Raw genomic sequence first — 59,014 nt, 5'->3', positions numbered from 1 at the left:
TGTAGTGGCCAGGTCATCTGTAAAGGACAGTGTGCCCTATGAATCTTGCTATTGACATGCTGGAATACGCACACATGCCATCAGCTTACTCTTGGGGAAGATTATCCCACTTCCACTCAGCCATGTTACCCAGGGAGGCATGTGTAGTGTTTTGGACTAGATTATATATTGATTAATATGAAACGCTTTGCTTACTGAAATATATTGTTTTTCATTCACTGGATAAAATCTGAGAGATGTCCAGAAAATCTTGTGTCATCATCCCTGGAGCCAGGGTAGTGATGAGAAACACATTGGCCATCCTGGCTGTGCTGACTAGGTCTGGCCCCTTTGGGCTTCCAAGCAGGCAAGCCTGCATATGGTGCCACTCTCAGAACTGTCTGACTGCACCAGTGACTGCAGGCACCCAGCACCAGCACACCAGTGGACGTCCTGGCCAATGGCTGCAGGAAGGAGGTGGCAGGAGACAGTAATGGTGTGGATCCAGGACGGCTCTCTGGTGTAAACACCTTTCGGCTGCTGCTGCTGCTATTACGGGAAGAAATGACATGATGGTATTTTTTCAGTCAGTTCTCTTGCTCTCACGGGACGCTGGAATTAGGAGAGCTCTCAGAAATTCAAGGAACTACATGTAACATTTTCCACACCTGCTTTAAGTCCTGCTGTCTGAAAATCCAGACTATCTGTGTTCGAGCACATCTAATTAAACCAGGTCTTTCCCACATTTGCTGTTTATTCTAGCATTGTAACCTGATCATCCGTTACAGTGTTATATGCATACACAGCTTGGAAAAAATACTACAATAATAATAGCTATATTTATTAACAATAATACTAACAGCACTACAGAGGACAGTGGAGTGGATACAGGCTAATCACATGGGTACTGTCCAGACAGTGAGAAATGCAAGGGGAGACGTGTGAGGGAGTGTCCGAGTCATTCACCATCACTAGGATAAACACTAGGATTTAACACTAGGCTTAACACTAGGATTTAACAATTTATCATCTGATGAAAAGCATTTTTTATCAGGTTTTGTCATCTGCTTCGATGTGAGGTTGTGTCCATATTCACTGACATCTTAATCTTCACTTAATCTAAAGAATATATTGTGCCTTGGACATGTTTAAGACATTTTAGTTTGTGGAGCTGGAGAAGTGTGCCCAGAGATTAGAGCTCTGTTTGCATCCTCAGCATTAAGGCAGGTGTATTCAGTGATGGCGTTTGCCAATGGTGTGTCTCATATCCACTGTTGCTGCTGATAATAAAATCAAGATGTCCAAGGACGGGTCCTCTGGCAGAGGATCTGGGGGGTTGCATCCTTACTATTTGTAGACAACATTGTCCTCCTGGCCTCCTTGTATGGAGGCCTTCAGCATGCATGTGAGAGGTCTTCAGTTGAGTGTGATGTGAATCAGCACTTCCACGTTTGAGGTCTTCTTCCACGTCTGAGGTCCTCTCCTTCCATGTCTGAGGTCATCTACTTCCAAGTCTGAGGTCATCTACTTCCAAGTCTGAGGTCATCTACTTCCACATCTGAGGTCATCTACTTCCACATCTGAGGTCATCTACTTCCACATCTGAGGTCATCTACTTCCACATCTGAGGTCATCTACTTCCACGTCTGAGGTCATCTACTTCCACATCTGAGGTCATCTACTTCCACGTCTGAGGTCATGTCCTTCCATATCTGGCATCAGGTCATATGAAGCGGCAAGACCTGACAAAACTGAGATGTCTCCTTTCTGCCTACAGTGGTGATAGTGAACATTAGACCAGAGGGAAGATTCCAATAATGTCCACAAAATAGACAAAAGTATTGGAACACAGATCTTAGTCATTGATCTCTGGTGTTTCATTCAGAGAGGGGCAGTCATGGTCTGGAGGTTAGGGAAACGGTCTTGTGAGCAGTGTATTGTCAATACTTCAAAAAGAAGTCACACACTAATACTTTGTGGCACCTTTGATTATGGTGATCATTCATTATGGTTGTTTTGACAACATCATGCAACATGACATCATTTATTTCCATCCAAAATTGTATTATAATTTTATTTATGTATTTATTTTGGCAGATATCTTGTATTGATGATGGGATGGTCAACCACTTTAGAACTCTCCAGCACATCCCAGTGGGTTAGGGTTAGGCCACCTCTGTAGTGGCCAGGTCATCTGTAAAGGACAGTGTGCCCTGTGAATCTTGCTATTGACATGCTGGAATACGCACACATGCCATGAGGGAAGAAAACATCAGCTTACTCTTGGACTAGATTATATATTGATTAATATGAAACACTTTGCTTACTGAAATATATTGTTTTTCATTCATGGGATAAAATCTGAGGTCATCTACTTCCACATCTGAGGTCATGTCCTTCCACATCTGAGGTCATCTCCTTCCATGTCTGAGGTCATGTCCTTCCACATCTGAGGTCATCTCCTTCCATGTCTGAGGTCATGTCCTTCCATGTCTGAGGTCATGTCCTTCCACATCTGAGGTCATCTCCTTCCATGTCTGAGGTCATGTCCTTCCATGTCTGAGGTCATGTCCTTCCACATCTGAGGTCATCTCCTTCCATGTCTGAGGTCATGTCCTTCCATGTCTGGCATCAGGTCCTCTCCCCAAGTGAAGACAAGTATCTCTTATTCATGAATGATGGCAGAGGGAAGTGTGGGTATGAGCAGCGGTTGAATGTTTGCAGTCTCTGTGCTGGACTGACCAAATGAAGATAGAGACGACAGACAAAGCGAAGCTCTCAGTGTACCAGTTCATCTACATCCCTACTCACACCTACTGCTATGAACTCTGGGTAATGACTGACAGAACAAGACCTTGGATACAAGCCTCTGGAAGGAGGAGCCATCTGAGGTGTGTGGACATGCACCTTATACACAGGACAAAATCCAACTAACAAATAAGAACTTACAACTCAATTATCTAAATATATTTATTTTCCTTTCACAAATAGAACCATTATTTGGAAAAAAATGTAATTTTATAAAACTAGATGCACATTTAGGAAAAGACACAGTAGGAAAAGACACAGGACACTCAGACATGACAAGAACATCATACAAATGATATAACGGTTTGAATAAATAAACATTGGCACATACAATGAAAAAGGGAATCCTCCTGGGTTACATAAGGATACTATTTATTTTATTATAGTATATTATTTATTATTATGTTAGGATAATATTATAATATATTAAAATTTATTATTATAGGCCACTAGGAGGCAGAGAGAGGATTTTGGGACCTCTGAATATGGTTGTAAAGAAAGAGAAATCACAACATCCCCTACCACGCTGGGCCAGGCCTTCTTTAACCTCTCCTTTATCTAAATGTGCAAAACACGCAGAAGGGAAGTCATCAAATGTATCGCAAAGTAAAGAAGAAATGACTTGTCACAAGGGTGGTGTAGCTGAATCAAATCAAAATCAAATCAAATATATTTGTATAGCGCTTTTCACAACATATGTTGTCACAAAGAGCTTTACAGGATTTACAAGGTTAACAATACTATGGGTCCAAATCGTGTGCAAGAATGTCACATCCATGGTCAAGGTACTACTTTAAGCATACTAATACAAGTAAAATTCAAATTCTAATCTACTGAACATTTTCAAATGCCTTGGATATTGGAGGATTTAACAGGACTGGAACTATGCCAACCTGTGTGCACAAAAGTATCCTTGTTTTACTAGAGTTGTTCATATGATAAGACTAATATGAAGTTATGTGTAATTATTTTCTTTCTTGTAATTATTTTCTCTTATTTTCTGAAGGGTGGTGTAGCTGAAGGGTGGGGTAGCTGAAGGGTGGTGTAGTGGACAGTTGCTTCATGTGGGGGTGGAAGGATCACTACATTCAGAAAACACAAAGACTGTCCAGCACATTGACGTGGGTGTGGCTGGCTACACTTAGCTTGGCTTAGCTTAGCTTTAGCTTAGCAATTTCTTTAGCTTTAGCTTTAGCTCTTAGCTCTTCTCTACATCTGCAGCAATGTTTTAGACCCTCCCAGCTCCCAAGAAAAATGATGAGTGACTGTGGGATAAATACAATCTTCAGGTGCCAGGTGGGAATATTTCTGGTGTCCCGCCCATTTAAAGTGAATGATTTACAACAAAACAAAAGAATCATCAAATAAATAAAATCAAACATCCACTAGATATATAACAATTCTGATATTTTCATTCATGCTCATGGAGTCACATTCAGCAGATTGAGCTATGTAGATCAGCCCATCTTTGTTGTGAGTTTTACACATTCATCATTCAGACAACAACTTGATTAAAAGTGGATTAAAAAGAGATAAAATGTTTCCTGAATATGATATGATCGGAGTCTGACAGAGGACACGATGGATCAGTCAGGTAGATGAGCAGACCTCTCCGTCTGCGTGAACCATGTTGGATGTATATCCTCATACATGAGTGAGACCAAGCGATCACACGTTTGTGGCTCTTAGTGGCTCTTCTTCCTGTGGCTGCGTTGTGCTACACCTTCTCTTCCTCCTCATCTTCCTCCTCCTCATGTTGTTCTTTTCTCCTCCTCAGATATGAAATAGGGGTTTTCAACCAAGTATGTGTAGCGTGAGGGGTTATCACCCTTAAACGTGTTCAGGTTCTCCAAGGGGGTGATGTCATAGGAGCCCGTCTGAAGGAAAAGCAGCATTAGCCACAAACCCCTCATCGTGAACAATAGTCATCCTCACTTTCCCTTCTCCTTTAAGACGCCCCAAAGGACAGACACATATATTACCTGTGCCCATACACACATCCATCGAGCGGGAAGATTTTAATTGATTTTTCATTTAATCAACCCATGAACAGGTGAGTTATTAATAAATGAAACTCATGCAAAGTGGATGATATAAAGCCCCTTTTATGACAGAGATAAAGGTGGTGGACTAGACATGGTAGTCTGTGAGTTACGTAGTACTCTGCACTATAAGAGCAGAAGGTGCACCGTATTAGTAGAGTGGAAATCACCAACACACGTACACCTGTGTTGAACACACCACTAGTGAGCGACCGGCAGGAGAAGAGGCAGGAGAGGCAGATGGACCAGTCTTACCTTTCCTCTTATCTTCTAAAACATCAGAACGGAGAGAAGGAGGAGCATGCATGGTAAAGTGTGGGGTCATCACATACAACACACACACACACATGGATTTACTCAAAAGGAAAAGGTTTTATGTGGTTCTACATGGAGATTTGCTGGCTGCCCTGACCGACGTGGAAATGAAATTTGTATTAAAATAATTTCAAGAGATTAAGATAATGGCTGTCAATCACATGAGCAATGTGCAAGTCATTTGAGTTTTCTTGTGATGAGTCAGTTGAGATTGCTTGTGCGGAGTCATTTGAGTTAGCTTGTGATGAATCATTTGTGTTAGCTTGAGTGCTTTGTTTTTGTTCATTCGTGAGCACAAGTGCCTCAGATCAGTGCTGCAATTATGGAAAGGCAAAATTATAAAATGGTTCTCTGTGGCATGGGTCTCTTCATTATGCGCATCAGCGGTGTGATCCTCCTCCCATGCAGTAGGTGTCAGTGTTGCTCTCATTACTAAAAGGTAGGTTGGGTACAAGCAAGTGGTTGCATCATGTATAATCTTGTCACAGTGGGTTATTCATGATACAACAAGATTTTTTTTGCCAGTGAAACAGCTTTCAAAGGTAAGTAATTTGACCTTCTAGGTCATTTATTCTGACTACTGATTCATAAACAAAATCTGAATCACCCGCTGTGAGCCGAGGTACAGTTGGCGGAGTCTACAAGCAAGCACTGAGGCGGAGGTAGCGCTTGTGCCCGGACACTCACCAGTCCGTTGGTGTGGGGTCTCCAGCCACGTACGGGCCTGCTGTCCAGGTCCACCAACTCCACCCTGCCAGCAGGCTGAGAGGAAGCGGTGCCGACCGCAGCGCGGGGGAAGGGCGTCAGGCTCTGAGAGGGCCAGGGCTGGGGTTCGTCCGGAGGGTAAGGGGAGTTGCTGTAGCTCGTGTGCTTATGGTTGGTCCTGTGGAAACACACATCCAAAATAAGGACACACCTTTTTTTTGTATGAGATGAAAAACTGAATAAATTAATTAATTCTATAGTCTTAAGGTCAGGAATACATGTAATATGGAGCTTTTCTGTGTCACCAGAACCTGAACCTGAAACCATTATTTCTTGAAAAAAATTCTTTCAGGTATCCAACAATTCAAGTTAAAATTCAGGTTCGGGTAAAAATTCAGGTTCAGGTGGAAATTCAGGTTTGGAAAGCATCCGGGGTACTTTGGAAAAGTAAACAAACTGAGGATTTAGCAGGTGTCATTTAAAAGTGTGATAAATGGCGGCATAAAGCCAATAACTTCCAATGGCTTGTAGTCAGTCACAGTGGCAGAAGCCGCTCAGTTGTTGATGGCTGATGCTGTGGCTTTTAATTCAATGTTGATCGTCACCAGATCTTTCTCAATGTTCATGTTTGTTTATTTCCCTCACTACTGGTTACAGGCTAAGCAAAATAGCTAGGCTAATAATTGAAACCAATTCAAAGCTACTTTTATTGTGTCCCAAGCTCATAATTTACGGCTAGCTAACATAACAATTAACAAACGAAAGTTATAAACTACCTTCATTTGCACAAGTGCAATCATGGCCTGGTGGTTAGGGAACTGGTCTTGTGACCGAAGGGTCGTGGGTTTGATTCCCAGACCTGAGGCCATGACTGAGGTGCCCCTGAGCAAGGCCCTTAACCCTCCATTGCTCACTTGTATAAAAATGAGATAAAATAATGTAAGTCGCTCTGGATAAGGGCGTCTGCCGTAAATGCACAAATCCTACAAATGCAATGCCACTCGCTCGCAGTGGTTTAAATTATGCTGATGGCATGGATGAGCATTCACTGATAAACATAATCTATAATAATGATTTAAGCCGATACGCAGTCACCCAAAAGAGTCATTAGATGCCTGTCAGCAGAGGCAGGTGGTGTTTCTGGACATCAAATGGCAGTCAAGTAGCACTGGCCACACTAAGTGCCATGATTATGAGGCAGCTGCCATTTCTGGGTGGCACAAAGGACACTTCTTGCTGCTTACATGCCAAACAGGGACCGTATCCTTACAGGAAATTTGGCAGAAAGACGCGCCTCACAATGACCTCTGAGATTTTTTGTGATTGGCCAGATGCAGTTCAATTAGCTCTGAGTTTATTTCCTCTTCCAAAGTACCCCTGATGGTTTCCCGACCAGAATTTCAAGATGAACCTGAATTTCAACCCCAACCTGAATTTTAGCTTGGATTTTTGGATACCTGACACAGGCTTTATTTTAAGAAATTATGGTTTCAGGTTCAGGTTCTGGTGACACTGAAAAACTGCATCATATAACCTGACCTTAAAATATGACCTGACCTTAATATACGACCAGACCTTAATATATGACCTGACCTTAATATTTGACCTGACCTTAATATATCACCTGACCTTAATATATGTTACATCCAGCTCCGCCCTCTTCCCCAGTCCCGTGTCGTCTGCCCTAGCCCCGCCTTGTTTTCTAGTTTCCTTGGTTTCCCTTCTGTCTGCCACGCCCCTGTTCTCAGTGTTTCCACCTGCGTCTCTTTTCTCTCCCGTTTCAGTGTATTTAACCCCCTCTGTTTTATTTATAATGACCCTCTCGCTGCTGGTCATTGTGTCCTATGGTCTTCTGAATAGTCCGGTGCTCAGGTTCCTCCATGTTTGCTAGCCTGTTCTTCCCCTGCTTTCCCCGTGTGCCGGTCTGGTTCTGTTTTGTCTCCCTCACACTCTACTCCTCGTTCCTTCTTGCCAGTGCCTCTTCCATCTACCTTAAATGCTTTTCGGTGGTTGCCTTGGTTTATTTAGTTGTTTTCTGTAGAGTGTATTTCTTCCTCTATTCCTCCTGGCCCCTGGTTAGCTGGTTAATGTTTCTCAGTTTTACACTTTCAGCGTATGCATTGTCCTCCCCCTCAATCTTATTCCTCGATAGTATGTTCATGTTTAGCTATAGCATGAGTTTTGTGTTTCTAGATTCTTGTGTTTAATGCCTGTGTGTAATTAGTCTTTATGTTCGTTCAGTGTTTCGGTCCTGTTTGGATTGTATTTGTGCTTAGTGGTTCTGTTTATCGTGTGTGCTCGTCATAGCAAGTTTAATGTCTGTTTCTGTTAGTTTATCGTCTTTCCTCTGTGTAGTTATTTGCATGTTCTCTTTAGTTTACATACTCCTTTACTTGTTTACTTCCCTGTGTTTAGTCCGTTGTCTTCTTTATTTAATAAATTATTCAAAACCCTGCATCTGCGTCACACCCAGCCCCTTGAAACGTTACAATATATCACCTAACCTTTAATATAGGACCTGACCTTAATAATATACGACCTGACCTTGTCATGCTCTGTGTTGCTCACCTGTGTCTCACACACTGCTACACTCACCTGTGTCTCACACACTGCTACACTCACCTGTGTCTCACACACTGCTACACTCACCTGTGTCTCACACAGTAGATGAGGATGGCCAGTAGCACAATGAGCAGAACTGCACCTAAAACACACGCTACAACCACCAGTGCCAGCAAAGAGGCTGTCTCACACACACACACACACACACACACACACACACACACACACACACACACACACACACACACACACACACACACACACACACACACACTTTGATAAGATTCCAGTGTAGACAGATAATAAATAATAATATTCATTCATCACTGCTCTTATTTGAGAAGCAGGTAGTCCGAGACAGGACAAAATGACTTACAGTCATTGCAGTTGAAGCCAGAATAACCAAATGAACACCTGGAAAACAATCAATAAAATTACTAAAGTCGTTTGATCAGGGTGGTGATGCCTCTTTACAGCTGTAGAGGGCGCTACTATCACTCAAACATGCTAAACAGTGACTGTTTCACTCTGTTCTAAGATTCTCCTCACTCTTCCTGTGGATGCTGAAGATAGGATACTTACGGCACACAGCTGCTGCTGTTGCCATTGGCTCTTGAGCCGCTGGGGCATGCTACGAAAGGAACAGACAGTGTTAGAGTGGGCGCTGTACATCTGTAGGCTTATGTCCTGTCAATGTGCTTTTGAGGCCAGATAACCTTTAATTATTAATTACTTACATGTGACCTAACATAGTAGTTTATTATAGTGAAGAGTAATTAAGTTAAAACTATGATGATAATTCTCCATTACCTATTGCTTAGTTAATAAGTACTTAAACATTAATTAAGGAACCGTATTGTAAAGTGTTACCGATAACCTTAATAAAGAAGGACTACAGAATATGTTTCATAAGTAAGCAGAGAACCTGACCTACATCTCTCTCTCTCTCTCTCACACACACACACTCACGCTCTCACACTCTTACTCCCTCTCTCTTACACACATACACATGTAAGTTACTCACATTTACTCCCTCACACACTCGCACGCACACACACACACACACACACACACACACGCACCTAAACAGCTCCTTGGAGAGAACTCCGTTGACACGTAGCCTGCCACGCAGCTGCAGGTGGCCAGGCCAGTCCCACTGTCACTACACACGCTCGTGCTGGCATCACAGGGAGCTGGACTCTGGACACACAGACTGGTCGCTATGGAGACAGGTGATTTACATATCAGCATGACATACCTGTACATTTACAGACCTCATCAGAACCTCACAGGCTGCCATACGTCATATGAAGGAACCAAATGGCAAGTTCAATTAAATAGTTACATTTACATTTATGGCATTCGGCAGACGCCCTTATCCAGAGCGACTTACATTTTTTTAAATCTCATTTTTATACAAGTGAGCAATTGAGGGTTAAGAGCCTTGCTCAGGGGCACCTCAGTCATGGCCTCAGGTCTGGGAATCGAATCCACAACCCTCCGGTCACAAGACCAGTTCCCTAACCACTAGGCCATGACTGCCCTGTTAAGTTAAATAGTTAAGTTGTAAATGTGCACACACACACACAGACACACACACACACACACACACACACACACACACACACACACACACACACACACACACACACACACACATATTCTGGTTAGGGTTAGCATAGCTAGCCTCACCATTAAAAGTGGCTGTGCCCAGAATGTTGCTGCTGCTGCTGGTGGCGATGGCTTTGTTGATGGCGTTGATGGTAGACTGGCGCGTGACTGTGGAGGTGGGCTCGAAGATGCTGTCCAGTGTAGCCACCACACTGCCAGGCCTGAAGACACACAGAGCACAGGTGTCTGCTTAACAAAGGGCTTCCAGGGATGACAGCGCCACCTTAAGGCAGGGCATGCTCACTGAGGCCACTTACATTAGTTCCAGGACTATGGTCTTTATGTAGCCCGACAGATTTTTGAAAGCTTGATTGAGCTGAGAGAAGAGACGGTAAAATGACGTAAATGACTCTTGTGTAAATCTACCCCACTATAAGTCACGTTGGCACCGTGGTTATGGTGGTTATGGATTACGGTGGTCTCACCTCTACAAGCAGCTCAGCGGAGAACGTCTGGAACTCCTGCGAGCTGTGATCCCTCATGGCCTCTTTAAATGGGCGGTTCACATGCAGAATACCAGGGAACACTTTAGCTAATGAGGAGAGAGGTGGATAAAGAGAGGGAGAGGGGGGGAGAGAGGGAGGGGGGGGGGAGGGAGAAAGAGAGGGAGGGGGAAGAGAGGTGGATAAAGATAGGGAGGGGGAGAGAGGGAGGAGGGAGAGAGAGGGAGGAGGGAGAGAGAGGGAGGGGGAAAGAGGGAGGGGGAGAGAGAGAGGGGGGAGAGAGAGGAAGAAAGAGAGGGAGGGGGGAGAGAGAGGGAGGGGGAAGAGAGGTGGATAAAGAGAGGGAGGGGGAGAGAGGGGGGGAGAGAGAGATGGAGGACAATAAAGTACCTCAGCAAAATCATATAATTCTTTGTAGCTGATCCTTGACCTCTGACCCTTACCTTCTACACAGCGGCCTGCTGAGAGATAGGTTCCGCCTAGGCACTGACAGGAGGAGTTTACACACACACTGAGAGGAGGACAGGGTACAGTGGGACAGGTGACTGGAGGAGAGAGGGGGAGGGAGAGAGAGAGACAGGTAGAGAGAGGGACAGGGAGAGAGGGGGGGACAGACAGAAAGTCAATTATGTGGACTTGGATATGGACTGAAGTGGAATCACACATTGCTGACCATATACAAAAACAAGAAGCCAAAGTTCAATAAAAAAAATCACTTATGTGCTTCTTGGTATAAACAGCAGAGAGACACTTCCACACCTGGTGCTGTTGTGTTAATGGTGTTGGTAGCAGAGGTGACTGGAAGTCCAGTGGTGATGTTACTCTCTGGAGAAGTGGAACCTGGCTGTGTGGCATTGGTTTCTGGAGCTGTAGTCTTGTTTGAGAGTGTCACTGTAGTATTGACCACGGTGTTAGTTGTACTGGTACCGACTGATGTTCCGGTTGTAGTCTGTGTAATATTGCTTTGCGTTGTTGCTACTGTTGTTACAGTTACAGTTGTAGATTTGGCAGAAGTATTATGTGTGGACATAGTTGATGGTGTTGCTGTAGAATTAACAGCTGTGGTTGTAGTTAAAGGAGTCCTTGTGTTGTTTCCTGGACCTGCTGTTTCTGATGTAAGTGCTGTGGTTGAAGTTAAAGGTGTTAAAGGAGTAAGAGAGTTGCCTATTGTTGTGGTTGCTGTAATATTTGTCGTAGCATTAGTTAATGGTGTTTTTGTAGTACTTCCTGGTGCTGTTGTTTTTACAGTAGTAATGGCTGTTGTTGTGGTGACAGGGGTTACAGGTAGACTTGTATTGCCTGGTGATGTAGGAGTACTGTTTGCCACACTGCTTGGGCTGAAATCTGTAAGTCAGAAATTCACAAAATCAGAACTGCAATCCAACTCACATTTTTAGTGTCATGGACATTTGCCTTGGAGTGCAAAACAAACCCGTCCCCAACCACACACACACAGGCACACACACACACACACACACACACACACACACAGAAACACACACAGGATGTTATTCTTATGTTTAATGGGAAATGTGGCTGAATGTGGAGGAAATAACATGCCTTATGCTGAAAAAATAAATTGCCGAAGTAAATAATTAAATGCTATGCTAAATATCCTGTGTTGGAACAAAAATATGACTGCATATATGAAATATGTGTATAAGGAATACACATTAGTTAGTAATGATTACAACCTTTCACCAAGTCTATTAATTTAGTATGGTGTGAGGAAACACATTTTATAAATAAATCTGTGTTTTCTGGATGCTGGACAAAGGACCAACTAGATCTACTACTACTACACACCGAGAGAAATCACACTAGATCTATGTTCAAAAGTTGCAAAATACAAGTCCAAGTCTCGAGTCTTCAAGCTGTAGTCCAAGTCAAGTTCAAGCCCAGGATAAGCTTAGACACAGGAGATGGAAAATAACTATTTTCTATATTACCGTAGGTAGCTAGGTAGCATCTATTGTCGTTTTCCCCCATTATTGGTTACTTACACATATTGCGTATTTTCTGTGTCTCTTATTGCCATAGAGAAATTTCAGACAAGGTAAGCTCCTGTCTTAAGGCCGTTTCACACTGAACGCGATTTTTCGTGGTTTATTCGGAAAACAGTAAAATAATTCGAAAACATGTAATCTTCCACACCAAATGAGATTTTTCTGACAGCAAAAATGCAACATAATTTTATTTGCCCTCTGTTCGATATTTTTGGAACTTTCACCAGCGACAAAATCTCACTGAGCAAAATCACCGTCGGGTCTGGTGTTGGCGTTGCAACAACCAAGATGTCAGCTGCCTTGTTGTTTTTGTTTCTTCGCACCCAGTACTTTTATCGTAAGCTAAAACACACTGCTAATCACTGCTCTGGGTCAGCAGGCTCCCTGTAGTGTGTCCTTTGTTTGGTTAACTGTTAAGATGGCTAAGTGTCTAACGTTAACTAAAATATCCGGGTGTGGTTTATATATTAACTGTAATGACTAAGTGTCTAACGTAAACTAAACAAACCTATCCGGGTTGGTTTATATTGGGGTGGGCATAGATTATTATTTTTTATCTAGATTAATCTCACTGAAATCTTGAAATTCATCTAGATTAAAATGGCTCATATGCATGCTACCCAATTAATGACTAAAAGTCAGTCTTTGAGATAGGGTTTCTTAATACAGAGGGTGCTGTCACGGTCACAGCTCCGGACCCTTCCCTGTGGGCGTGTCATTATGTCGTCTGCGTGCAGTTATGTCCATGTTTGTAGTTCCGTGGGTGTGGGATGTTTGTGAGCGTGTTCGTAGTCTCACCTGTGCCTTGTCTCGTGATCACTGGGGAATGAGTTAATCACCTATTTAATGTGTGTTCGCGCAATGTCTCGTGCTCGTCTTTGTCTAAAGCTTGTGTCGTGTGAGTGTGCCTGTGCGAGTGCTTGCGCGATCCGCGCCGCACTCTGTTGATTGTTCACTAAATAAACGTTATATGTTGACGTTACCCGCTCGTTGTGCCTGCCTCATCCCACCATAACATAAAGACGAGCCGACAAGATGCCGGGATACGCTCCAAGGAAGAAGAAGGGCAAGCGTCGCCATTCGTCCTTCCCTGCTCCTGCCCGAGGAGCGTTCATGGTGGAGGGAACCTCCCCCCCGGCAGAATTGGAGGATGAGGGGCCAGTGTTTGTGAGTACAGGTGCGTGGGCGCAGACCCCCCCGGAATACGAGTTCGGGAGTGACGAGTCAGAGGAGGGGGATAGTTTCCCGTCTTCAGGAGGCTCGGAGGACGAGAGCGAAGCCAGCTTCGTTCCACCCGAACACTCCGAATCTCCCCAGACTGACGAAGTCAGCCCTCTGCCTGCGGTGAGCTCCGTCCCCACGGAGGGTTACAGTGAGGATGAGGGTGAAGACGTCAGCCCCACTCCATCAGTCTACTCGGCGCCAACCGAGTATTACGGTGAAGAGGAGCCAGACGTCAGCCCCACTCCTTCCGTTTACTCGGGGCCAACCGAGTATTACGGTGAAGAGGAGCCAGACGTCAGTCCACCTTCGTCCGTATGCGCGCCTCCCGCCGAGACAGACAGTGAGGGCGAGGAGGCAGCCGGCTCTTCCGCCTCTATATGTACAGAGGGGACGGTGAGGTCCGAGAAGAGTGGCCGGCCGGAGGAAGAGACTCGGTCTACCTCAGAGGCAAGCAGGATGGTGTGCTCGCCCTACGCCACCTCAAAAGAGGCGATGTCGCACAGCCCGGGCACCTCTGAGGAGGAAGAGGAGATGGAAATGTCGGGGGTGAGGAGATGCTGCCCCGGAGAGCGCAAGAGACCCGAAGCCCGAGGGTGTGTTATGGGGTGCACTCAGAGACATCTCGTACCCCGGCCGGTAAACGGCGTCGGGCAAACCCGCCGCCAGCGCCCAAGAAGAAGCCAGACGCGCCCAAAGCAAAGCCAGCGGGCGCGCCCTCGCCTGGAGCTCCAAGCAGCGCTGCGCGCGCGGGAGGTTCGGTCCCGAGAACCGGGGGGACTCAGACGAGCCGTCTGAGACACCCCAAGGATGCCAGGCTACGCCATGCCTCTTCTTCCGACCCGCGCAACACCACCACGCCGACTCCCGAGCAGCTGAAGTCAGACCCAGTGTGCGCGTACATGCTGTGCGCGGCACGGGAGACCGTGGATCCCGAAAGGGCAGAGATGTTCCGCCAGTCTGCGGTGCGGATGTGGAGGGAGCGACACCCCCCTTCCACCAGGGAACTCTCGCCGATACGGGTGGGCTCAGTGGAGCTCTACGCCACCGAGAAGACCCCAGAGGGCGAGTTCGCAGATGAGGGCTCGGAAGGCGAGGAGGAGGAGGAGGAAGGCGAAGAGGAAGACCAGGCTCCCTCGGTTTGTTCCGCCCCCACCGTATACTACGGTGAGGGTGAAGAGGGAGAAGACGCCTACCCTCCGTCCGTATGCTCCGCCTCCACCATAGACTATGGTGGGAGAGAAGAGGATGTAGAGGACTACCCTCCGTCGGTGTGCTCCGTGCCCACCATAGATTACGGTGGGAGAGAGGAGGATGAAGAGGAGTACCCTCTGTCGGTGTGCTCCGTGCCCACCAAAGATTACGGTGGGAGAGAGGAGGACGAAGAGGAGTACCCTCCGTCGGTGTGCTCCGCACTCTCTGCTGACTACGGCGGAGAGGAGGAAGATGACGAGGGGTCCTACACTGAGGACGAGGAGGAGAGCCCTCCCCCCTCGGAGCTGTCCGCCGGGACGGTAAAGGGGAGGTGAACTCCTGAGGCGGGCCCATCCTCCGATCGCTCCGAGGGAGAAGAGATGGACTACTCGCGGGGTGGCAGCCCGGAGCAGCCCATGAGCTGGAGCCAGGGCAGTGAGGCGATGGAGACAGAGGGAGAAGACCCCACTGCCGGCTCCAAGGGGCGGTCGAGAGGAGAAGGAGGGATGCCCTACGGCCCACCGAGGGGAGAGACCGTTCGCGCTGCACCAGGCGCGTCCCAACCGCGCTGCGCATGGTGCGTCCGCCAGCCGCGCTGCGCCCGGTGGAGGGTTTGCAGCAAGGGCAGGAGGAGCACCGCCCACCGCAGCGCCTGCAGCTCCAGCAGCTCCCGGTCTCTCTCCCCTGATCGCCCTCCTTCTGGCGCGCAGCCTGGCGCCTGTGTCGTGTGTGTCTGTCCTAGTGTTCGTGAGTCTGCCAGTATGTGTACCGAACCCCTTTTTCCCGTTTGTTCCTCTATGTGTAAGTGTTCCTGTTTGTGTGTTTGTGTCCGTCTCGTTAAACGTGTCTAACGTGTTTTCCCCCGTCTTCCCAGGGAGGGTGTTCTAGGCCGTTCGTGGCGGACTCTCCACCGAGGGCGGTCATCTCCCAGACGCAGGACTGGGCGCTTCGGATCTGCCCATCGACGTGGGTTCGGGGCACTCGGTCCTGTTGGCTCCCCGGGACGGGTAGTGCCCTTGGTGGGGGCGTCTGTCACGCTACGGTCCCCGAACCCTTCCTTTGGGGCGTGTGTTAACGTTGTCTGCGTCTATTCGTCTGCGTCAGTGTATCTCCGTGGGTGCGGGTGCATCTTGTCATTATCCGTCTCACCTGTGGCTCGTCTCGTCATCACGTGGGGTTGATGTGGTCTGTCTATTTAATGTGCGTTCGCGCAGTATCTTGTGCTCGTCGTTGTCTATGTCTACACGTTGCTGTGTGTTTGTTTTGCTGTTCAACGTGCGCTATTGCGCAATATCAGTGGAATAAAGCGTGATGTCTGTCGCAAACACGGATTCTATGTCTCGTCCGTCTGTCGCCGCCCAGCGTCACACAAAATATCTAACGTTAACGTGAAAACATTTTAAATATCACTTATAACTGTGTAATTTTGCGTGCTCAAAACCTTATAAAACGCATCACTCATTTTCGTTTTCGTGACTGTTATTGTTTCAGTGTAATAATCTTAAAATGGTGGCAAAATTGGGGGACGAACATCTGTTATAGAGATACTAGCTTCAAAGTAAACAAAAATATTACACGTAAACTAAACAAACTCGTCCCAAATCACCGGAACAAAAGTAAGAATGGCAAAATAAACAAAATAAACTTTTTCTCACACACTTAGCCTGGATAACAGAATGACCCTTATTGTTCATGAGTCATTTTGGACGAGTCCTAGTTGAGTCAAGAGTAATTTAGGAAGGAGTTTCAAGTCAAGTCTGAAGTCTTTTTGTAGGCGACTTAAGTGTGACTTCGACTCGAGTTGCTCACTCAAGTGCCCATCTCTGGATCTACTACACATACATAGAAACCACAACAAATCTACAACACACACACACATCACACGAGATCTACACTTAGCAAACAGAAATAATCAGTTAGTCCTCCTCACTCTGTATTCTGGCAGAGATTTGAGAGAATATCTTGAGAGTTTATAGAGAATATAGCATATATAGAGAATATAGAGTATATTGAATATATAGAGTATAGAGTGAATATATATATATATATATATATATATGCCCTACATACCCTCATGTTTGGCAATGAACTGTACCTGCAGCTGATGGAGAGGGTGTAGGTGTGGAGGACAGTGCTGTGCTGGTCTCAAACGATGGAGAAGCAGGAGTGTAAAAGATGGTGCTCACGCCGCTCCGGGTAGTAGTGCTGCCTGTAGAGTTTGTTTCCATGGAAATGTTAGTTGATGTTGACAGATCAGGGCCAATGGTAGTGTGCCATGTGGACTCTGTGCTAATGGGTAAGGAGGCGGGGCTTTCATGTCCAGGTGTGGTGGACGTGGCTGGGGTGCCCATGCTTGTTGCTGTGTGGGTGAAGTGTGTGGACTCGCCTGTCCAAGTGGCAGAGGACAGATCCACTGTGCTGTGAGAGATTATGGTCTGGATGTCTGTAGTCATCACAGGGGTTGATGAATTTGTGGATTCAGTAGACATTGTAGCTGATTCGGAGACACTCTCTGTGGTATTATGGGTAGTGTAATCCGTTGTGTTTTGAAAAACTGTAGTCTGGATTTCTGTGGTCATCACAGGGGTTGATAAATCTGTGGATTCAGTGGACATTATAGTTGATTCGGAGACAATCTCTGTGGTATTATGGGTAGTGTAATCTGTTGTGTTGTCAAAGACTGTAGTCTGGATTTCTGTGGTCATCACAGGGGTTGATAAATCTGTGGATTCAGTGGACATTATAGTTGATTCTGAGACAATCTCTGTGGAATTATGGGTAGTGTAATCTGTTGTGTTGTCAAAGACTGTAGTCTGGATTTCTGTGGTCATCACAGGGGTTGATAAATCTGTGGATTCAGTGGACATTATAGTTGATTCGGAGACATTCTCTGTGGTATTATGGGTAGTGTAATCCGTTGTGTTGTCAAAAACTGTAGTCTGGATTTCTGTGGTCATCACTGGGGTTGATGAATCTGTGGATTCAGTGGACATTGTAGTTGATTCGGAGACACTCTCTGTGGTATTATGGGTAGTGTAATCCGTTGTGTTGTCAAAGACTGTAGTCTGGATTTCTGTGGTCATCACAGGGGTTGATAAATCTGTGGATTCAGTGGACATTATAGTTGATTCGGAGACAATCTCTGTGGTATTATGGGTAGTGTAATCTGTTGTGTTGTCAAAGACTGTAGTCTGGATTTCTGTGGTCATCACAGGGGTTGATAAATCTGTGGATTCAGTGGACATTATAGTTGATTCGGAGACAATCTCTGTGGTATTATGGGTAGTGTAATCTGTTGTGTTGTCAAAGACTGTAGTCTGGATTTCTGTGGTCATCACAGGGGTTGATAAATCTGTGGATTCAGTGGACATTATAGTTGATTCTGAGACAATCTCTGTGGAATTATGGGTAGTGTAATCTGTTGTGTTGTCAAAGACTGTAGTCTGGATTTCTGTGGTCATTACAGGGGTTGATAAATCTGTGGATTCAGTGGACATTATAGTTGACTCGGAGACACTTTCTGTGGAATTATGGGTAGTGTAATCCGTTGTGTTGTCAAAGACTGTAGTCTGGATTTCTGTTGTCATCACAGGGGTTGATAAATCTGTGGATTCAGTGGACATTATAGTTGATTCGGAGACAATCTCTGTGGTATTATGGGTAGTGTAATCCGTTGTGTTGTCAAAGACTGTAGTCTGGATTTCTGTTGTCATCACAGGGGTTGATGAATCTGTGGATTCAGTGGACATTATAGTTGATTCTGAGATAATCTCTGTGGTATTATGGGTAGTGTAATCCGTTGTGTTGTCAAAGACTGTAGTCTGGATTTCTGTGGTCATCACAGGGGTTGATAAATCTGTGGATTCAGTGGACATTATAGTTGATTCAGAGACATTCTCTGTGGTATTATGGGTAGTGTAATCTGTTGTGTTGTCAAAGACTGTAGTCTGGATTTCTGTTGTCATCACAGGGGTTGATGAATCTGTGGATTCAGTGGACATTATAGTTGATTCGGAGACACTTTCTGTGGTATAATGGGTAGTGTAATCCGTTGTGTTGTCAAAGACTGTAGTCTGGATTTCTGTTGTCATCACAGGGGTTGATGAATCTGTGGATTCAGTGGACATTATAGTTGATTCTGAGATAATCTCTGTGGTATTATGGGTAGTGTAATCCGTTGTGTTGTCAAAGACTGTAGTCTGGATTTCTGTGGTCATCACAGGGGTTGATAAATCTGTGGATTCAGTGGACATTATAGTTGATTCAGAGACATTCTCTGTGGTATTATGGGTAGTGTAATCTGTTGTGTTGTCAAAGACTGTAGTCTGGATTTCTGTTGTCATCACAGGGGTTGATGAATCTGTGGATTCAGTGGACATTATAGTTGATTCGGAGACAATATCTGTCGTATTATGGGTAGTGTAATCCGTTGTGTTGTCAAAGACTGTAGTCTGGATTTCTGTGGTCATCACAGGGGTTGATAAATCTGTGGATTCAGTGGACATTATAGTTGATTCGGAGACATTCTCTGTGGTATTATGGGTAGTGTAATCTGTTGTGTTGTCAAAGAATGTAGTCTGGATTTCTGTGGTCATCACTGGGGTTGATGAATCTGTGGATTCAGTGGACATTATAGTTGATTCGGAGACAATCTCTGTGGTATTATGTGTAGTGTAATCCGTTGTGTTGTCAAAGACTGTAGTCTGGATTTCTGTGGTCATTACAGGGGTTGATAAATCTGTGGATTCAGTAGACATTATAGTTGATTCGGAGACATTCTCTGTGGTATTATGGGTAGTGTAATCTGTTGTGTTGTCAAAGACTGTAGTCTGGATTTCTGTGGTCATGACTGGGGTTGATGAATCTGTGGATTCAGTGGACATTATAGATGATTCGGAGACAATCTCTGTGGTATTATGTGTAGTGTAATCCGTTGTGTTGTCAAAGACTGTAGTCTGGATTTCTGTGGTCATCACAGGGGTTGATAAATCTGTGGATTCAGTGGACATTATAGTTGATTCGGAGACATTCTCTGTGGTATTATGGGTAGTGTAATCCGTTGTGTTGTCAAAGACTGTAGTCTGGATTTCTGTAGTCATCACTGGGGTTGATAAATCTGTGGATTCAGTGGACATTATAGTTGATTCAGAGACAATCTCTGTGGTATTTTGGGTAGTGTAATCCGTTGTGTTGTCAAAGACTGTAGTCTGGATTTCTGTTGTCATCACAGGGTTTGATGAATCTGTGGATTCAGTGGACATTACAGTTGATTCGGAGACAATCTCTGTTGTATTATGGGTAGTGTAATCCGTTGTGTTGTCAAAGACTGTAGTCTGGATTTCTGTGGTCATCACAGGGGTTGATAAATCTGTGGATTCAGTGGACATTATAGTTGATTCTGAGACATTCTCTGTGGTATTATGGGTAGTATAATCTGTTGTGTTGTCAAAGAATGTAGTCTGGATTTTTGTGGTCATCACTGGGGTTGATGAATCTGTGGATTCAGTGGACATTATAGTTGATTCGGAGACAATCTCTGTGGTATTATGTGTAGTGTAATCCGTTGTGTTGTCAAAGACTGTAGTCTGGATTTCTGTGGTCATTACAGGGGTTGATAAATCTGTGGATTTAGTGGACATTATAGTTGATTCTGAGACTATCTCTGTGGTATTATGGGTAGTGTAATTCGTTGTGTTGTCAAAGACTGTAGTCTGGATTTCTGTTGTCATCACAGGGGTTGATAAATCTGTGGATTGAGTGGACATTATCGTTGATTCGGAGACAATTACTGTGGTATTGTGGGTAGTGTAATCCGTTGTGTTGTCAAAGACTGTAGTCTGGATTTCTGTGGTCATCACAGGGGTTGAAGAATCTGTGGATTCAGTGGACATTATAGTTGATTCGGAGACAATCTCTGTGGTATTATGGGTAGTGTAATCCGTTGTGTTGTCAAAGACTGTAGTCTGGATTTCTGTTGTCATTACAGGGGTTGATAAATCTGTGGATTGTGTGGACATTATAGTTGATTCGGAGACACTCTCTGTGGTATTATGGGTAGTATAATCCGTTGTGTTTTGAAAAACTGTAGTCTGAGTGTCTGTGCTCATCACAGGGGTTGATGTATCTGTAGATCTAGTGGTCATGTCTGTGGTCTGGCTCTCTTTAGGATTATAGTTAGTTGAACCTGTCACAGCAAAGTCTGTTGTTGTCATGGAAACAGTCCTGAACGTGGTCATACTGGAAAATGTGGGTATGTCTGTGGCCACGGCAGCTGTAAACACACATATAAACAAATAAATAAATAAAACTTGATTATCTTAAATGAGAATACTCAGCAAGGCACATTGTCAACACTTCACAGTCTGAGTCAATCATGGTGAATGAACTTAAGGGCCACTCTGATATCTTGTTTTCATGTCACCATGATTTCCAGCAATAACACCACTGATCCATAGACACATCAAGGGGAAATGTCACCTGTATTCTCCAGTCCCTGGTTTATGTATATTACAATACTTCCAGTGTGTCTAACAGACCACTGCACCTCTCTACCAGCACTTCAGTGTTTTAACAATCAGCAGAAAAGTCTTGTCAGATCAGAGATAAACACATCATTAAATTAACAGTGTAGGCAGTGACATTTTAAAAGACTTCTCCCAACTACACTCCCTCCCCCTCTGTCTCTCTCTCTCTCTCTCTCTCTCTCTCTCTCTCTCTCTCTCTCTCTCTCTCTCTCTCTGTCCCTGTCTCTCTCACTCACTCTCTCCCTCCACACCAGGCACATATTAAAACCTGTGTGTCACAGTAAACTGTATTATTTTCCATGAATACAGGAAGATGTAGTGTGTTGAGGTTTATTGCTTAGTTATCAAAGCCCAATGAGCAACGACTCTGACAGGATGCTGGGAACACACCCACCTGCCCACAGACCTTCACTGCTATTAAAACACACACCCACAGAAAAATAAACACTGATATTCAGAAAGTTAATGATCATCTATATATCAACCATTTTCTCACACTGACACACAGGTACACACAAACACACATCCTGAACACACACAAACACAATGCTTTTTTTAAAAATGAGCAGTGATTTTAGACTAGATTATCAATGTATTAAAATGGGTTAATTAAGTGTTGCCTCAAATGTGCAGGGATAGATGAGTTGTTCCTATATACACACACACAGGGTTAGATGGGTTGTTCTTACACACACACATACACACACACACACACACACACACACACAGATGGGTTGTTCCTACACACATGCATGCACACACACAGGGAAAGATGGATTCTTCCTAAATAACTCAGACACACATATATATCCACACACACACAGGGATAGATGGGTTCTTTCTATATAACTCACACATATACACACACACACACACATATGTACAGCATACTTGCACTTGCATAGCATAGTGTGTGTGTATTTGTGTGCACTCCACCCAAGAGTGAGTGTTTGTATGCTTGTGTGCACACTCTACTTTTAAGTGAGTGTGTGTGCGTGTGTACGTGCATGTGTATATATGTTTGTGTAGGCATATATGTGTGTGTGTGTGTGTGCACTCTACCCCTGATTGAGTGATTGTGTGTATGTATGTGTGTACTCTACTCCTTAATGCTTTAATGTTTGTGTGTGTGTGTGTGTGTGTGTGTGTGTGTGTGTGTGTGTGTTTGTGTGTGTGTGTGTGTGTATATGTTTGTGTGAGTGAGCACATAAAGGATCTGTCCCAATTCCTATTTTGGTTTCTATGTTTATATAGTACACACTTGGTCACGCACATACAGTGATATCACGACATAGAACAACCAGTCTAGCAAGGGTCAACAGGATGAAGGTGTTATTGTGATGACAGGATGAAGGTGTGATGAAGACTCATGATGGCCAAACAGAACAGAAGCATTGAGTTAGTGAGAGGGAAGGGAGGGACTACACAGGTCTAACAGACTTTATGTAAAGCTCAATCTGAAGCTGAATTGGGGTGTTGTACAAAAGTGTAAAGTGTAAGTAAACTTGTAAAGTGTAAGTAAACTTTGAATAGTGTAAGTAAACTTTGTAGGTAATTTTTAGGTACCAGTGTATGGGTGGATCCATACACACATGCACAGACTGTGGGAGACACACGCTACCAGATACGCTTGGTCATGCACACACATGGCACGATGACTCTGAGAGAAGGTACATTTACATATACATTTAGGGCATTTAGCAGATGTTTTCATCCAGAGTGACCTACAAAGTGCTTTGCCATCTGTTCACAGAATAAATCCTAAATCATACACTAAATAAGATACCCTTGAACCAAAATACTTCACAGGAATGAATGTCATTATGTAATATAACAGGCTCAATATCTCAAAAGTGTTATCTGCAGTGTTATCTGTTGTGTTACTCAACAAGTACTCAACAGGTGAATCTTCAGTTTACATTTGAAGATGGCAAAAGACTCTACAGTCCGAAATGCTAGTGGAATATCATTCCACCAACTCAGAGCCAGTACAGAGAATACTCTTGAGGTTTGTCTTCTGTGAGACTTTAAGCATGGCGTTTCAAGCCAAGCCATACTTGAGATTCGGAGTGTTCGAGGGACGGATCAGGTTTGAAGAAAGAAAATATGGAAGGTGATGGTGTGAGAGGTGAATGGGGTGATTGTGATGGTGTGAGAGGTGAAGGGAGTGACTTTGATTTACATTTACATTTACTGCATTTAGCAGATGCTCTTATCCAGAGCTACTATGATGGTGTGAGGGGTGAAGGGGGTGATTGTGATGGGCAGTTTGGGACGGTTAGGGAACTGGTCTTGTGACCAGAGGGTCGTGGGTTCGATTCCCAGACCTGAGGCCATGACTGAGGTGCCCCTGAGCAAGGCCCTTAACCCTCAATTGCTCACTTGTATAAAAAATGAGATAAAAATGTAAGTCGCTCTGGATGAGGGCGTCTGCCAACTGCCATAAAATGTAAAATGTAAATGATGGTGTGAGTGGTGATGGTGTGAGAAGTGAAGGGGTGACTGTGATGGTGTGAGAGGTGAAGGGGGTGACTGTGATGGTGTGAGAGGTGAAGGGGGTGACTGTGATGGTGTGAGAGGTGAAGGGGGTGACTGTGATGTTGAGAGGGGTGAAGGGGGTGACTGTGATGTTCAATGTTCTGCTGGCCTGTGTAAAGACCAGGTCCAGAATGTTGCCTGCCCTGTGTCGGAGGAGACTGCTTGATGGGAAGATCAAATGACGACAACAGTGGAAAAATGCAGGAAGAATGGAGTCTGTCAGATGGAAGGTTGAAGTCACTGAGAAGAATGAATGGGTTTGCTACAATAGTGAATTGACTGAGGAGGGTTTCAAGCTCATCATTAAAGATCTTAACAGACATGAACAAACGTGTGGAGGTGACTGGGTATGTGTGTAGGGGTTAGTGGAGGTGACTGGGTATGTGTGTAGGGGTTAGTGGAGGTAACTGGGTATGTGTGTAGGGGTTAGTGGAGGTAACTGGGTATGTGTGTAGGGGTTAGTGGAGGTAACTGGGTATGTGTGTAGGGGTAAGTGGAGGTGACTGGGTATGTGTGTAGGGGTTAGTGGAGGTAACTGGGTATGTGTGTAGGGGTTAGTGGAGGTGACTGGGTATGTGTGTAGGGGTTGGTGGAGGTGACTGGGTATGTGTGAAGGGGTTAGTGGAGGTGACTGGGTATGTGTGTAGGGGTTAGTCGAGGTGACTGGGTATGTGTGTAGGGGGTTAGTGGAGGTGACTGGGTATGTGTGTAGGGGTTAGTGGAGGTGACTGGGTATGTGTGTAGGGGTTAGTGGAGGTGACTGGGTATGTGTGTAGGGGGTTAGTGGAGGTAACTGGGTTTTTGTGTAGGGGTTAGTGGAGGTAACTGGGTATGTGTGTAGGGGTTAGTGGAGGTAACTGGGTATGTGTGTAGGGGTAAGTGGAGGTGACTGGGTATGTGTGTAGGGGTTAGTAGAGGTGACTGGGTATGTGTGTAGGGGGTTAGTGGAGGTAACTGGGTATGTGTGTAGGGGGTTAGTGGAGGTGACTGGGTATGTGTGTAGGGGGTTAGTGGAGGTGACTGGGTATGTGTGTAGGGGTTAGTGGACGTGACTGGGTATGTGTGTATGGGTTAGTGGAGGTAACTGGGTATGTGTGTAGGGGTTAGTGGAGGTAACTGGGTATGTGTGTAGGGGTTAGTGGAGGTAACTGGGTATGTGTGTAGGGGTAAGTGGAGGTGACTGGGTATGTGTGTAGGGGTTAGTGGAGGTGACTGGGTATGTGTGTAGGGGTTAGTGGAGGTGACTGGGTATGTGTGTAGGGGTAAGTGGAGGTGACTGGGTATGTGTGTAGGGGTTAATGGAGGTAACTGGGTATGTGTGTAGGGGGTTAGTGGAGGTGACTGGGTATGTGTGTAGGGGGTTAGTGGAGGTAACTGGGTATGTGTGTAGGGGTAAGTGGAGGTGACTGGGTATGTGTGTAGGGGTTAGTGGAGGTGACTGGGTAAGTGTGTAGGGGTTAGTGGAGGTGACTGGGTATGTGTGTAGGGGTAAGTGGAGGTGACTGGGTATGTGTGTAGGGGTTAATGGAGGTAACTGGGTATGTGTGTAGGGGGTTAGTGGAGGTGACTGGGTATGTGTGTAGGGGGTTAGTGGAGGTGACTGGGTATGTGTGTAGGGGGTTAGTGGAGGTAACTGGGTATGTGTGTAGGGGTTTAGTGGAGGTGACTGGGTATGTGTGTAGGGGGTTAGTGGAGGTGACTGGGTATGTGTGTAGGGGTTAGTGGAGGTGACTGGGTGTGGAGGAGTGTGCGGATGTCTGGGGGTCAGGGTCAGAGCTCTGTACAGTTAGGTGAACACAAAGCTACAGTAACTGACACAAGGCCTTCAGGATGTTGGTGTTGTTCCACACGTGTCTAATGTAGTGTGTGCTTTATATCTGCTCTCTTGGAACCTCCTGTGGCTGGTTAAGGTGGTTTTGAGTTTAATTACGTTTGCCTTAGATTTGGTTAAATTCCAGATTTCTTGTCCTAACATTGTTGCTTGTTATCTGTTGGCTGTAATTACTCACTCCAGGTGAAGTTTCGCCCTGGTCTGATGTGTGAATTAGGGGGCAGATACAGCACTTACTGAAACAGATAAATTAGGACAACTCCACTACAGACACATGTGCTCTAACTTACACTGAATCCATCTTGCTAGAATCCTTAAAGTTCATTTCCTTTCCATAATGTGGTTCCTGTGTTCATATTCCACAGATCTCATAGACACCATCACTATAGAAATCACAACACCAGCAACCTCACTTATCCACAATGTTTATCACAAACACAGTGAATGTGACAGGAGGACTCAGTTCTTTCAGTCTCTTCTTTTGAGACTCATGCTATCACTCCATCCTTCCCACTAATCTTCACATCATTGTGATTTATCGCCCTCCAGGTTCCCATAATAAACAGAACTGTACAATATGCACCAAACACTGTATTGTGATATTGATATTGATACATATTGCAATATACCTTACAAGAACTCAGGAGAACCCCAGAGCAGGAGAACCCCCTGTTGTCACTCATCGTCACTGCTGTTGTTACCGGGGGACTCCGTGCTAACCTAGTTCCATGGTGTACCACATTGCAGAGTTGCTATGGAAACTCTGACATGTGTGAGAGAGAGAGAAGAAAGCAGCTGTTTATCTTCACGGTGTGTACTGCTCAACACTCTCACCAAGAGTGAGTGAGTGTGTGTGTGTGTGTGTGTGTGTGTGTGTGTGTGTGTGTGTGTGTGTGGTCTGGAACTTCTGTTTATGAATGAATCAGTGTGTGTGTGTGTGTGTGTGTGTGTGTGTGTGTGTTGGGGACAGGCTGACCTTGGAGCTAGTTTCTCCTTTCCCCCATCCACACTTACTTGGACACTCGCATTCACAGGCACACGGGCAGACACATACACACACACACACACACACACACACACACACACACACACACACACACACACACACACACACACACACACACACACACACACACACACACACAATCTTGTAAGTGTCCTCATGGGGTATTTAGATATGCCTTGTACACTACAGTAGCTATATAATCTGCCCCCACTCCCCACCATCCCCCTAAGCTCACTGACACTTTTTCAGGCAACGCCAGCATGTTTTGTAAAAGAAAGAAAAGAATTTATTCCACATGAGGATCAGTCAAATATTCCCACCATGTTAAAGTTGGAACATTTTCCTATCATCATGGTGACATTTGGAGATAAATACACACGTCTGCTCACACACAGATACACACACACACACACACAGATATACACGCACAAAACAGAAATAGAGTATCTTAGTCAAAGACTTGCCATCCCAGAGCTGTGTTTGACTTCTTGAAAAACTGACTCACAATTGCATAAAAGCACATACAAACCCACATATTCAAACATATATACAAACTCATATATACAAACATACATACAAGCACACTGTGATGGAATGCATACTGTAAGAAACAACACTGCAGTACAAACACTTACTCTAACACACTTATGCAAACACACAAACACACTTACACAACCACACTTACACAAACACACAAGCACACTAACACAAACATACAAGCACACTTACACAAACACACTTATGCAAACACACAAGCACACTTACACAAACACACTAACACACTTATACAAACACACAACCACACTTATACAAAAACACAACCACACTTATACAAACACACTTACACAAACACCACCACATTTTCTTCAAAAGTAATATTGTTGGATCTTGATTACATATGACATCACTAACAGTTGCTGACCGAAACATTGCAAACCTCTTTCATCAGGGTTGGACTGGGACAAAAAATCGGCCCTGGCATTTTTGGTCTAGACCGGCCTCTCATAATTAGCGGAGCACAGCCGACTTGTAATTTATGTATGTGGGGTACGACATGAAAAAAAATTAATTACTGGTTAAAGTTATTGGATTCAATCTTAGCATTATTAGATCACAATCACTTTTATGATTTTATTGAAATCATCTCTAATAGCCTATGTATTATCTGAATTTCTCAGATATAACAGCTCAATTCTAATTCTTCAGGTTAAAGGTGCTCCCTCCCTTATTCAGTGTGGGCATATCTTTTGCTAATATTACTTTTATATATTTTTTACACTTATTGTAGCCATGCTTAAATTGCAAAGCTTTTATTTATCATTTATAAGTTTTAGAATCTGTAATTTTACTTGTTTGAGTGCTTTTTAAAACATGTTGAACTACAGCATAGAGGCTACAAATTTTAAACTACTATGCAGCCTTTCAACTCACCTTTAACCTAAATATCTAAAATGCTATGATAGCCTAAAATGGACTCTTGCTGCTCATCCAACACTTCTCAGTCTTGACCATTTGCTATTTTATCAGAACAAGGGCGCGTGGCTGCCCAATTTTGGGAAGTATGCAAATACCAATTAATAAGCGCTATACAAATATATTTGAGTTGATTTGATATTGATACTAATCAATCGCCATTGCTCATCATTCTCATGTAATAAAGTCCCTGTGTTATCCTAACGTTACTACCTGCTTACGTACTACACTTTCCCTCTCAGTCTGTCCTTCGGTTTCTCTTTCACAAGCCTGCATCTCTGGCTGCTGCTCTCCCTGTCTGCTGCTGCTGTCTTCACGTACAGAGGACGCGGAGGCTACAGCAGCGAACATGTCTGTGATTTTTACACATTTTGTAGCATCTACATTGAGACTTTTCAATTTCTTTGTGCGTAACTTCTAGGGGTGTGTTTAAAAAATCGATTTTTCAATTCAAATCGATCTTCATTTGAATGATTCGATATCGATTTATTAAACCTGAGATCGATCTTTAGAATTGGCTAATTTTCCCCGCATATGTGTACCGTTTTAACGTCTTGCGTTTTATCTCGCGTGATGTGCTTTAATTCCACCTTGTAAAGGTGTTTAAACCCAGCAAACATGACTTTGTTTTCGGTCGTTTTCGGTGCGCGGACCCTCACGCCGGTCGCGACTCTCAAGTATAAAGCTGTGAAGTTTTCTCAATAGCTGGCAATATTGGTACTGCACAAAGGAGCTGTCTCACTCCTCAACATGTTGATCAGCTCATTTTCTTGCAGAAAATTTTGACAATCTCCATGATGTCAAAAAGCAGTCATGAATAAGTTTTAGTTTTTGGACCCTAATGTTTACAATATTCAGAACAATGTTCATAAATGTTTTTTTACATGTAAAAAAAAAAATTTAATTTGCACTTTAAAGGGCTGTTCAAAACCGCTTTTAATGCCTTTTCTGGTAATGGAGCTATGTGGAAGTGTGTGCATTAATTAATATAAAAACACTAATATCACAGTATAAACACTAATATCTTAATACATTGTAATAAAGTTTGAGTTATCCTTGTATCATTACAATATTTCACATTCAAACTACACTTTTTATTGTAACTGAAATTTCTCTACAAGAATCGATATTGAATCGGATTGGATCGAATGGAAAATCGAATTGAATTGGGACCTTGTGAATCGGAATCGAATCGAACTGGGAAATCAGTGGTGATACCCACCCCTAGTAACTTCTCCGCTCCCCCTTTCTGCCGCTTCTGCTGACTTGTAACTCCCGCGGTAGCCCAACTCAAAAGTAGCCCAAAAAACTGCACCCTGCGACCCCAGAATTTTTACCCGCGGCTGGATTTTCAAACAAGCCCAATTTGGCGTGAAAACCGCAAACCTGGCAACTATGGTTACAGCGAACCACGCAGAGAAAGGGTGGGGTCACTTTCGTCCTATATCCTGATTGGTTCAGTCCACTGTCTATATTGAAGATGGGCCAATGGGCCGCCCCCTCTAAATTGTGGGCCGGTCTCTTAGAAAAAAAAGGGAAGAAAAAAAATCCATCGGCTCCTGAGGACTGTCGGCCCACTGGGCAAATGCCCGGTACGCCAGATTACCAGTCCAGCCCTGTCTTTCATACAAGCCAGTTTGTCTCCTAGCAGTCTGTTCGGTGAGCACAGGGCCGGTCCATCAGTGTTTGTCTCACCGATCATTTGAAAACATTGTGCGCTTGTTCAACACACTTACAATAGTGAGCTGTAGGGCACAATCATGTTGGCCCCAAGCTTAGAATTACATTGTCATGGTCTACGTCAGCATGTTTAGTAAACATTGCTTACGGAAGCAGCATTGCTAAGCTGCTAGCCATAACCTGTTAGCCACTACTAGCAAGGATTCCCAAGCATTGCCAAGCAAATATTATGAATCAAGTTGATTATTCTGTAAATGATCAATTTAGCACCTTGCTATTGGAGATGAAACATTTGGGACCACACCATCCAGAGGATTTCTACATCTTTCAGTCTGGAAATGACAAAAACACCCAGGGTTGTTCAAAGGGGAAACATGGCTAACTGTGAGTGTAGCTCAAATCACTCTCTGCTCGCCTTGTCTGCTCTTTGGTGGGGACACTACGTGGACTACAACAGGATTCAAGGATGTGAAATGTCTTTCAGAACAACTAGCCAAACAGACAGCACACAGACGAGAACAGGTGTGTTATGTTCCTGGTAGAATAAGGTGTGTTTGTGTTTGGATTCATTGAGTATGCAGGTTGGTCTGTAGTTTCATGAGTCCAATGAGTCAGATACTGCCTGCAGTTTATTGTGCCCACACCTAAACAATCAATTACACAAACGCACTTACACAAACACACAAACGCACTTACAAAGCACTTACTCCCTTTCTACACAATCCCGTCTGTTACCAATGAGAGGCCAGGGACTCTGAACCAGGCTCTGTGTAGTTCAGGACCAGGACCAGGCTCTGTTATATTCAGGACCAGGACCAGGCTCTGTGTAGTTCAGGACCAGGACCAGGCTCTGTGTTGTTCAGGACCAGGACCAGGCTCTGTGTAGTTCAGGACCAGGACCAGGCTCTGTGTTGTTCAGGACCAGGACCAGGCTCTGTGTAGTTCAGGACCAGGACCAGGCTCTGTGTTGTTCAGGGCCAGGACCAGGCTCTGTGTTGTTCAGGACCAGGACCAGGCTCTGTGTAGTTCAGGACCAGGACCAGGCTCTGCAGCAGAATCCTGTGTTCTCAGACAGGAAGACGCGTGAGTAAGGAAAGGAGCTTCAAAGGTCTGTTGTAGAAGCGTGCAGGCACCTTCTGAGGTTGCCATGGAAACAACTCCAGCTTCACGACTGGATTAGCATTCCAGAAATAGTGTGTGTGTGTGTGTGTGTGTGTGTGTGTGTGTGTGTGTGTGTGTGTGTGTGTGTGTGTGTGTGTGTGTGTGTGTGTGTGTGTGTGTGTGTGTGTTCGTGTGTATTTAAGGGAGAGAGAGATCTGTAAGGACAGAGGATTGTGTGAGTAAATGTCTGTAAGTCTGTATGTTTGTATGTGTGAGCACCCATGAGCTGTAGGGTATGTGCAGGTCAGGACGTCAGGCTCAGTAATCAGCGTTGGCACTGGGTGTGTGTGTCTTATCACTCTCACTCTCTCCATCTCCCCAAATTCCAGCTTGAGCCTGAGAATTAAGAAACACTGATACAACCATTGATACTAACCATAACACTAACCCTAAGATAGACATTGAGAGAGAGACAGGGGCACAGGGAGAGAGAGAGAAGGAGAGAGAGATGGGGACAGAGAGAGAGAGACGGGGAGAGAGAGAGAGAAGGAGAGAGAGACGGGGAGAGAGGGGGGGAGACAGGGACGGAAAGAGAGAGAGACGGGGACAGGGAGAGAGAGACGGGGACCAGGGAGAGAGAGACGGACGGAGAGAGAGAGACGGGGGACGGAGAGAGAGATGGGGAGAGAGAGACAGGGAACAGGGAGAGAGAGAGACGGGGGATGAAGAGAGAGAGACGGGGAGAGAGAGACGGGGACAGGGAGAGAGAGACGGGGACGGAGAGAGACAGGGAGAGAGAGGGGGGACAGGGAGAGAGATGAGGACCGGGAGAGAGAGAGGGGGGACAGGGAGAGAGATGAGGACCGGGAGAGAGAGACGGGGGGCCCTGAGGCTGATGTTGTCTGCAGTCGTGAGCTGCTACATCAAAGACGCGACTGTAATGGCAGTGCAGCAGGTGTCTGATTACCATAACCTTCTCTATCACCTCTGACAGGCCTCCCTACCTCTTTCTCTCTCCCCCTCTCTCTCTCTCCCTATTTCCCTCTCTTCTGCCTCTCTCTCTCTGTCTTTTTCACACACACAATCTTATAATAGTGTCCTCATGAGGTATTTAGATTAGCCTTGTACACTACTATAATCCTACCCCACTCCCACCCCTCCCCTCCCCCTAAGCTCACTGACACTTTTTCAGCCAAAGGTTACATGACAAGACACATTGTTTTGCACAGTGTTTACAATTTTACAAAGAATACATTTTGAACTCGAGCCCTGTCTGCTTAGTGTGCCATTTAGACTGTCAACCATTTTGAAGCTTTGTCCAAATTCAGACAATTCAGATTCCTTATGTAGTTCACTATATTGTTACCCACAATGCACTGTAGTGTACCAATGTACACTACTTACAGGCGAAGGTCCCATGATGTGCAACAGTTTGCTAGGGTAGATGTTATTGCTGTATTTAGTATGGCTGCCAGCACAGCTGACATGATGACTGCTCTGTACCACTATGTTATAGGAGCCCAAATCTGACAATCATAGAATAAATGAACCAGAACAGATTAAACAAAACACACGAACCAGAACAGATGAACCAAAACACACGAACCAGAACAGATGAACCAAAACACACGAAACAGAACAGATGAACCAAAACACATGAACCAGAACAGATTAACCAAAACACACGAACCAGAACAGATTAACCAAAACACACAAACCAGAACAGATGAACCAAAACACATGAACCAGAACAGATGAACCAAAACACATGAACCAGAACAGATGAACCAAAACACATGAACCAGAACAGATGAACCAAAACACACGAAACAGAACAGACAAACCAGAACAAACAAACCAAAACACTCGAATCAGAACAGACAAACCAGAACAAACTAACCAAAACACACAAACCAGAACACATGACTCAGAACACACAAACCACAAAGGATGAATCAGAAAACACAAACCAGAACAGACGAACCTGAACATATGAATCAGACCCCACAAAGCAGAACAGATGAATCAGAACACAAGAACGGATAAACAAAGCGTGGCATTATTAAAGCTGCACCACATCAGCAACCTGGTGTCCTTCAGGGCGCTGCCATGGTGATGATAGTCTGCTTATTCTTCATGGTCCAGACAGTTTACACAACAACAAATTCTGTCTGTTGTCCCCCTTGCAGGGACCCTTTGTAGTGTTAGGCTTAATGTTCGTGTTAGGGTTAATGTTAGTGTTAGGGTTAAGCAGTAATCAGAGCTGTAGTGTGGTGATAAGTGAAGGAATACATGACTACACTATTCCTGGGTAAGGGTTAGTATTAGTGTAATGTAAATGTAAATGTAAATGTTAGTGTTAATGTTAGTGCTAGGATTAGGGTTTGGATTAGTTAAGCAGTAAGCAGAGCTGTAGTGTGCTGATAACTGAAGGAGTACATGACTACACCAGGAAGGAGGCAGACAAAGTGGTGTCAGTATTCAGCATGCTACCTCAGTCACTCTACCTCAGTCACTCTCCCTCAGTCACTCTCATTCTCTCTCACTCTTACATTCAGTCACTTTTTCAATCTCAGCACATCACTCAGCCAGAGATTCTCAGCACAGCTTTTCCTCATACAGATTTGTGAGGATCTAAACCCCCAAATAAGCCCTTTATCCTGCTAACGAGAGGTCAGCCTTCCTACTCCACTCCACAATCTACACACCCACCGGACAGACATGAATGTGCTTTGCACTTCTGAGAAGTATCACAGAAGACACAGACAATAGACTAAATGGTGTCAGTTACTGGTGCTAAACACCAGCACCACAGTGGTTCAACACCAGCACCAGAGGGGCTAAACAAACACTACCACTACCAGGCCAGGACAAGGAGTGGACCTGAAGACACATCCCTGAGTGGGAGGGAGTGTCCAGATAGTGTCAGTATAAACTCACCTGGAAACCACAGCACACACAGCCATCAGCAGCATTCAGACATGGGCTACCAGCAGAACCAGTAAGAGCAGGAGATAGGGATACTGGGAATAAATATATATTTATTTGCCTCTTGTCTTCAATTACTGCAAATAGTGAGTTTGGAAAATGATCTGTGGTGACCCTTGGGAGAGTCCTCTTCAGCAGTGGGTTCAGATCTTTGTAGACACTCCAGCCAACCCAGTGATGAAATGTTCAGCCTCAACATCACTGCAGATTCTCCTCAGCTTGTCTGATTTTCATGTTTAGCCATTTCTCCCTCTGCTGTACCTCCCTAAGGACCCGAAATGACTATTAGATAACAGATGGCTGCCAGGAACAGTGCTTGGTCAGTAGTACTCAGAACAGAGAATCGCAAAAGGGAAAGAGAGAGCAATAGAGAGACAGGAAGAAAGAGAGAGAGTGAAATAGACAGAGAGAGAGAGACTGTCACATCCTATTAATGTACACCCTGTGCATGGTGTCCACTTACAGGAGCAAGGTTACTCTCTAATCCATAGGATGGAGAGAAATTGGGGGAGAAAGAGAGGGAGACAAGGAAGAGAGGATGAATAAGGATGGCAAAATGTCAGTCACAATGGCAATATATACTGGATAAATCTGTTTCAAGTAATAGACCAGTGTTAATTAATGAGCTTAATTTGTGATACAGATGGGTGGAGCAACTGAATGGGGCTTTAATGGAATAAAGCAACCCTAAGGACGGGAAGGACCATTCTGTGACTAGATTAGTGCACACTCCAGCACACAGACTAACGAGCTGCTTAGGGTCATCTTGGTAGAGGACAAAATTCCCCTGTCCCTAGTCCAGCCTGTCCCTAGTCTTGAGCCACTGGTCTTCTCCACACTTGTGTCCTGTCAGACGTGTATGTAAGTGGGCCAGTCTGCAGTTCTGCCACTGCTGAACAGTTCAAATCACAACAATGCGGCTGCTAACATGGCCACCGGGTCTGTTTGCCTGCTGTCTATGAGAAGACTTGGAGTTAATCACTGGATTCACTAACTGTTGAGTAGGCTTAAACATATCTGAACAACCATACAGACATGGTGCAATGATTTAGTATAAGGGAGTGAGAGAGGGAGGAAGGGAGACAGGGAGTGAGTGAGGGAGTTAGAGTAAATGAGAGAGTGAGTGAGTGAGGGAGTTAGTGAGGGAGTGAGGGTGAATGAGAGAGTGAGTGAGTGAGTGAGGGAGTGAGTGAGGGAGTTAGAGTAAATGAGAGAGTGAGTGAGTGAGGGAGTTAGAGTAAATGAGAGAGTGAGTGAGTGAGTGAGGGAGTTAGAGTAAATGAGAGAGTGAGTGAGTGAGGGAGTTAGTGAGGGAGTGAGAGTGAATGAGAGAGGGAGTGAGAGTGAGTGAGAAAGGGATTGAGGGAGTGAGAGTGAATGAGAGAGGGAGTGAGTGAGGGAGTTAGTGAGGGAGTGAGAGTGAATGAGAGAGTGAGCGAGTGAGGGAGTTAGTGAGGGAGTGAGAGTAAATGAGAGAGTGTGTGAGTGAGGGAGTTAGTGAGGGAGTGAGAGTGAATGAGTGTACCCCCCCCCCCCCACACACACAAGAAAACAAAAGCAATTCCCTCCGACCACTCTGTAAATTTACACCTTATTCTTGCCCCATACACAAACACACACACACACACACATACACACACACACAGTGTTGTATTTCAATCTTTATGGAGAGCCTCCATTGTCTTGTGTATTAGTGTACATGCCAACACCTGACTGTAATATTAACCAGAGTATTAACCAGCAGGAAATAGTTTGCCTTTTATAGTATTTATAATAAAAGCTGTATTTTCTTTGTTGAAAATGTATGACCGCTTAAATAGGACAGCAAGATGTCACAAAGGTCACAGAGGTCAGCACAGAGGTCAGGGCAGACAGCAGGACAGAGGTCAGCATTAAAAAGACTTTCATTCCTTCAATCTTCTTCTAATTACTGGTACTATTGTTGTTGATATTGTTGTTTGCTATCAACAACAACAACAATCATATTGGTATCACCCAATGCATACCTTCACACATACCCCCCCCCCCACACACACACACACACACACTCACACATTCACACATTATTAGAATCAGACACACCCTAGGGTGATGGAGTCTGAGACTACGCATGGCCGTGTGCCAACCACACCTGCACAACAGCCTGAAAGGCATGGAACTCCTGAAAGACTGCATCCTGTATCCAGGCTGGCCTTTGTGGCTGTCTGCATCTTCTAAATGACACGTGGCTATCTCAAACCAAACCCTCTGTTCCTGCTCCGCGGACGTCTTCAGATTACATGGCAATCACATGACACCCTAGTTTACCAGAGAAGGTATTTCTCAAATAAATACTGGGGGTTTTGCTCCTGGTTTCGAGGACAGATCATAGACTTAACGTACACAATTTAAAAAACACAGCGGTAAGGAATTTAGAATTCAATAATGTACTTCTAAAACTCACTGACGTAATCTTCACCTCAAAACAGAATTACAGACACGATCAATTATACACAAACGTGTTTTTTCCAGTTGCCCACATGTTTATTTTACCAAAAGCAACCGCGGTGTTCACGGCAGGCACTTTCACAGTGGCCGTTAGGCAATTCCTAAGTTTCTAAAGCAGCCGGAATATAGAGGAGTGTTTAATCCACAACATTCACAGTGTTCTCAGAAGCGCTGACTCACACACCAGCGTCTCGGTGAGCGTTTAAGTGTTTTTGAGAGGCATCGTGACTCACTCAAGTACCTTTCCAGACAGTGTGGAGGAACAAATCAAATCCTCTCTATTTCATTTACATCTAAACATGCAAATTAATAACAGAATACATACGAAAATGTAATCTGCTCGTGTCAAATGACCACTTCACTTGAAGACTCGGTGCTACGCACAACGAGCGTCAGCAGTACGAGCCTGTCGGTCCTGCCTTGGAAGAGAAACCCTCTAGAGGTGGTTCTGAGCAGCCAGCGTGTTAAAGGCATCTGCCGCTCCGAGCTGCGATGAAGAACGATGTGTCTGAAGTAATCTAGGTCAGAACCAATAGCCGACATGCTGCGGGAAACGGGTCTCTTTCAAGAAAGTATTGTGCCATCACTGGAAGATACGATCTACACAGTTGCCACAAATCTGTCTATAAAGGGAAAAAGCATGTGCCCGATAAATAGAAAAATGCGAACGATGGATTCTCTTCAGCTGGTGTAGTTCACTGCCTGTTTCTACCGTCTACACGTTTTAAAACTTTAATGATTTCAAGCTGACTTGGTCTATCCAACCCTCTAATTTGAAATTAAAAGTCTTACAAGACAATAAATAACGGGCTAACTGGGTTTACCAGGTTGACTCACGTAAAAATGTTTATTTAAAACAACTAGGACTATATTTAACGTGGTTAACAATAGTTTGATGTTGCCAGACGCGTTGTCAGCAGAGATGCCCTCCTCACAAACATCACGCGGATGTCATCAGATGAGATTTCTCGCTCTACCCGAGACTGTCCATGGTCCTTAAAACCTATAGTGGCACTTTCAGACGTAACTCGTCCCGAAGAGAAAGATCAGTGTAATAAACACACCATATTCTTCCAAATTAAGACACTGCTATCTGCAAACAGTATACCACAACACTCCGAATCACACTTACCTAATGCCACGAACAGTGGACATATAAGTTGATGTGCTAATAACATGGCGATCCACTTGGACATGCAAAATGTCTTCAGTTAGTAAAAACAAGTGCGCACACGTAAAACTGAAAAACGACAAAAGCAACTTTTTGCCGACTAAGGTTGTTTCATTCTCACTCAGCAGACATTGGGGGAACCATCGGATTATGATGACTGAGTGTCCGCTGAAAAGCTGAAAGTACAAATCCGCTACAGGTGGTTTCAGAAGCGCTGTGAGCGGTCAGCGCATTATACGTATCTGCCCCTCCTAGCTGAGAGGAAGAACGGCGTGTGAACTCGTCTAAGTTCAGACCAATAGCCTGCATGCTGCGGGAAACAGGTGTGTTTCAAGAAAGTGTTGCTCATTCACTTGGCAACATATTTAATAAAAACATTTTAATGCTTTTCAAGATAAATCATGATTGTAGACATAATTTAATAATAATTAAAATAAACAATAATAATATAACAACAACTGTAATCAATATAGCGCCTTTCTCATACTCAAGGTAGTTTTTCCTAAATCATAGAACTAACTAGAATATCTAACATCTATGCAGAAACAACATTCTACAAACAAAAGCTGTACAGACATAAGTCAACAGGACAAAACAGACAATGGTGACCGAAAAGATACACTTTAGGTTCAAATATAATGAGGAAAGTGAAGGACAGAGACAGAGAGACTGTAGTAAGATATTCCATCATTTTGAGGCCATGATGCTAAAGGATCCGTCTCCTACAGAGACCAGTCTAAACATCAGGATGGCGACAACTGCAACATTAGAAGACCAAAGTGAGCAGTGGGAGAGTTTGAGTGTAGATGTTCAGTGAAGTAGAGGGTTTGAAGACCATGAAAGTGAGCAATACAAGTTTGAAGTGTATGTGAAGTAAAACAGGTAATGTAGCTATAATAGGTAGTGGTAGTGGTAACAGGTGATGTAGCTATAATAGGTAGTGGTAGTGGTAACAGGTGATGTAGCTATAATAGGTAGTGGTAACAGGTGATGTAGCTATAATAGGTACTAGTGGTAGTGGTAACAGGTAGTTTAGCTATAATAGGTAGTGGTAGTGGTAACAGGTGATGTAGCTATAATAGGTAGTGGTAACAGGTGATGTAGCTATAATAGGTACTAGTGGTAGTGGTAACAGGTGATGTAGCTATAATAGGTAGTGGTAACAGGTGATGTAGCTATAATAGGTAGTGGTAACAGGTGATGTAGCTATAATAGGTACTAGTGGTAGTGGTAACAGGTAGTTTAGCTATAATAGGTAGTGGTAGTGGTAACAGGTGATGTAGCTATAATAGGTAGTGGTAACAGGTGATGTAGCTATAATAGGTACTAGTGGTAGTGGTAACAGGTGATGTAGCTATAATAGGTAGTGGTAACAGGTGATGTAGCTATAATAGGTACTAGTGGTAGTGGTAACAGGTAGTTTAGCTATAATAGGTAGTGGTAGTGGTAACAGGTGATGTAGCTATAATAGGTAGTGGTAGTGGTAACAGGTGATGTAGCTATAATAGGTAGTGGTAACAGGTGATGTAGCTATAATAGGTACTAGTGGTAGTGGTAACAGGTAGTTTAGCTATAATAGGTAGTGGTAGTGGTAACAGGTGATGTAGCTATAATAGGTACTAGTGGTAGTGGTAACAGGTAGTTTAGCTATAATAGGTAGTGGTAGTGGTAACAGGTAATGTAGCTATAATAGGTAGTGGTAGTGGTAACAGGTAATGTAGCTATAATAGGTAGTGGTGGTAACAGGTGATGTAGATATAATAGGTAGTGGTGGTAACAGGTGATGTAGCTATAATAGGTAGTGGCAGTGGTAACAGATAATGTAACTATAATAGGTAGTGGTAGCAGTAGCTATAATAGGTAGTGGTAGTGGTAACAGGTAATGTAGCTATAATAGGTAGTGGTAGTGGTAACAGATAATGTAGCTATAATAGGTAGTGGTGGTAACAGGTGATGTAGCTATAATAGGTAGTGGTAGTGGTAACAGATAATGTAACTATAATAGGTAGTGGTAGCAGTAACAGGTAGTGTAGCTATAATAGGTAGTGGTAGTGGTAACAGGTGATGTAGCTATAATAGGTAGTGGTAGTGGTAACAGATAATGTAACTATAATAGGTAGTGGTAGTGGTAACAGATAATGTAACTATAATAGGTAGTGGTAGTGGTAACAGATGATGCAGCTATAATAGGTAGTGGTAGTGGTAACAGATGATGCAGCTATAATAGGTAGTGGTAGTGGTAACAGATAATGTAACTATAATAGGTAGTGGTAGTGGTAACAGATAATGTAGCTATAATAGGTAGTGGTGGTAACAGGTGATGTAGCTATAATAGGTAGTGGTAACAGGTAGTGTAGCTATAATAGGTAGTGGTAGTGGTAACAGATAATGTAACTATAATAAGTAGTGGTAGTGGTAACAGATGATGTAGCTTTAATAGATAGTGGTAGTGGTAACAGATGATGCAGCTATAATAGGTAGTGGTAACAGATAATGTAACTATAATAGGTAGCGGTAGTGGTAACAGGTGATGTAGCTATAATAGGTAGTGGTAGTGGTAACAGATAATGTAGCTATAATAGGTAGTGGTGGTAACAGATGATGTAGCTATAATAGGTAGTGGTAACAGGTAGTGTAGCTATAATAGGTAGTGGTAACAGATAATGTAGCTATAATAGTGGTAACAGGTAGTGTTGCCGATATATTAGAGGAGTGATGTGAGCAGATTGTTTTGTATGAGATTGAATTTTGACTGCATAGTTTTGAACACACTGGAGTGAGATGGTGGTTTTATTGGGAATGCCTTTAAGGAAAGACTCAGATAGCTGACCGATAGCTGATAGACATCTAAGAAGTAGATCATGATCAACAGTGTCAAATGGGTGAGAAGTGGATCATGATGTCAAATGCAGTGCACAACACTCAGATTCACACATGGAGTTTGACGTACCAGAATCATTAACCAGAATCATGAGGAGACAGAGCACAAATTGCAATACTAAAAACCTAACATCCCTTCCAGTGAAGGAATAGACTTTAAAGTGTTACAAATAGTCTATAGACCACTGGAGGATTAGGCCCAGAATAAAAAAGCAAGCAGAGTATTAACCCAGTAGATCTCAGATGGATTGATACTAGTCATCAGGGAGAGCGCAGAATTCAAATGGAGTGAAGTAGCATTTACCGCTCATACATCACGCTGCTCGCAAAAGAGCGTACGCATGCCCCAAATGTTGATATTTCAACATCCAGATAAATACATTTACATTCCTGAGAGCCTGTAGTTGCACACTGAGACTTTTACTTGATTTTTGCATCTTGCTTTAGTTTTGCACTTTAATTTGGCATTTTAATTTTAGTTTGATTCTATTGAATTTTCTTTTGTATTATTTTATTATTTATAACTTTCCAATTATATTTTTCTATTTTCTTTGCAGTAAGTTTTATTCTATTATTTGTAAAGCACATTTAATTATCTTCTCTGAAATGTGCCATCTTCTTTTGTTTTGGCTTTTAAATAAACACGTTTTATTTTAACATGATATTGAATGTAAATTACATACTTATTAAACAGTAATGAGCTATAACAGTTAAACCAAGTCCCTTAAACACTGTCTTCAGGAACAGGTCCAAAAGTCCCATCAGAATACCGCAGCAGCATCAGAACACCGATGTAGACCATGACACCTCCAAACAGATGACACCTCCATCATGATGAATCATCACAGTATCTAATAAATACACATTCATTAGATAAGGTTGGAGTCACTTTAAGCTTACTAGCCTACTACTAAATCATGACGGAGGTGAGTAGCAGTACGGTGTGTTAACACTTGAACACCTAAATTCACCGCTGCATTTTCAAGACAGTTACGTGTTCAACATAGTTACGTTTTCCGAGTACGTGGCAGGGAGTTGTACATTCTCCTTTCTGTTATGTAGTAAATACAAAGTTATTTTGGTGACGTGGGATGGAAAAAGTAAATTAATTTCCCTCCAGGGAAAATCTAAAGGTACTGGGAATTTTTCTCATTCTGTACAGACATCAGACTTTTGTAGACATATTCTACGGCACCTTTTACTTTCATTTTTAAGTTTATTCCTATTTATGTTTCTTGGAAACAAACACTTTTGAACTAGTCCAAATTACACCTGATCATCTCTGAATTGAGACTGAGACACATCAGAATTTATATATTTCTTGTTAGAATTTAAATATCACTTGATATAATCAGATTCCTGTTGTCTTTTTTTGCAGTTCAGTGAGGCTTTGGCAAAAATCTTTCTTTGTTTTTCTGCTGTTGCTGATTGACACATGCACTTTGGCCACTCCTCAAATGTGGTATCAAAATGTTTATGAGACTATAAATCAGTAATTATCGAAAACATGTTGACGTGTATACATGTATGGTCATACCATGTCAGTAAATCCTTCAAATGTTTGCTTATTCAATAAAAATAATTCAGGAAAATAATTTCATGAAAATATCAGGAGATATTTTCATGAAACTTGAAAAAAACATCCATTCCATTTATGACATTTTTGCCAAAATATGGATATATATATATACGCGATACGCAGTACCTCTGCTAGTACTTTTCCCCACTAGCGCCACTTAGTAGAGAGTTCAGTGCTTGCTAACTGTGACGTGGGTGAGTCCCACTGCAGTTCCATGAGGTGCTGTCTTTCTGAGCCTTAGGCCAGAGGCTCCTACCACTCCTCACTAAATGAACACTGAATCCATTAATGCCTCTTTGTTGAATGATCCTACAAACTCTGCTGCACCCTTGACTTATCTGACCCCATGGATCACCACTTGCATATAGAGAATCAGTGTAGACATTCCTAACAATGTGGAGCTGAAGTATCCTGCAGGTGTATGATTTAGGACCATAAAATCATCTAGTACATTAACAATCACTCTTTAAAATGGTCATGACCACTGCTCAGAAGGCTTTTGTTTTTGTGTGTAACTATAGTCTTAATCAGATAATGAGTATTTAACAGAGTGTTTAGCCTACATTATTCACTGAAAGGAAAATGTCAAACAAAACAGTATTGGTTATGACTCATTTGCTCTGTATTACAAACATATTGACCTCCAGCAAAAAGCAAAAAGTCCTTCGTCAATATCATGCCAGTAGGAGCTGCACCCTATGTGCACGTGTGGAGGTGTTTATGTGCCTGGTGCCTCAGATGAAGAACCTTCATCTCTGTATTACATAGTTACTCCCCGTCTCCCTCCTTGATCACCAGAGAGAAATATTTAGAAATCCAAGGTCAGCAAGGCAAAACAAGGTTTCTGTTTTACCATCAATGACAGTAAATAAATGTGGCTCACGCTCCGAGGACTAAACTCAGCGTTCCAGAATCACGAGTGTCTGGGTTTGCCATGCTTATCACAAATGTGCACTAGCTAATGTCTTTCTTAGAGTACTAATTAGCACGAATGGTGAAGTATTATGCAGACCTTGAGTAAATATTGGATTTTCCATTTTGTTTATATTTTCCCATGGAATTGTGTTCAAGATTATCTTAAATAACAGCAGCTCACACTTCTCTCTAGAAATTGTATAGCACCAAGGGAGGGGCGGGGCGTGGCAGGGCGGGGCAGGGCGTGGCAGGGTGGGGCAGGGTGGGGCGTTTGTGGGGGGTGGCACATTTGATGAATCAGAGTCCACCCCATAATTTTGGGAGGGGACACGTGCAGCTGTATTCTATTTGGGGGGCACACGTGCAGCTGTATTCTATTTGGGGGGCACACGTCCCAGAAGATGGAGACTCACCTCCCCGTCCACTGTGATGATTTAAAAACCTGCAAACTGATCACCAAAATAACCTGGTTAACCAGTCACCTCGTCCCTTACTAGGACTGGTGACAAAACTAAACCGTATGCATTATCATTATCACGTATGCATTATCACTGTCTCCATCACTTAAGGTCCCATATTTTATTAAAGAAGGTTTGTGTGCTATAGAGAAAATGGAGTAAAAGGTGGAATAAAATAATAATTTGTATTATTATTGTGTAGAAGTCATACTTACCTCCCCTTTAAAGGTTCCTAGGGGGACCGTGACTGACCAGAACCACGACAGATGGGCATTCCCTGCATTCCCTCACCTCTGTGAGCTTCTTCTACACAAAGTTCTTCACTGTAGGTTTGGCTTCATAAGAACAGTACACAGCTCTGTTTGGACTTTGTACATTCAGCGCTCATCTAAACCGGTTTCCCGCCATTATTGTTGTCAGTGAGCGTAAATGACATTTCAGCGTAATGGCTTGGCAGGATGGAAGGTTCTAGAAACCTGCCCCCAGGCGTGTGGGATGAGGTGCGTTAGCATGCCTGTGTCTGGGCCAAACAAGCAGGAGGCTCAGCTGAAACAAAACGCACAAAGATCACAGGCAGCCTGATTGCTTTCTGCTATTGAAGAAATATTAAAAGATGCCTGTATCCAAGCAACCCATCTGTTTGTGGACTATATTTGAAAACCTTGCAGCAGAAGGGATTCTATTAGCAGTGCCTTTGCCAGACCAACACGTTTCATATTAATAATGCCCGCAGCCATTAAGGAGAAGGATGAGGAGAATGTCTGCCTTCAGGGCTCTCTTGCTCTTATGTCCCTCACCCACTGCCTGTAAAGTAAATGCAGCCTGTTATATTCCATTACCCACTGCTTATAAGGTAAATTCAGCCTGTTATACTCCCCTACCCACTGCCTGTAAGGTAAATTCAGCCTGTTATATTCCCTTACCCACTGCCTGTAAGGTAAATTCAGCCTGTTATACTCCCCTACCCACTGCCTGTAAGGTAAATTCAGCCTGTTATATTCCCTTACCCACTGCCTGTAAGGTAAATTCAGCCTGTTATACTCCCTTACTCACTGCCTGTAAGGTAAATTCAGCCTGTTATATTCCCTTACCCACTGCCTGTAAGGTAAATTCAGCCTGTTATACTCCCCTACCCACTGCCTGTAAGGTAAATTCAGCCTGTTATATTCCCTTACCCACTGCCTGTAAGGTAAATTCAGCCTGTTATACTCCCTTACTCACTGCCTGTAAGGTAAATGCAGCCTGTTATACTCCCTCACCCACTGCCTGTAAGGTAAATCTACCAGACAGGTGAAAAGTGGCCCATTACTCACTTGGTTAGAAACATCACTGGGTCTCATTTCATAGTCAGGATGGTTACTGAAGGAAGTAAAAAACGGATATAAGCAACACTCAGTAAATAAGCAACACTTCCCCATTATTCAGCAGTTATCCCGCATCCCCACACTGTCACGCATCCACGAACATGGCACGCCTGCTCTTCCTTATCTATTACATGTGAATCTCCAGTAAGAAGGAAGTGTCACCTTCCATCTTAATGTGCTGCACATCTCCTCAGAATGTGCTCACCTTCAGAGGCAGGACTGTAAATACAGGCCAACATCACCACTGAAGGACTCCACCCACACATGCCAGGGCAAAGCTCTACATCACCAGCAGATATGGGACGATTCTCACCTTACAGGTCATTGTTCCAGGGTCAAACAACTGGACAGTGACATTTAATCCAAGTTTAATATTTGATTGCAACAAATTTTTATACCTACAAATTTTTAACTCAATCTGTGAGCTCAAGAGAATTAAGATAGTAGGGTAACAACATAAACAAACTTTACTTTGCCATTTCTGTAAAGTTTTCATACTGACAAAAACACGGCTCTGCGTATTAAGAGCTTTTCCTTAAGCATGAACACATCGATTTCTATTTTCACAAATTCAAATGCTCTGCTCTAGGGGTTGGTTCCTGCCTATATAATACCTGTGCATTCAAATCAAAACGCTCATAAAAACCACCTGACCTCTCTCAATTGTAATTGAGGTCAGAGCACACAAACACCTTTGCTGTCTGAGGCACACACGGCAGGACTCACACATGTGTTCCTTGCCTATTTGAATGCACCATGTTCACAGAGGAATCAACAGCCGTGAGATTATATGTTAATTAATAACAGGCTCTGACAGGAAAAAAGAATTTCCAGATTCTTGTAAAATGATGATTCAGTTTTCATTGTGTTTTCTTTAGGAGTGCTACATGAGTGAGTAATTTTTAATGGTCCACTGCTTGTATGTTAACATTGTTAACTGGGTGACAGGAGCATATCACAGGACAAGGCTCATATGTGCATGGTGTTTTAATGTTCAGAGGAGTGTACAGGGCATGTGTGCAGCCTGTGTGCTCAGACACCTGAAGTCCTGCAGGGTTCCTCTTCTGTTCCAGCTTCACCTGAAGGTGATGTCCACCTGTGTTTGCATCTGCACTCTTCTGCCCAAGCCTGCCTCAGCATCGCATCTTCCGGACGTCTCGTCTTAGTGGGTAGACGGCTCGTAAAACGGCCCTGACCGGGCTCCCTTCAAACCCACTTCCCCTGTTAACCTCCACGTTTCTGCAGCTGATTCCAGTGGGACTTAAAAGAAGTAAATAAGGCTGGACTCAATACAGTATTCTGCTGTGAGTGCTGTTACAACACATGATAAAATGTTGTGTATCCCGCTCCACTCAGGCATGTCCAGGCCGTTTGTTTCACCTGAATGAGCCGCTGCAGGTGGTGCACTCCTCTGAGAGGTCAGAGGTCACGGTAGGGACAGGAACTTCCTTGTGAATTACCTTCATAACCTCAGAAATCTGTATTATGACTGGCTGATATACATGCAGATATGAACACCAGGTTTAATGATCAGAATAACTGGCCAAATGGGAAATCTCAGTGCCTAAGGCACAAGTGAGTGCAACAAACCTGAACAAACCAGTGTGTATGAGGTAGACATAGCCGATCCAGCAGACATAACAGGTCCAACAGACCTATAGACATCAGTAAAGACCTTTTTCAATAAGGGAACTGAAGTCTTGAAGATCAAACAGAAACAACCACTGCAAGCTGGCCTTAAGCACACAGGCTTTATTATCCCCAATTACAGACACGTCAATTCTCAATTACTCAATTCTGTGATCCCTGTGAAATTGTCTGATTACTACTGACCTTCAGGCCAATATATTCCATCAGGGAGAAGAGGGAAGAACCATACTAGAGTTCTGCACACCTCAACCTCTGACTAACCTCCGGACCAAATCACCCACATGTTCGTTTAATCTTCAGCCATTTTTATAACAACCAACATCACTCCAGTATTTCCTGGTGAATGTTTAATGAATAACTTACAACTACCAAAGTCTGTCATGTTGAAAGTTGATAACACTCCGTGAATCATGTGCTACATTAATGAGCTACAAACAGAGGTACAGAGAAGCATCGGGCATATTCTGTTGTGGTAGAAAGAATCTATGACATTAGGTACCTTAATCAGTAAGGTGATCAGTGGACCATGTGATCATGAGGAATATATATAGCAACAAAAAGAAAGAAAGAGAGAGAGAGAAAGACCAAGAGAGGAAGAGAGTATGTCTTCCAGTTACAGAAGTAGATTTACTCTCTGTAATCCAAATAGATAGAGACTTTGTCAAAGGTGTGTTTCAATTTACACTAGTACCTAAAGAAATTAGCATTGTGTTAGTAGTTTTGAAACAAATTGATGAACGAGATCTGGAGTTACACTTCATAAAGGCTCTAAACACCGAACCTCAAAGCATCTCATCCACAGCATGATGAAGCATGATGAAGACTCATGCCAAGCACCAGACAGACTCATCATAACAACACTGCTCCTTCAGAACCCAGTGTTACCTCCCAGATCAGCTACAAAAAGAAACTTTCAAAATAAACCTCATTTATAGACAAGTGCAATTTTGGACCACAGATGGCTCTGCTAAAGGAAAGCTGAAGACACTGATGTGTGGGGCTCTTCGTCAAAGCCGTGTACATCCACTTCACAATACAGTCCCTGACATAAGTTCTGTCGCTTATCCATGTTGTGGAAACAAAAACGTATAGCCTGACTTTAAATACATCAATTGGTTTTAGAAATGACTCATATGAAAGCTGAAATGCTCCCAAATGAGATTTAATTTATGAAAATAATATTGCTTTACTGCAGAAATATTGATCATTTAATGAACACAGAAAGGTCAGATTTTGGCAAGACAAAAGTTTTGTCACCTTGTCATATAATGCACCCAATCCTAGTTTACAGCCTCACCTGTGCTCACTAATTGATTGGTTAATGAGTGGGTGTGTATAAAAAGAACTCCAGCACCCCAGACCTTCACTTGCACTGCAACTTGACCTCTGACAACATGCCAAAAATCCATCCTGCGACCAAAGCCTTGATACTCAAGACGCTGAAGACCAAATCCACTGCAGAGGTGGCTGGCACCTTTAATGTGTCTCAGTGTCAAGTACAAAGAATAAAAAAAAGATTTGAAGAGACTGGAGATGTTTTTGACAAGCCCAGGTCCGGCAGACCCCACAAGACAACTGCTCGGGAGGAACGTTTGTTGGTTAGAAAATCCAAAGCCAGTCCCTCTTCCACTGCAGCAGAGCTCCACCAGGCCTGGTCACCTCAAGTCCCTGTGTCAACTAGAACAGTTTGTAGGATTCTGTCTCGAAAAGGCCTCCATGGTCAAATCAGTGCCCAGAAGCCAACACTAAACAAAAGGCAGGTAAAAAACCGTGTGGCATTTGCCAAGGCCCACAGCCTGCTAAACGGATGGACGCTGGAAAAGTGGCAGAAGGTGGATTTCTCAGATGAATCTTCAGTTGAATTACACCACAGCTGCCGCAAATATTGCAGGAGACCTACTGGAGCCCGTATGGATCCAAGATTCACCCAGAAAACAGTCAAGTTTGGTGGTGGAAAGATCATGGTCTGGGGTTACATCTTTATTATGTATTATTATGTATTAGCTACATCTTGGTGCTCCATCTCATACATCCATCTCTACATCAAAGTTCCTCAAGGTGAAGAAGATCAAGGTCTGGCCAGCCCAGTCACCAGACATGAACATCATTGAGCATGTTTGGGGTAGGATGAAAGAGGAAGCTTGGAAGACAAAACCAAAGAATTTTTATGAACTCTAGGAGGCATGTAAGACTGCGTTCTTTGCTATTCCTGATGACTTCATCAATAAATTGTATGAATCATTGTCGAACCGCATGGATGCGATCCTTCAAGCTCGTGGAAGTCACACAAAATATTAAATATGGTTCTAATAGCACCACAACGTCATTCACCAGTGTTATGAAGCATATATTTGTATATGAAGTGAATTATTTGTTTGATTTTCACCTTACTTTCTGTGGGTGAAAACTTTTGTCTTGCCAAAATCTGACCTTTCTGTGTTCATTAAATGATCAATATTTCTGCAGTAATGCAATTTTTTTCAAATCTCAAATCTCATTTGGGAGGGTTTCAGCTTTCATATGAGTCATTTCTAAAACCAATCAATGAATTTAAAGTCAGGTTATAAGCTTTTGTTTCCACAACATGGATAAGCGACAGAACATGGATAAGGGACTGTACACATTACAGAAAAGCCTCTCAGTTAATCATAAGCACACATCTTCTGTGACATTTGCTCAATCCCCCCAGTCATATGATCAGGAGAGCAGTTAAGAGTTAAGAACCTTCACAAGACCACGTCTTTAAGTGTGTTATATCCCTTTATTGTCTGTTCTGATATATTATGACATGGTAGTCAAATATGCATGCATTCAGAGCATCGATGCAGAGTTCACTGATTTCTTTGAAGCCATTTTTGTCTAGAAAGAGAAGACTGGTTTCCTTTACTGTGCTAACAGCTTAACTTTTATTTGCGGCCAACATCACAAGTGATGTGAACAACAGTGGGGAAGAATCTCTCATACACACTCATGAAACAATGTGGCCATTGTTCTTCTGAACAATGCGAGCATGACGTTCTGGTGACGCCCCATCTAATCACACGGTGCCTGTGCCAGTTCTGTGCAAACTGATACATTAGAGCTGGTCCTGCACCAGGGTGGAGATGGTGATCAGACATTATAGGTGGATACACGAACACTGGCCCAGATATGAGTCCTCAGCACAGGGTGGAGATGGTGATCAGACATTACAGGTGGATACACGAGCACTGGCCCAGATATGAGTCCTCAGCACAGGGTGGAAATAGTGATCAGACATTACAGGTGTATACATGAGCACTGGCCCAGATATGAGTCCTCAGCACAGGGTGGAAATAGTGATCAGACATTACAGGTGTATACATGAGCACTGGCCCAGATATGAGTCCTCAGCACAGGGTGGAAATAGTGATCAGACATTACAGGTGGACTTTCTTACTGCATGACTAACACAAACTGCCCCCAAGTCCCTCAGTTTAGTTCAGTTTTGGAACAGCCAAGAAAACGAATCCTCAGACTCTGAGAGCAACTACACTCCTCTGTCGTAGGAACAAGGTACTGATAAAGGCAACCTGATGTGTTCAGCCTGATGACAATGTTTGCATTTATTTGCATGGTAAATACTCAGGCACACATTTATGGGTTGCACAAATAGGTCTAAACAAACAGACACTTACCATCATGTAGCTGAACATGTGGACTTCAGACCTCAGGGAGCAGCATATGAATGGTGCTCCATTTGAGGTGACGTGCACACGTGACTTCACGTGACTTCTCTTATCAGCTGCCCTCTCTTATGAGGAACTTCAGCAGAGAAAGTTAGTGAGAAAATTATTTATCCCAAAATACCATACATACATCAGAGATATCAGAGCTGGCCAAATATGATGTGTTTATCTAAAAGGTTTCACTTAACAAAAGAATTCCTTGTGCCTTCCATATCGTGTGCTTTGTCCACCGTAGACTAGGCGGGCAGGGGCAGTTATCGCTTAAGTGAGTGATTGATATTTTAAGCTTGCTCAAAACCAGAGATGTGGGATGTGACCGTGCTGTAGAACAACTCAGGAGACTTGGAAACTCTCCTTAATGTAGTTGAGGAGAAGATAGGACAAGGAGGAGACATGACTATTCAGTGAAGAGAATCACCAATCAAAAGGATTTGTTTTTTACTGTCAGCTCTAAAGGAGATAAAGAAGAACTGAGTAATGTTGAACTGATAAGTTCATGATGCTATGCACGATAACATGGCCCATCAAGCCCAAACTTCCACACTCTTCCACTTCTGTTTCTTCAACATGGCAAAGGAAAGAGAACCTCTTGGAGTCAACACCACCATCACTCATCTGAGTTATGAAAACACCCAACACCACCGTCACTCATCTGAGTTATGAAAACACCCAACACCACCGTCACTCATCTGAGCTATGAAAACACCCAACACCACCGTCACTCATCTGAGCTATGAAAACACCCAACACCACCGTCACTCATCTGAGCTATGAAAACACCCAACACCACCGTCACTCATCTGAGCTATGAAAACACCCAACACCACCGTCACTCATCTGAGCTATGAAAACACCCAACACCACCGTCACTCATCTGGGCTATGAAAACACCCAACACCACCGTCACTCATCTGAGCTATGAAAACACCCAACACCACCGTCACTCATCTGAGCTATGAAAACACCCAACACCACCGTCACTCATCTGAGCTATGAAAACACCCAACACCACCGTCACTCATCTGAGCTATGAAAACACCCAACACCACCGTCACTCATCTGAGCTATGAAAACACCCAACACCACCATCACTCATCTGAGCTATGAAAACACCCAACACCACCGTCACTCATCTGAGCTATGAAAACACTCAACACCACCGTCACTCATCTGAGCTATGAAAACACCCAACACCACAGTCACTCATCTGAGCTATGAAAACACCCAACACCACCGTCACTCATCTGAGCTATGAAAACACCCAACACCACCGTCACTCATCTGAGCTATGAAAACACCCAACACCACCGTCACTCATCTGAGCTATGAAAACACCCAACACCACCATCACTCATCTGAGCTATGAAAACACCCAACACCACCATCACTCATCTGAGCTATGAAAACACCCAACACCACCGTCACTCATCTGAGTTATGAAAACACCCAACACCACCGTCACTCATCTGAGCTATGAAAACACCCAACACCACAGTCACTCATCTGAGCTATGAAAACACCCAACACCACCGTCACTCATCTAAGCTATGAAAACACCCAACACCACCGTCACTCATCTGAGCTATGAAAACACCCAACACCACCGTCACTCATCTGAGCTATGAAAACACCCAACCCAATTTTTTTTTATGATGCTGAATAGTCATTGTTTATTGTTAAATCAATGAAAGGAAGTCAAATGTATTATTGAGTTTACCGTCACACGTACTCAGAGCCTAATATCATACCTTCAACCAAACCCAAAACCCACCTGGGTTTCTCCTGCTCCAGAGCCTGGAGATCTGGCGTCGTGGAGATCACAGGATGAGAATCATCCAGGCCCACTGCTGAAACAACACACATCAAGGTACTGAGGAGTGTGAGTGTGTGTTAGAGAACAGGAACTGTTGAGGAAGAAGCTAAAATAAACCCACAACACAGTTCAATCTGGAAAAGTATGAATATGAACATGAGTCTGTTGCACAACCAGACTTCATGAGGAACAGATTGAAGGTTCCATTACAAGTACAAGTTCCAGTAGAGGGAATAATAGTCATTTATTGAGCAGTAGAAATGTGTTTAGAACAGGACGATAATATAATTTAAAGAAAATAGAGATAAGATTTACCAGCTATGCTATGAAAGTGCCACATAGGTATAGATGGAGAATCCTTCAGAAAGGGTCTGGAATCTGCAGAAAACCTTCACCAACGTGTACCAGTATATTCTTCAGAAGGGTTCCTGGATCTTCAGATCATCCCTAATCTAAACCAGTATGTTCTTCAGAAAGGGTCCAGGATCTTCAGAACACTTTCACCAATTTGTACCAGTATGTTCTTCAGATGGGGGTCCAGAATTTCTCTCTCCCTCACTCTCCGTCATATAAAAAAATCGCAGTGCTTCTTTGTGCAAACAATTTACATATCTGGAAATGATCTTCAGATAATTATATAAAGTATGTGTGTTTGTCCAGATACTACAATAAAGGTTCTGTAAACTAGGTTTTTACATCTAATTAAACATAAAATTTACCTGCCAACTTTCAGCACTTAGCGTTAACATTTTCAACTTTGAGGCCATTTGCTGTATTTTAAAAGTTAGCCACTGGAAGCAGATTTGCAATAAAGGTTTGACCTCAAAAAATTTAATATGTACTGATGGTTTGTTAAAATACATCAAATATAAATGTTTGGTGATTGACAAAAAAGTAGCGCAAACTCAGTGTCAAAGTCCAATGAAGGAAACTCAGGAACTACAAACTGACATACAGAGGGATGTGGCATTTCTTGGTCTTCATTAATACTTTAGTCTTGTACCTTACGTGTCACGTAAACAGTAAGGGAAGTAATGCATCATTTCTGAGCCAGGTCAACTTCCTCTGTACAGTCTTCTACAACTAAACAAGCTCACTCGGCTGCTTTCACACTCATAAAAATGATGAAATGAGAAGCACAGAGGCACTGATAACAGCATTTTTTTTATTTACTTTCCTAATCAATAATGGAATCAGATGGACAGGTATAGCCCTGTGAATCAGATCACAAGAATCTGTAATAAAATAAAGTGGGTGAAGAGAGAACATTAGTTATAAATTTGGTGTAATGACAAAAAAAATGGGGAGAGAAGAAGAGATGTTGTAGTGTTTTAGGATGTAAACAATGAGAGGAGATCAAACCAAATTAAAACAACTAAGTCACATTGTAGACATTAAGGAGACGTTACAGCTCATGATGGGGGAGAATTAACCCGTGTGTTTACTGGCCTGAACGAGATGCCGTTCTGAAGCAGCAGGAGGTACTCTAAGAGCCTGGGTGAAGTGTGGGTGAAGTCTGATTGAAGTGTGGGTGAAGGCCTCTGCTTGAAACCACATCACAGTGTTCCACCAGTGTCCCTGGCAGCTCCGCCTCCCCTACTGCCTCGATCTGGCCAGCTATTGCCGGGTTATCGGCCTCAGGAGCAGAGCAGGGAGACGAGAGCGCCGCCCTGGTGTCAGACTGTAAGCACTGCAGGACCAGACTCGGCCTTTACACTTGTGGTAGTGGTGAGTCACAGTCTGAAGCTCCAGACTCACGAGTGTGTGTTCTGCCCAAGACCTGCACACTGAGCAGGTGAAGCCCATGGTACAGAAACACTGGAATCTGAGCACAAGCAACAACAAAATAAACCTAAGAGGGCTAAAAAAAAAATGTATAAAGCCATACGGTCCCTGCTACATGGGTGACGAGCTCCAGCCCCAATCCCTGGGTCGTCAGTGATATGAGGTATGAAAAGGTCAGTCATGAGGATTTATGTTCAAGTGATCATCAACCGCCGTCATCGTGGTGGTGGTCAGCATCATTACCGTGACTAGCCCTACACGTACTCCGGGTTGCTACAAATGTCTCACACCTCCTAGTGGTCTTTTGTTCCCTGTGTTTTCTAGCGTGCAGTCACCCCAGTGCGGACCAGGGGTCGCTCCTCTTTAAGGATCCGTAAGGGTGAAAGGAGTGGTACCGAGACAAAGGAATTTGTCCATGGAAGGGGACAGGCATTTAAGGACAAAGGGACAGCAGTCAACAGCAGAGGAGAGGAAGACAATGCAGTTATTGATCATTAAAAAAAAATCAATAATACTTCTATAACTTATACAGTACAAAAATGACAACAGAGCAGAAGAGAAGACTTCACCCTGCACACACACACACACACACACACACACACACACACACACAATCTTCACTGTGAAACGTCTGGACTCTGCACTGCTGTGTGGAGCGCTACACCAGTCACTCGGTATCTCCCGTTTACCACTGCCATGTGTCCGTCAGTATCAGACTGCTGAGAACACAGAAAATGAAGTGGACCTTTACAGCGCCAGGGACCAATTAGGATACTCACAGTTTCCCCCAGATTCAATACTTACAAACAAACAAACAAAACCCACCCACCCCAGCCCTGTCCTACATACATCCACAAGCTGGAAAAATAATATCTTCCAACAAATGCATCACAAAATAAACCCGCCCTCCGTGTTTTTAACCCCCTTTCAAACTAAACCATGCCATCAAAAGGTAAGACCTCGTCATACAGTATGCCCCCCCCCTCCCCCCGTTCCTCCCCTGCTATAGGCTAACTTTCCCCACTAGACCCTCCTACCAAGCTGTGGGGCCCCACCCCCTACTTTCCAATGTGCCCTCATCCACACACTGACTCTTCAAAATAGTTCAAAAAATGTTACAGCGTCAGTTACAGTTGGTTTCCTGCATTGATCAGACTGGGTAATTTCATTTTCGGTGATAATTGAGCGGGTTCAAACCAAAGTGCTAGACTGGAACCTTTTGGAGAGGGGGGGGGACGACGACGACTGCTGGGCGCTGCCTGGAGGCCCAGCTGACCAGCTGCCCATTCATGTCACCACAGCACCCTCTAGTGACAGCCCTTGGCTCTGCAGTCCAAACAGGAAGGGAAGGAGAGATGGCGCTAAGAGAGAAAGAGGCTCCTGTGGGCCTTCTCTTCCCTCACCTGATACCAAACATCACCTGCCTATCCACCAGGTACCAGCATCACCTGCCCGTCCCCAGAAAAGTTACATATGGTATTTTACATATAGATATTTTTATAAATATATATGTCCCTTATTGAAAGAAAATGTGAGCATTTCACACATAAAAGTACCATAATCTCTATACAACTACGTGGAAAGTGTCAGTGAAGTGGAGCAGGCAGCAGTTTTGTCTCTTACGCTTACACTCATTCAGAGTAATACAAAAATAAAATATCGCCCAAACACCCCTCAAACACAAAAACACAAAAGCTTCTTGGTATTTGCAAATCGTCCACTTCGATGCACTCGGTGACCCTTGGATAAAATTCCCCTTTGCATTATTTTCCTGAGTAATACTTTAATTCTTGTAACAGACAAAATCTTTTTTTTTTCTCTTTTTGTTATTTTTTCCTGTTGTTGTTTTATGCGCTAACTCTCGCCTCCTCCCTGCCCTTACTAGTTCATGGTTCTCATACACTTGTGAAGCTGACTGCTAAAATATGAATTCATGAGAGGAGGAAACAAAATAAAAGTACACTGCTCTATTTTTGCTTTAAAAGATCGCTCTATCCATTACAGCTCTATCCATTAACAGCTCTATCCATTAGCAGTTTCTAAAACACTATTAAAGAGGAAGAAAATGACTAAATACATTTCCTGTTTTCAAAAAAAGGAAATAAGGAAAAAAAAAAAAAACCTACAAATTGCATTTCTCTGTTTGGCCTCTTGGACCGACTGGGCTGAAATTTCACGTTAATATAAACGGCAGTGAGATAATAATTACGAAACATAAAACATTAATAAAAAATAATGACAATAGAATAGAACTAAATAATAATTAATAATAATAACAACAATAACAATACATAACAAAAGACAAATAATTAAAAAAAGAAATCTAACGAAAGGAACCCGGAGGACAGCAGAACCCTAACTCTGGCTCTGTGAGGACACCCGGTTCTGGAGCCGGTTCAGCTGTAGCTTTGGCTTGGTGGGGATTTGGGGTCAGAGCTGACGGGCTCACTCACGTCAGCCAAGAGACTGCTATACCCTGAGAATTCGGAGACGGATGTCTGCATGCGGTGGTCCACCTCTCCCCTGGTGTCTGCACTGAAGCCCAGGTGTCTGCGCCCCCCTTTGAACTGCGCCCCGAACGCCTGCGCAAAGTTCTCGATCTGGTAGGCGCCCTTGGCCGGGTCAAGCGAGGTAAGCTCCTGTGCGTGCGGCAGGGAGAAGGGGTCGCGGGGCGTGCTGCTGGTGCCGGAGGGGCCGGAGGTGCCGTTCTCCGGGCCCCGGGACGACTCCTTCTGGATGGTGAGGTCGGGGGGCGGGGCAGTGGGCGGGATCTGGTAGGCGGAAGTGGGCGGGTGTGACGGGGGCGAGGGCGAGGCGTGCTGCTTCTCCAGCTGTTCGGTGAGCTCCTGGGAGGGCGTGAGCTGCTGGGGGTGCGGGGGAGGAGGGAGGGGTGTGGGCTCCAGGCTGTTCAGGTGGAATCCCTGTGGGGACGGCACGCTTCCCAGCAGAGCAAAGTGGGACTTTGGCACGGAGGACACGATGGAGGGAGAGGAGGTGACCGGCTGGCCAAAGGAGTATTCCATAGGAGAGGTGGCGTAGACGTGCTTGTCCGAGAGCAGAGGGCCCGTGGTGGGGAAGGACCCCGCGGCGCTGGAGGGGGCGTGGCTAGGGCCGAGGGAGGGGGCGTGGCTTGGGCCGAGGGAGAAAGCTGTGCCGTGGCTGGTCCGCTCCAATGCCTGTAGGAGAAAGCGCGAGTACTCGTGCATGAGCGCTGCCTTGTCTCCGCCCCCAGGGCTGGACGGGCTGCCGTCGTGGACCAATGGGTCGCTGCCGTCGCCCGACCCTGCGTGGAGCTCCACGTGATGTGTGTCAGAGAGGTCAAAGGTCACGTCAGGCTTGTGGGCGTAGTGGTCCAGCAAGCTCTGCAGCACCTCGTCTGGGATGCCGGACTTGTCGTGCTTGATGTCCGCCAGGGGGGAGGAGTCAAGTAGCCCCAAGGAGGCGTCGCCGTCCATCACCCCAGACACCACCCCCTGAATGACCGTAGGCTGAGGCTGCAGGTGGGTGACGCCCACATCATACTCGGAAGCTCCGCCCCCGGACCCTCCGTTGTTGGCGGCGTGCAAATACCGACGTTTTTTGAGGAACTGCATGGCATCGTCATAGTTACTGCTGGTGGAGCCTGCTTTGGCCCCGGGGCCGTGGAGGAGGGCCAAGCCGTCCAGCCCGCCCACCCCCCCCAACTGCACGCCGCCGGGCTTGTCGTGCCCCGGGCCGCTCTTTTCCGGACCCTTGCGCTGACCCTTCTTGAAGGCCATTTTGGGCACTCGACCGAGCTCCCCATGCATGCCGGGACCCGGCTGGGTGGTGGCCGCCACCGAGGAAGAGGAGTGTGACGAAGAAGACATAGACGCACCCTGGTTCTCCACGGCGCTGAAGTCATGCAGGCTGTAGCCCTGGTGGGCGAGCGGCGCCGACACGCTCGGCGCCCTCTTGCGCTTGCCCTCGCCGGCGGGTTTGGACTTGCCCCGCCTGCGGCCCACGGGGGCCGGCGTTCCCTGAGTGAGCGAGTAGCTGCCGTGAGCGGCGTCGGCCCCCAGCTCCCCCTCCACCACCTTCCGCACGCCGTCTCCACACGTCCGCTTGTGCTTCAGCAACCGGTCCGTTCGGGAAAAATACTAGAGGAGGGGCAGGGAAAGAGGAGGGGCCAGGAAAAGGAGGAGGGGCCAGGAAAAGAGGAGGAGTAAACAACCAGGAGAGATATAGCCAGGCACTAAACTCCCTGAAATAACTCAAACCATACTTTACAGTTCTGAACATCTTTGTGAAGTTTACACACACGCATGCACAGACACTGAACTGTAAGGAATAAGTAGGTAGGTGTAAGCACACTAGTGTGTACCCCAATGATAGTATCTCCCTAGTGCAGCATCCACACACTTCTCCACATCCAAGCTTTAGGACCAGTGTAGCAGTGAGCAGGTAGGCCAGCGTCGCTGCTGTCCGATGCACTCGGGCCAGTGTCACTAACAGCTTATACACTGGGAGTTTGGGCTCTGGGCCTGGATGGAGCAGGCTAGTGTTCGCCTCACCTGTTGGCAGGTGTCACACTTGTATGGCTTTTCTCCGCTGTGAGTTCTTTTGTGTCTCTCCATGTGGTACTTCTGAATGAAACGCATATTACACTGGTCACAGCTGAAGGGTTTCTCTCCTGAAACCACGCAGAGAGAAAGACTATGAGCAACAGGCACGGCACACGAAAGACACGGCACACGCCAAGCACGGCACACGCCAGACACGGCACACGCCAGGCACGGCACACGCCAGGCACGGCACACGCCAGGCACGGCACACGCCAGGCACGGCACACGCCAGACACGGCACACGCCAGACACGTCACACGCCAGACACGTCACACGCCAAGCACGTCACACGCCAAGCACGTCACACGCCAGACACGGCACACGCCAGACACGTCACACGCCAAGCACGTCACACGCCAAGCACGTCACACGCCAAGCACGTCACACGCCAGGCACGGCACAGAAGAGAGCAGGAGAGGTCTTACCACTGTGAATCTTCTCATGTCTCTGTAGGAGGTATTTCTGAATAAAGCTCATATTACACTGGCTACACCGGAATGGTCGTTCCCCTGCCGAAAGAGAGAGAGAGAGAGAG

The 59,014-nt window shown here is 44.4% G+C and overlaps 2 protein-coding genes across 5 annotated transcripts in view; both read right to left on the bottom strand.

Annotated features, from left to right (window-relative positions):
- Positions 1 to 2,935: 2,935 nt before the first annotated feature.
- Positions 2,936 to 37,993, bottom strand: LOC143504158 (uncharacterized). Of its 4 annotated transcripts, XM_076995735.1 has the most exons (15): positions 37,707 to 37,992; positions 17,329 to 21,217; positions 17,042 to 17,151; positions 11,285 to 11,869; positions 10,969 to 11,070; positions 10,508 to 10,614; positions 10,340 to 10,398; positions 10,104 to 10,243; positions 9,494 to 9,631; positions 8,994 to 9,042; positions 8,788 to 8,825; positions 8,499 to 8,592; positions 5,832 to 6,027; positions 5,085 to 5,099; positions 2,936 to 4,664 (listed from the first exon to the last, which is right to left on the bottom strand). In XM_076995735.1, the coding sequence occupies exons 1-15, from the start codon at positions 37,768 to 37,770 to the stop codon at positions 4,539 to 4,541; spliced, it is 5,712 nt and encodes a 1,903-aa protein (XP_076851850.1). In that variant the 5' UTR covers positions 37,771 to 37,992; the 3' UTR covers positions 2,936 to 4,538. The 4 variants fall into 4 exon arrangements, with proteins under 4 accessions (XP_076851850.1, XP_076851847.1, XP_076851849.1 ...); XM_076995732.1 differs by having other exon boundaries at positions 17,042 to 21,217; positions 37,707 to 37,993; XM_076995734.1 differs by having other exon boundaries at positions 2,936 to 5,576; positions 17,042 to 21,217; positions 37,707 to 37,993.
- Positions 37,994 to 55,637: 17,644 nt separating this feature from the next.
- Positions 55,638 to 59,014, bottom strand: part of znf281a (zinc finger protein 281a) — a 10,791-nt gene continuing 7,414 nt past the window's right edge. The window contains exons 5-7 of the mRNA XM_076995731.1: positions 58,905 to 58,988; positions 58,429 to 58,547; positions 55,638 to 58,014 (exon numbers count right to left, since the gene is read on the bottom strand). Of these exons, the coding sequence (XP_076851846.1) occupies positions 56,293 to 58,014; positions 58,429 to 58,547; positions 58,905 to 58,988 (1,925 nt within the window). The 3' untranslated portion in view covers positions 55,638 to 56,292. The remainder of the gene's footprint in view (positions 58,015 to 58,428; positions 58,548 to 58,904; positions 58,989 to 59,014) is intronic.

This window comes from Brachyhypopomus gauderio, chromosome 2, assembly GCF_052324685.1.
Source record: "Brachyhypopomus gauderio isolate BG-103 chromosome 2, BGAUD_0.2, whole genome shotgun sequence".
Lineage (NCBI taxonomy): Eukaryota > Metazoa > Chordata > Actinopteri > Gymnotiformes > Hypopomidae > Brachyhypopomus > Brachyhypopomus gauderio.
Note: the sequence above shows the minus strand (reverse complement) of the source record. Positions and strands in the feature narration are given on the sequence as shown.

Coding starts and splice junctions, on each gene's coding strand:
- LOC143504158 (XM_076995732.1), bottom strand. CDS start 37,770: ATGTCCAAGTGGATCGCCATGTTATTAGCACATCAACTTATATGTCCA. Junction 11,071..11,284: donor CATTAACACAACAGCACCAG/GTGTGGAAGTGT, acceptor TCTCTCCTCCAG/TCACCTGTCCCACTGTACCC. Junction 9,632..10,103: donor GGGCACAGCCACTTTTAATG/GTGAGGCTAGCT, acceptor CTGTCTCCATAG/CGACCAGTCTGTGTGTCCAG.